The sequence below is a fragment of the Dreissena polymorpha genome, chromosome 1, assembly GCF_020536995.1.
Source record: "Dreissena polymorpha isolate Duluth1 chromosome 1, UMN_Dpol_1.0, whole genome shotgun sequence".
Classification (NCBI taxonomy): Eukaryota; Metazoa; Mollusca; class Bivalvia; order Myida; family Dreissenidae; genus Dreissena; species Dreissena polymorpha.
In genome coordinates this window covers 43,733,796-43,805,884 of record NC_068355.1, presented here as the reverse complement: position 1 = coordinate 43,805,884, position 72,089 = coordinate 43,733,796, and the positions used below count along the sequence as shown (strand labels likewise).

General features: G+C 36.5%; 5 protein-coding genes across 6 annotated transcripts in view; 1 reads left to right on the top strand and 4 right to left on the bottom strand.

Annotated features, from left to right (window-relative positions):
* LOC127878597 (uncharacterized) overlaps positions 1 to 14,825 on the top strand; it is a 28,928-nt gene extending 14,103 nt beyond the window's left edge. For both annotated transcript variants that reach the window (XM_052425124.1, XM_052425133.1), the window contains exons 2-3: positions 12,369 to 12,558; positions 13,166 to 14,825. In XM_052425124.1, coding sequence (XP_052281084.1) covers positions 12,369 to 12,558; positions 13,166 to 13,769 — 794 coding nt within the window. In that variant the 3' untranslated portion in view covers positions 13,770 to 14,825. The remainder of the gene's footprint in view (positions 1 to 12,368; positions 12,559 to 13,165) is intronic.
* Positions 14,826 to 19,781: 4,956 nt separating this feature from the next.
* LOC127878587 (uncharacterized) lies at positions 19,782 to 30,855 on the bottom strand. Its single transcript, XM_052425116.1, has 3 exons — positions 30,128 to 30,855; positions 29,922 to 29,991; positions 19,782 to 22,725 (listed from the first exon to the last, which is right to left on the bottom strand). The coding sequence occupies exons 1-3, from the start codon at positions 30,388 to 30,390 to the stop codon at positions 21,052 to 21,054; spliced, it is 2,007 nt and encodes a 668-aa protein (XP_052281076.1). The 5' UTR covers positions 30,391 to 30,855; the 3' UTR covers positions 19,782 to 21,051.
* Positions 30,856 to 36,311: 5,456 nt separating this feature from the next.
* On the bottom strand, positions 36,312 to 40,510 carry LOC127878577 (uncharacterized). The gene is given in 3 exon segments (XM_052425107.1): positions 36,312 to 39,356; positions 39,882 to 40,256; positions 40,259 to 40,510. Coding segments are annotated over 3 exon segments (840 nt in total). The 5' UTR covers positions 40,311 to 40,510; the 3' UTR covers positions 36,312 to 38,943.
* A 3,628-nt stretch (positions 40,511 to 44,138) lies between these two features.
* Positions 44,139 to 63,419, bottom strand: LOC127878558 (uncharacterized). Its single transcript, XM_052425091.1, has 8 exons — positions 62,612 to 63,419; positions 52,117 to 52,236; positions 51,123 to 51,280; positions 50,383 to 50,529; positions 49,442 to 50,134; positions 47,107 to 48,573; positions 45,645 to 45,930; positions 44,139 to 45,317 (listed from the first exon to the last, which is right to left on the bottom strand). Exons 1-8 carry the CDS (start codon positions 62,880 to 62,882, stop codon positions 44,437 to 44,439), a joined length of 4,023 nt encoding a protein of 1,340 aa, XP_052281051.1. The 5' UTR covers positions 62,883 to 63,419; the 3' UTR covers positions 44,139 to 44,436.
* On the bottom strand, positions 55,037 to 56,864 carry LOC127878567 (uncharacterized). Its single transcript, XM_052425099.1, has 2 exons — positions 56,172 to 56,864; positions 55,037 to 55,915 (listed from the first exon to the last, which is right to left on the bottom strand). The coding sequence occupies exons 1-2, from the start codon at positions 56,599 to 56,601 to the stop codon at positions 55,509 to 55,511; spliced, it is 837 nt and encodes a 278-aa protein (XP_052281059.1). The 5' UTR covers positions 56,602 to 56,864; the 3' UTR covers positions 55,037 to 55,508.
* Positions 63,420 to 72,089: the final 8,670 nt, after the last annotated feature.

Here is a 72,089-nt window from a genome sequence, read left to right as displayed (position 1 = left end):
TTCAGTTATACTTTCTTTACGATCATGAACATGCTTTAAAGCCACAGCATATTGATCTGGGGTGGTAGTCCAGAAGCATCTGAAGTTAAATTTTATGTTTATCCTTAAATTGGTTCTTTTTCAAGTAAGTGTTTCATTTCATACTGCAATAGTTAGGCATCGAAAATTACATCAAAATACCATAATAATGTCAATGTTATTTGATGAATACCAAAAAAAACATGCATGTCTTTATTTAGTTTAGAAATATTAAACATTGTAATTTTAAACTGAAGTGAAAATATTTAAGAAATGAGTTAAGATGTTTCTGGAATACGACCCCAGTTGTTCAATGGAATTTTGTCCACAAACATATGAGTTAGCACGCGCAATACAATTAGAAAAATATATAAAGTTTTTTTACATATCCGCCGAACACTTCTTCCAGGCGCATTTACAATGTAGCCTGTTAAATTCTTCTTTTTTAATGTTTTATGAAAAAAGCGGTCTATGTCGTAAAGTATGAAGGTTATACAAAAATTAATTGAGTCAGCAACGACAGGACGCGGGAACATGGACTCCGCGGGCACTTTTTTTTTTACATTTTACGAACATCTTATCAATAGGTTGTTGCATAATAAAGTTACTTTATTTGTATAATTTAGCACTGTGGTATGTGACATAAAAAAATATCAGTTCAGAAAGTTAATTCTCACATAGTTACTGATTTGCATACGTTTTTAATGTCGATTAAACAATTGTTCATGGTATGAACATACACAACTGTGATTGAAGTATAGCAGTATACGATGTTCGTTGTTCAATTTGTAATATTAGCATGTTACAGCACTGTGGGGGAAAATTCAACGTACTTTTATAAATAATCATTGCAGTAGGGACGAAACACCAGCCCCAACGGCGGCAACAGTTTTTGGCGCGGAATATTTAACCAAAACAAATCGTCCAAAACACATTATTAGCAAAATATTATTTTAGTGTATTTCAGTACCTTTAATCCAGTTCGATTGAATCTCAAACATTTTTCTTCCCACTTTAATGCAGATAAATTTCTGTATAAAATAGTAAGTGTATTTTTCACGACACCAATTGCTCAATCAAACGAACAATTTAGAAAAAATAATATTCTGCAGAAAAAAGGGCCAGTTATTAATTGTATACGTTCTTCAAGTGCCAGTCAAAATCGAACCGTAGAAGATTTTAGGTTAATCATACGCCGTTTTCTATCTATCTAAATCCTCATATGTAAACGCGCCTTACATATTTACCTAACGACCCCTCGCAGCGTGTAATTTTAAAATAATATAGGTATTTATTAAGTATCAATATAATCACTACGCCGCTCGAACACTCAGGGGGCTTTCGATGGTACAAGTAAATAGTGGTTAATGCCTTTATCTCGGGCTGCTATCTCTCATCTGCGAACTGTAATCACATTCTCTCGTAAGCGTAACTGTCACTAACAATAGATCATCTTCCAGCCTTTACCAGTCTGTCACTATGGAATAGGTTCGTCAGAATAGCAGTTGCTATATCGAATTTGTATTTATACACACCAATATAAACATTTAACATACGAAGGTACCGCATTTTGGTTAGTATGGGACAACTTGCATTTATTGTCTATTGTATATATTGAATAAACCATATTTATAAAATTGTTGGACACATTAATGACTTAGAAATTTATTTATGAATGTATAATAAGATCCCCTAGCCATTTCAAGCATTGGTACTTAAATAAAGTTGCGAGCCACGCTACTGAATAGTTTATATATTAACGCATTTTTTTAAAACTCTGTCTTGAAAAGCAATACATAGGTTATCATGAGTTAGGGGTGAGAATTTTGGCAAAATGATTTGAGTCTTGTTCTGATAAAACTGGGCTTAATGCATGTGCGTAAAGTGTCGTCCCATATTAGCCTGTGCAGTCCGCACAGGCTAATCAGGGACGACAATTTCCACCTTAACTTGATTTTCGGTAAGGAGGGACTTCCTTGAAACTAAAAATACCATAAAAGCGGAAAGTGTCGTCCCTGATTAGCCTGTGCGGACTGCACAGGCTAATCTGGGACGACACTTTACGCACATGCAATAAGTCCAGTTTTCTCAGAACGCGGCTCATTTAATCATAGTTCATCTCTGCATGAGCTTTTCATGCACGCATCTATGTGCAGATTGAACCATTCAAGTATGACAAAGCTTTTCAGACATTTAGGCCCACTTCCTGTTCGATTCAGACACGTGTATAAAAGTCAGAACAAATTTAAACGAAAGATGTGCTCTAAACATGTGCATGTAAGAAAACAAGAAAACCACTATGAGAACATAACGTTTATAGAATTTTTTTTAAACAAAAGATGTACTCTAAACATGAGCATGTAAGAAACAACAAAACAACTATGAGAACATTGGGAACATCATGAACATAAAAGGCTGAGAAATAATGGACAATGTAGACTTCACTTTGATATGTTCAAACTGTTTTGAAAACTTATGCAAAGACAGTTTGCCTAACAAGAGAGGAGTTGTTTTTAGAAACAACTGCTTAAGATCTTGAGAGTATACGACCTACACGCACGAAACACGAATCTTGTTTATTCCAAAACTCATTCGATTAAGATTTATGTAAAGAGAAATTCTTTGAGAAACATAATAACCAGTTTGTAAATAAACTTTTTATGTATGAATACTGTTTTAAGGGATTTGTACGCGGGGTGACAATGTTACTTATGTAATGCTGCGTTCACACAAAACATCTCGTGTTCTATCGCGTAAGCTGGCTACCAGATACCTGCAGTATCGATGGATGGTGATTTCTGTAATACAAAGTCACTCGCTGGTTTCCTATAGTTGTTACTGTTTCAAATGACACCGTATAGTCTAAGTGTATTTTCAGCCATTGGGTGATTTAACTTATGATAGACTATAAGTGGTAACCTTAGAGGTGTTATTGTGAATATATCGGTGCAGAAAAGTTTTCGGTGCTGTTGTGAGATAATATCGACTTCACATTAATTTATATTATTCACATACGGGTTTGGAAATGGCGATAAAATGCACGATAATGTAGTTATTTAATGATTTGTTATTCATACTTCGTGGTAAGATCATAATAATATGCGAACCGACTTGCAAAACGCACGGAAGTGTTCTTCAAACTTCGTGGTAAGACATTGATGCGAACCACGGAGCTTATATTGTCATCTAGAGTCCGTGTGCGAACTGATGGGAAACACCGTACTTCCAATTGCATATACCGTATTAAATAAAGAAATTAAAGAACAATAGCGGACACAGCATTATATGTTACTTAAAGTGATACCTTCGTGTAATGTATCTGAGCTGGGTGGGTGGGTATAAAGAGGTCGCTCTTGTGTTACAAGTGTTGTTCGTAAAGGAGAAATTCAGTAACAAGATATGGCCTGATGTAGACTAAAACAGTGAAACTGACTCGACACTCACCTTACTAAACCGGCGGTAAAATAAGATACTCTCTGGCATATATAATACTGATCGCTGGTCATATTTATTAACATGTGCGAATAGTGGTCTGCATTCGATGCTTATGTTGGAGACTTCGTAGACAAGAAATTTGATAATGACAGGTACGATATATTATATTGCTTCAAGTGTGTGATATAATTATAATAATTATATAAAAATAATTTATTTTCTAGAATTAGCAACGAAGAATTCGATGGAAAGTTCGACACGTGATTTACAGAACTATAATGTTCTTTGTATTCAACTGTCTTGTTGTTCTTGTTTTATTCGAATTATAGTTTAAACATGCACTAGTAAACCATACATTCTTTATTAAGTCCATAAAGAAACCAAACAGTAAAGAGAAAAAAATAAAATGATAAATACATAATTTTACTAATTACACAATACATTTCTGTATCTTATAATTTATACACATTTACCTAAGACGTCATGATATCAAACAAGTAACATTGTAGCATAAATTAAAAAAAAAATATATATATTTTTATATATATACATGTCGAGTATTTAGACCAGTGTGAATATGATTAAGACTTGTTCAGTTTTCAAAACTATTCTATGTAACCAGAGTCAAGATCGGACAGATGTCCAATATGTTTAATTGAAAGTGATCAAGTTTTACAAATAACGGATATCGTATACCTTGTAGCTAACACCACCGTTATTTGATGCTTGTAGAGGATGTATTTTGGATTGAATTACGAACTCATATGTGCGAGTTATTTCTGGTGATGTTTTAAAACTTTTTCCAAATATATATTTTATACGACTGTAACGATCAACATCATCATTATCATCATAATAATCATCATCATCATCATCATCATCATCAGCAGCAGCAGCAACAGCATCATCATCATCATCATCATCATCATCATCATCATCATCATCATCATCATAATCATCATCATCATCATCATCATCATCATCATTATCATCATCTTCATAATCATCATTGTCGTTGTCGTCGTCGTTGTCGTCATCGTCGTCATCATCATTCCTCTTCTTCATCATCGTCGTCTTCGTTATCTATGTGTTCATCGGCATGATCATCAGGGACAGCAGCAACATTCGCAGTATCAATGGTCGATAAATCATGAACATAATCAATTAGTGACTTACTTAGTGTTTTTTTTTTCTGAAGCTATGTCTTTTTAAATTCAAATAGTTACATTTACCCTTAAATTCCTTTATTCGCTTACAAGCGTAGATTTTCGATTTAGTTCTCCAAGGATCCAAGTTATAAGCGATACTAACGTAGTTTCTGATGCTCATATATTGCCATGGTAACGAAAATTATCGCGTTACGTTAAAGTTGTAACAGCAGCAGCAGTCGATGAACTTGATTTCAGACATATTGATCTGTAGTATTTACTGGAGGCATATGTCACCAAGAACAATTGTAAGTGGATGGATAGACTTCGCAATACTCGGGAAATCATTAAGAAGTGTTGAAGGCGTTCGAGTGTTCAGATGTAACAGGTGTGTCAGCGATGAGTTAACCGTTAAACTAAAAATAAAATTAACACTACGTATGCGCAAGAAATAGTATAAGTAAGTAAGTAAGTAAATATTTTATTAAAGTGACATGTGCAAACATATATAGAAATAACAACAGACAATTACAAAAAGGCATGCACCCGGCCCAAACGGGCCTATGAGTCACATAATACATGATAAAACATTAAGCATGAAAACAGTAAGCGAATCAATGGTCAGTAACATAGTCAGTATATCAAGAATTATCGATATGGTCATATCACAAATTCAGACGTCAATCAAAATATATATTTATTCATTCTAATTAGGCAAAATATATGTGCTTAATATTTCATGTAGCGCCAATAATAGCGGCATGTAAGTTCTGACTTCAATGAAGTTACATTTGTACCTAATTTGATTTTAATCAATTTTAATTGATTAAAACTCATCCTTCAAAGTGTATGTAGTGATCAAAATATTCATTCTTGTACGAAAATTCAAACTACAAGGATGAAACATGAAAACAATCTAATATTTATTGTAATATTTAAATAAAAGTGCATTCTTAATCGAGCCGAATGATCAAGATTTACACTCAAAGAAAATAAACAATATCAAGGGTTTTAGGTATGCGACTGATGAATTCAGAACATAAAACAGTAACAAAACGCCACATGTATACTATACTAATGTGTTATACATATACTTAACATGAATGAAGTGTAACAGAAACATGCATGTAACGTTCAACGTATCGTATCAATGATTTAATTAAAATGGTATGGCATCGACATTGATTATGATATGATTTTAGAAAAAACAGTCATCATTCACAACAAAAATGGCTTATATTAATGGATAAACATTATAATTGCTTCATATATGGAATAAATTGCTCCTACGTTTCAAATATGAGGCTACTAAATACTTTGCTAATCTTCTGGGGTGATATTTTACAAGGTTAACAAATTTATCACAGTCTCTCATGTTCATAAATTCATCACTTGTGAGAATTTCACTAAGATAACATAGTCTTTTATCCTGGTATAAGGGACACTTCAATACAAAGTGCATTTCATCTTCAACTTAAGCAGTGTTACATAGTTTACAGAGTCTCTGTTCTGGCGCCTCACCAACATACCGCCCGGTTTCTATGCGGAGTGGCAGAATACCACATCTGAGCTGTGCGAGAATAGACCGCTCATTTCGCTTTAAATTAAGATTAAGATACGATTCCTTTTCAAAGTCAGTCTTAAATTGGATGTACGTTCGTAATTTGGAAACTTGAGTTACTTGTAAGCGCCAATCAGTTTTATGAAGTTCAGTGATGGATTGTTTGGCTTCTTCTAGATTTATTGGTTGGCGGCTAGTGAACTGATCATTTAATCCAATTTTTGTCATAATATCTTTAACTTCACTACACCAGTTATTTTGACAACGGATGTAGTCCATATTGAATACTTGTTTGGTGATTCTATTGTCATCGAGTAGCACGAGTCTATTCCACATTCTTAACATGTTTAACCATCTTCTATAGTTGGTCGGGATCCAGCCAATATCACCGGTAATTGCGAGTATGGGCGCAAATCTGTGTACGCCCAGATAGTATCTGATCGCACGATGCTGTACGTTGTCCATTGCTTGGTATTTCCTATAACCCCAAACGCCCGAACAGTAATCCATAATTGGCACAACGCAGGATTCAAACAGTTTTTGGAATGTATTTAACCCGAATTCTTTAAGGTCTCGTAGTTTTACTAATATCTTGCCAAGGGCTTTTCCGGCGCTTTTTCCTAGAATTTCCGCATTTATTGAAAAGTCACCTCTGCAATGGAATGTCACGCCTAGATATTTGTAGCTATCCACCAGTTGTAGAATGTTTTCACCTATTTTAAATGAAACGTCGGTACATGCTGCACGGCCTCTGCGGAAGTGAATGCATTTCGATTTTTCTGTATTTATGAGCACGCGCCAACGTCTACACCAGTCACGTAACGTGTCTAGGATGCGTTGTAGGTCATCTTCTGTCTTTGCTATACAAACAATATCATCGGCATATAATAATAATGACACCTTTTTCCCGTCTAGTTCAAGGCCAATGTCAAGGTCATTCACCTCTTTAATGAGGTCATTAGCGAATATTGAAAACAGCGTCGGCGACGCCGTATCACCCTGCTTCACTCCGGTCTGGCACGTGAACCAGTCCGTTAACTTGTTATTGACGCGGACACTAGCCGTCGAATGTTGGTAAATGTTTTTAATTGACGTATATATTTTGCCATCAATGCCGTTAAGTAGCAGTTTGTAAAGAAGCATGTCAATGTCGATGAAGTCGAAGCATTTACGCAAGTCAATGAAAACCGTAAATACCGTCGTATTATTACGTATGATGCCGTTAAGTGAAAAAAAGTATATGTTTTAATATAATTTACCCCTCCCCCAATGTAACTTTGTTCTTGCAATACATTGAAGTACATATTTCATCGATCTGCTTCGTCGAGATATGAATTTTTGTACATCTTGTGGTATTATATAACAGATACGTGAGTTAACATTTAAATGAGTCGCGTTCTGAGAAAACTGGGCCTAATGCGTGTGCGTAAAGTGTCGTCCCAGATTAGCCTGTGCAGTTCGCACAGGCTAATCAGGGACGACACTTTCAGCCTTAAATGGATTTTCGTGTAGAAGAGACTTCCTTTAAACGAAAAATACCATAAACGCGGAAAGTGTCGTCCCTGATTAGCTTGTGCGGATTGCACAGGCTAATTTGGGACGACACTTTACGCACAAGTATAAAGCCCAGTTTTCTCAGAACAAGGCTCAAATGATGGAGAAAACGTTTGATGACCACGTATTGTGGAATGTTGCGTGCAAGAGACGACACATAAAAAAATATGAATCTGCATTAACCCATTTATGCCTAGTGGACTCTCTCATCCTTCTAAATTGGATCATTTTATTTCCAAAATTAGGGATGTCTAGCATATTTATTTCTATATTTACAATATTTGTTAAAGAAATTTTTTAAGCAAACATTGCAGACCTAGATATGACGCCGCATCATGCGGCGTCTCATCTGGGTCTACGCTGTTTGCCAAGGCATTTTTTCTTGACGCAAGGCTTAAATGGGTTAATAAAGTTATACATTTAATATTGAAATATTCCCAGATGCATTTTGATTTATAAGAAGAATTTATTTATTATAAAATATATATTTATGCTTTAAATTTTGAGTTAAAGTGGGTTCCGAGAGTTTAAGATAATGTGTCAATCTCCAACGAAAAAAGTCCGCATACATTCTAGCCTTACCCAGCTGTGTTGAGGGTACATATATCCAAGAACCAAGTTTTTGTGCATAAATATATTGCCGAATATCTTAAAATGGCGACGATACTTTTTTTATTCACAGCACATGAACATATATCAACAAAATTATGTATAATTTTAGTTATCATTAAAGACATGCATATTATTTTTTCTGTTGTTGGATATCTGTTATTTAATTGCTTAAATAATTTCTTTTCCTTCTGTTTAGTCCGACGTGAATAAAAAGTCAAGTGAATTAAAAATCTGATAAAAAAAAATACGAAGACAGCTTTCAATTTGTCATTTTCACCATTCTTGCCCTGGGAGAGCTGTTGCATATTCATGTATGTTCCTTACGAAGTTTGAATCAGAGCCCAGGGGGCATGGAAACGTGTAACTTTACGCATGAGGCGTATTATACCATTATTTATAATAATTTACATGACTTATGTTTGTTGAGTAGCCCCTAACAATGTCAATGACAGTTCTACATTATTTGCTTAAATGATTTACTGGTATTAAGGCAATGTTTACAAGTAAAGGAACATTAAATACAGCCAATCAATTAAATTAGTGTTGTTTGCGCTTGGGGCTACGGATACAAATCATTGCCTGAGCGCAATGGTTAACTTAAGTCTTTTTATCTGATTACAAAGAAGAAATACACTATTGATTTCTCTCATTTTGAAAGAAACACTAAGCATTTTTAGTTCTTCGTTATTAATAAAAAGAAATATAAATACTTAATAAAAAATTAATACAACTTAATATAGTACTCTGAGATCTATGCGTGTTAAGCACGTTATAATAGAACGCAAGCTAGTTCGCACCGTCTTGTAATAACAAAATATTTCACTAGTGATTAAAACTTTTGAGAAATTAACTCGTTATTTAATTTTTATACACAGCTAGTCTTGTAAATAAATATTATTTTATAGCTGTAATTGTGCGAGTAGAGATAACCGCCTTTGATGTGATAGATGTTGTCCTCTGTGAGAAAACACACTTGTTTCGAAGAACAAACTCGAAAGGTGTTGAGAGGGTATTTATTTGATGGCGCTAATTACTGCATAATCTACAAAAAGATATATATGGGTATTTCACACGTTTATATTAATGATAGTCTTTAATGACCGTTTTCAAATTTCTGATCACATGTAAAGTGAATTTTCTAGCGAGAACGTGCAAGTGGATTAATATAATACGGATTAACAATGAATTCAACACGTTAGTGCTTCACGTTAAAGGGGCTAGTCAAATGTCTTAAATTGATTAAGTTTAGCGATTGTAGAAAACGTACATTTTATGAATAAGTCTAATCAGGAGAATTTCCTTTAAGTTGTCAGCCGCATTAAGCCAACAGTTCGGCCACTGTCATTGTCCGACTGCTATACGCAGGTTTTACTGTATAGAGATGCCTTATAATGATCTGCCGCGAATTAACACTTTGATATAATGTTTGAAACACTTTAAATATACAGATACAAACAGTTATCATAAGATTAAAATCTGCACTTTTTCTTCGTGTTAATAACATAATTATATTCGTAAAGTTACCAATTGAACAGAACAAAAGTACTTTTTTAAATTTATATACAGCCAATACAATTATAATATAACTCGATTCCGAATAGGCCGTTTATATTTCATAACTATTTTTGCAAGCACGCGACTATTAAGATTACTTATGTCATAACATTTTTATGAACACGTTAAGCGTTTTAAAGCTGTCATGTAAATTCAACTAAAAGGCGCCCAAGTGTTTGTATAATTCGTAGATGACTCTTTATTTCAGCTATTGTCCATTTAATTGCAGTGTCATATACTTTGATGTTCCGTTGGCATATTAAAAGCAAATATTATTGAAAACTAGGACATGTTGTCTTTCAGTATACAGTCAATAAATCACGTCGTAGGTTCGTCTTCAGAACAACATTGTCAACATGTAAATAAACCATCGCACGTTAGAGCTCATTCGTTCGTTCTCTATGTTCGACGTGTTTTACCACCATGCAATGCGATACGGATTTTGAGATAATAAAGAAATGATTTTCGATAAATAATCTTTAATTTCACTTTTCTGCGATGTATTTAAGGAAATAAATATATAAATAAAAACATTAACGTTGCCGATTGATCAATTTCAAGACATTGACAGCTTGAAGTCAGTCTAAACTAATCATGATCTGTTTAGGAATATTACCGCGTTACGTTGTTCACGTGATAAAAGTTGACCTCGGGCTTGTACGGTGACGCTAAGAAATAAATGACCTGTCAGCATTTACGTCTTGGTCATTATTTTCACGTAACGTAACTGTAGCAATACGGCAAAAACCGTCAAAACATGCCTGCATTGACCCCGAAGACATGTGGCATATATTTATGAAGGAATTATTATTTTAATTACCGCATTAATTGATTTATGCTGACCATTGTTTCGATGATAATTACCTGCACACGAGTATTATCAGAACAGTTGTGTTGGTGCGTGGGATGCAGGGACTTGTGATTTAAGAGTTTAGTCTTGCATTTAAGTGGTGAATATTTCCATTTGAAACGGATGTAAAATGAAAGTTTTACGTGAGTTATTGTTTGCATGTCGTTTTACGTAATATTTCTTATGATTTTTATGCCCTGGATCGAATGATTGGGGGTATATTGTTTTGGGCCAGTCTGTCTGTCCGTCATTGTATGTGTGTGTCTGTAACAAAACTTTAATCCATACTTTTGCAATATTGAAGATAGCAACTTGATATTTGGCATGCATGTGTATCATATGGAGCTGCACATTTTGAGTGGTGAAAAGTCAAGGTCAACGTCATCCTTTTAGGTTTAAGGTCAAATATATGGCTTCAAAGCGTCGCAGTACGGGGCATTGTGTTTCACAAACACGTACAGCTCTTGTTTTCTAGACAATTTGTTCTGATATCTCAATTGTATAATTATTTCAATTTTTCAAAATTTTGTAAATCATACATGTTGTTAAGAACTGCTGATACATAAAGTAGACTGTTTATGACATTGATTTCAAAAAATCATTTTACTACATAATCCGTCATTATCTTTCGGTTTAAAACAAGGCGTTTACATAGTTTTAACATATAAATCAGAAACAAAATTGGCGGAATCCAGTTATCCTATGTGAATTTCGTAATTAGATAAAATCGCCAATATAAGAACGATATAAAGTACAATGCCGTAACATACAATCCCGAGCAATAATGTGGTTTGGAAATCATTGTGTAATCAATGTGTAGTTCATTAACCGTAGAATATAACGTATCATCTCGAAGTGAAAAAGATAGAGGCCATTAATTAAGCATTTATCATAAATGAGACCGCGGGACCACATAATAATATAGGGGACTCACAACGGGATATTCAGTCTCGCGTAGGCTGTAGTAACCCATGAACATCACTAAATGGTCACTCGCAATTTTAATGCACTTAAGTACACATAAAACTTGCTAAGAGTGATTGACTTTGAACAATTTACCTGGTTCAACATTTGTGGGGTTGTTGATGACTTTGGGGATTTGTGAGCTCATTAAATGTGCAGCTTAAAGATCATAAGGTATATGATCTATATGTGTATGAATAAGAAATGTAGCTTAGATTGTCAATTGGGCATGATGATCTTATATCTATGACTGCAAATACTTTAAACGAGAAGGTTGAGACCGGATTTGTCAAACTGTGTGCCTTATTAAACTTTATTCCTGCAGATGGTTAAAATGAAGACCGGAAGTTTAGACTTCTCATGTTCCTTAATATTATGGATTAGTTTCTGCTAATTGAATGTTTGTTCATTTTGCGGGACATTATTTATAGTATTTAGTATGAACTTTAATATTTGTAAGATAATGATATTCGTTTTTGTTCCTTCTATAGAAAGAGAAGTGATAAAACACAATCATAGAAGTGATAAAACACGATCATGTCGAGATCCAAAGTTCGTCATTCAGTTTCCTCTGAAATTGATCAAATTCCAAAAGCTTCATTCCCCTGTTGTGATATTTTCCATCAAATAACACAAACACAACACACACGTATGAACTTCTTTAATCTTTTAGTGAAGCCAGATGAGCTTGGCGCACACAACACGACGGATGTGACGTCGATAAAGGAGGAGCCCGTAGAGGTGCTGACCATTATCGTCTGGTCGCTAGGTGGCGTCCTGCTCCTCGTGTTACTCACCCTACTCGTGCGCATCGTTCTCGCCCGAAACAAGCGCGAGCTGGACGTCTGCGACTATGACCAGTTGTACGTAGCGTTGTAGAACTTTTTTTCAAAATACGAGGGCATCATTTTGATCAAATTTGTGAAAGTTTTATCCACACACAACCATAGGAAGCGGTATCATAAATCGATTTCCGCCCTCGGACCCTACACCCTCGCCACCCATACCCATCACCCCGGGTCGCTTGCATGATCGGAAAACATATATTCCTTAAACCCTTTTTAATCAGTTTAAGTGTATCATTATCAATATACAACATCGAAACAAAAATACGATGTGATTGAATTCTTACAGAACAGATCACAGTTCCAACCAATTCCAGTATGTGTAAACGTTTGAATAAAAAAGATTCATGTATACTGAAAATGCCGATAACTGCATAGTTTATGCATTGTTTTGCATATGACAGACAGACAGACATTTCATTCAAGACTTGTACAAAGTACATCGTCTAAACACATGCATTTACAAATAATATGTCAACATGCTAAGACATTCTCATTTCTGCATTTCCGAGTATGAATGATAATTGTTACACGTTCTTTTTAAAAACAACAAAAAGCATCAAAGCTTCAATTAATACATTTTGTGTAAGAAACGGATCTCGTTTATACGAATTTTCTTTTCCAGTGGTAACGCTGTACTGAACACTGGGCGAAGAAGGGGAAGGCACACTCTGAGGATCTTTCTGGACCAGCCGGGTTCTCGTCCCATCGACCTAGGCTCCCCATCTCGTGACACTGGGATTCTGGTTCCTACGTCACATCCGGCGTCCACGGGAACTACACAGGAAAACCTATATAGCGACCCTCCGCCTTACGAAAGAACGCTTCAACCACAAAACACTACATCTACTCCAACGTTACGCGCACAACAACTCAGTAATCCGCATAATAATAATAACGTACCTAGCGAGTTGCGGTCTAGTGTGAGGACACTTGACTATATGCCGGACTGTTATATTTCCCCGGAGTTACCGACTAATTGTGAGATAATCACGCGACAGCTCAGGGTAGGAGAATACGTAAACAGTTTACCAGTTCCGGTACCCGTTCAACAGACTGCTCAATTGTTGCGCGATTACGTCACAGGATCACGCGCATCTATTAACGGTTACGTCATTAGTCCGCCGTCATATCGTGACGTAGTGAACTCCGGTAGCAGAATTCCGGCCGTTATAATTGACACGCCGAGAACTCGACCGGATCCTAGAAGATTGCTTTTCTCGTTGTGATGTTTGATTACGGGTATTTCATTTAAAAACAAAATATGTTGCCAAAAACCATGTTATAATTTGCTAATAAATGATAGTCGCATATTGTTTGAAATAATACAACCTTATTCATTATAATAAAATTTAATGGTGCTATAATCATTATAAGGTAGTGCTCATATCGCTAGTCTGATTATTAAAACTGTTCATATTTCATTATGACCAAACATGTCTGTATATATGTATTTAGTCATTTTTCTTTTGTTGATTGTTTCACCGTTTGCTAGGGGAAACAACTAATCCATTTTGAGACTATACTTTTTTTGAGTTAAGTTTCTTGTATTTTTGTTTGACAAACATATTTTAGCTGACATGGGCACAACTTGCTTATGATAAGCCTTTGTGATCATCTTTTGCACGTCGTTCGTGAACATTTACTTCATGCACAGTTGAGAAGCCACAGTATTTCTCCGATCTTCGTGAAATTTTGTCAGAATGACATCCCGCACAAAGTCTGTTTGCCGTGGAGTTAAAACAAGGTCACTAGGAAAAAAGCTTTCTATCACAATATTAACCATTTATGTGTTTCCCATTAATCACTTAATTTGCTCAGCTAAGCTGCTAACTTGCTAAGGTGTGGGTTTTCCTTTAATGGCGACTGTAAAATGTGTAAACACTTCAGTCAAATGCTCAAAACAAATGTTAAAAACATTGGATTTGAAGATATCTCGTCCAAGTTATACTTTTTTCTCGGGCAGTTGAAAGGGCATTTTAGGCTACTTTAAAATCACGTGCAGACGCTATGCATATTTTTCCTGAATCACCACGAAACTTGCTCAGAACATTTGTTATAATTATATCTCTTATGAGTTGTAAAATGGTTACGTAAACACAACAAGCTGCTCATAAAAGTTCCTTCTGGTATCAGATGAGCAGCATTGTGCCATGGGCTTTATGCCCTATTAAGATAAATGTACTATGTATATAGTTGATATGTTTTATCTGTACTTTGTCATATTATATGTATGCTATATCATATTGATATGTTAGATACGTGCAATAAATTATCAAAATAGAGATATATTATTTATTTTGCAAATCTTACGCATTATCGTTAGCGCTTTTAAATTTGGAATCCGAATTCACATTAAGATATATTTGACAATCGCATTTTGGCAGTTATTCATAAAATTACGAATTGTTAATACCGTAGATTTATTTATTTTCGTTATCATGTTTAATATAATACTTCGGACTTGAACATTCGTTGGACATTTGATTTCGAGGTTGACAAAACCCGCGAAAATCCACGAAAATGTTGGGGATGAAAAATTAAGCTTCAAAGGGTGCTAACTTAATTGTTTGGGTCATCGAAACAAACTTAAAGAACAATTATACATTACAACAAGTAGTTGTTCGATATTTTAGATAAAGACAATTTAAAAGGTACAGTATGCTGATTTTCAAAGTCTTATTTAAACATTCATTATAACCTACTAAATATCACAGTTCTCTATCACGGGAACAATTTTGGAGCTATACAGAGAAGTACGGAACAATTACAACGTACTAACAATACATGTAGATTTTGACATGTGTACTTTTGGAAAAATAATTACACGGTGTAGTCAGGGTTGGCATAAAACCCGGGTTTTATAGTATTGACCGACCTGGGCGGGTGATACTGGGAAAACCCGGGTCTTACTGGGCAATAGTGGGCAATACTGGGTAATAGGTAAAGATATTGCAATATTGTATCACTTATACGATAATAATGAGTTTGTACATATTAAAAGAACATATCTATTAACAATTTTTAACTATTAGTTACATTGTCAACTTCTAATTCATGTGAAAACATGTTCATAATTCCTTCTCATTTTCATGAAAATGGAAATTCTTTTTCTTTGTCTGTTTGGATGGGCATTACTTGGGTATCGAAGATATTACACAATTATACAACAGCACAACTTGCATAATGATAATAATGATTTAGTACATAACAGAAAATAACTATTAATTTTAGCAATTCTATTCTATTATTTACACTGTTATCTTCTACTTCATGTGGATGCATATTAATAATTACTTTTTTTCTGCAAAAAAAGTGCAATTCATTTTGTGTTTGTTTTGGATGGTTTGGATGGGCTTTACGGGGTAATAAAGATATTACACAATTATATAACTTATATAATTATTAGTCTCTATAAAAACATATCCATTAATTATAAATAATTAGAACCTATTTGTTACATTTTAACCAACTACATCATGTGGAAAGTTTGGAATCCTAATAATACTTTCTTGTTTTTACATAAATGAAATTCAATTTAATGGTCTTTATGGACAATACTGGGTATAACTTGGTATCTGTGTTTTATCTGATTAACATTTTATTAACTCACTTACATTATTTTTCTAAAAATATGATATGAAATGTAACAGAATGGTATTTATGAAGGAAACGGAAAATGGGAAGAGACATGAGGGATTATACATGTAATATATCTTTTTGTTATCATTCAAATAATTTAGTTGATCTCATGTTGCATTAAGACTCATGCCCCAATATAGCGTTTAAAATTATTGACACAGTTTTGTGTCATCATTTATGACACTCACACAGTTTGTACAACTAACAATAACACTGGGCCACTTAGATAAACATTGGACCTATTTGGGCCACATAAGGGCCCGATTAGGGCCAGACAAAGGCCCTCTAACTGTTTATTAGGGGCCATAAAAGATACACAGACTAGTGCCAATTAGGGCCCTCCCATTAAACGACTGGTGAAATGTGACTGCATGTGTACAAATGATAATGTAACTGATGCAAATAAAAAGTTTTATGATGAACACAGACCAAATATATGAGTCATTGTAAGAAAGATGCCAGAGTCTGTTTAAGGTATGTCTATAAATAATACATATTAATTTATTATATTCATTGATTATTTATGTTTTGTGTTAATAATATGAAGAGACTATATTTATTTTCATATTGTTAGGTTAAAATCATGATAAAAGTCCATTTATCAATTTCAGATTGCTTTATGTTATTTATATCATGTTTTTTTCTAAGAAACTGTGACTAGATATTGTAATTAATAAAACAACAGTTACTTTGAAGTCTGCATTAAAATTTTATATATCATACAGTGAAAATATGTTACTTCTATTTCAATATTATTGCCAACAATTCTACAGCATTTGCTAACTCTTTTTTCTTTACAATAGAGGCTAGCAGAGAAGTAAGGATGATAAAAAACAATTACAACTGCATGTTTAATGAAGAAAAATGGTATTGCCCACTTTCAGAGTATTGCCTGGGGCGGGAAAAACCGGGTTTTCCCAGCGGGTTTTCCCGGGGGCGGGTTTTTCGTGCCAACCCTGGGTGTAGTTTCTTCGACCATACAATAACCAGGAACACTTGTGTTTAATAAACCTTTTTTTTGAGGACAATACCAACTTTTTTTGAGTTTTTACTGCTTTTGACACTTGTTAGGTGCGAGCAATGGTGCGCATAAACATGAACAGGCATGAGTGCAAGTAAGTGAAAACTCACAGCGGATCCGAGACTAGACAAAAATAGGAGTCTTGCTATTGGAAAACCGGTCGTAATGCTATCGTTCTAGATTAGCTAGTGCAGTCCGGTCGTAATGCTTTCGTTCTAGATTAGCTAGTGCAGTCCGGTCATAATGCTATCGTTCTATATTAGCTAGTGCAGTCAGGTCGTAATGCTATCGTTATAGATTAGCTAGTGCAGTCCGGTCGTAATGCTATCGTTCTAGATTAGCTAGTGCAGTCCGGTCATAATGCTAATGTTCTAGATTAGCTAGTGCAGTTCGCCCAGGCTAAGCAGGGACGATACTTTCCGCTTGGACTCAATTTTTCTTGAGAAGAGACAACTTTAAACGAAAAATTCCATAAAAGCGGTAAGTTTCGTCCCTGATTAGCGTGTGCATTTGAGTTTGAAGAAACTTTCACATGATTTAAAAGCCATTTACCGAATTCGTTGGACAATATTTTCAGCTTTGGTAAGCTTCCACAATTAAGAATCGAGGAAACATGGTCAGCAAACAGATTCAACATGATCAGAACAGGTACCAGGGCGCAGAATAAACGGGGTTTCCCGGGTTTTACACACGGGCTGGACAGAATGTAAACACACCGACCGTTAATAACTATATTTTTGCAAATATCTCAAGTTTTTGAAATACATTTGCAAAAATCTTAAGTGCATAAAGGACACTTTGTCTTGCAGTTTGTGCCGATATTTTAAGGTTTAAAAATAAATCCTTTAAATCGTTGACCAAATTTCACGTTGCGTGAGGCATAACCGTGTACAATGAATGCAGTAGATACAGAATTTTTGAACAAGAACAGGCTTATTAAATAAAGTAATTCCGATGTATTTCATTTGCCATAAGCAGCATAAATATATGTCTTTTATGCACTAGTTGAAATTCTTGAGAACAATAATTAAAAAGATATTTGAAATAAAACACCACTTACCGTCGTGTACACATCAATTAAAGTTAAAAGGGGGAACCCCACATAGTCACGTGATCCTGCACCCTGGGAACACTCAATGATTTCGTAACAGTAAATAACGAGTTCATCGCCATAAACGCTTTTGCTGATAAAGTACTTATGGATTGTATAAAGTCGCCGCTTCTTGATATAATTGTTCCTAAATAATTAAATTAGTTTACGATTGTAATTGGATTATTGTTATACACCCAACTACTGTATATCAATTTTTAACTTGCCCTAACTTTTTTCGGCATAGCTGTTTAAAGCCTCTATAACGCACAAAATCAACGAAAATTTCGTAAAGTATGTCGTAAAATAAAGTTAAAACCTAAACAATCAGTGTTCCTTATAGCAATAGCCTCAATTTCGACGCTAGATGTGCGATGATTACATAGATTTTTGACGATACACAATGCTCGTTTTTATTTATTTGTGACACAATTCCATTTTAATTTCCCGCTAATATATAAATTCAAACGACACACGAACACTAAAATGGTACCATGCAAAACAATAATAAAAACAAGCATTTTGTATCTACAAACATCTATTTTACCAGACCACATCTGGCGTTGAAATTTCGACAATTGCCATAAGGGACACTAATTTTTAATTGTTTAACTTTATTTTACGAAATATTGTACTAAATTTTCGTTGATTTTGAGTACTAATGGGTCTTTAACCGAGCGTAAAGGTTTCACCTTAAATGACCTTTACATTACGCTTGCAGACCTGAATGAATACACTCCATTTATTCCATTGGCTGATTTGAGCATAAACCACCGGAACATTAGCAACATTACCGCGTCTTTGTAGAAAAGAATGTAACACTGAACAGTGTAGGAAAATGCGAAATACTCTCTGCATGATCATTTCGACCCAGTTACAATTACGCATTACCGGTAAAGTCCATCCCCAAGACTTTCAGAATCAGTGCTGGGTCAGTAAATCGTAAGGGGAAGACGGAATGTACTATTAATAAACGCATTAAGTTGATAACACAGTATCACTTTCACGATATCATATAACACGAATTTTTAAGCAAAGAAATGAATGAAAACCTATCGATAAATGCCAATCGTCTTGAGACAAAATTACCGAAATAGTAGAGTATCCATGATGATGATAGACGGGAAATCGTTTAATTTTCTAGCCACACATGTGTGACGTACTCGGTCAGTCAGTCTGAAAATCTTTCCTGCAAGCCAGAATAGGCTACCAACATTTGCCAGCTTTCTATAAATAACACAGTGTGATCTCAATTTTCTATCGGAAAGTATCGTGGTTTGGTGTTCCCGTTACAAGACCAATCCGTTTTTTAAAGACCCGCGTCATCATACTATTCATATGTTTAACCCCCAATTTAATTTGATAATACAAAGATCGACAAACGGACCGCACTTGGCCACCAATACCAGACCGAAAGGGCTTAAACCGGAGATGCATAAGATCCGTTTAGTCATATGCCTTTACATCATCGAAAAAACAACAACAGCAAAATATTCTACGTTTATTTTTTATATAACTTTCAGTCAATGATTGAAGGACAAATAATACGTCGACTGTACTATCAAATGTCACCAAAGACAAAATCTATACTAAGGAAACAAAACAACTTTTTTTTATAGACATATACATTTGGACTACTACCGGTAGTATTTTTTCACGGGAACTTTCAACATATTACACGTTAACACACATGTAAATACTATGAATGCCAACAAAGCATCAAACAGAGACGTTCTTTTCGTACTTAATATGCTATTGTTATGATAATATATGCGAGCTATGTAAAAAGTTAAACAGCGGAAAATGCACTATATTCATATACATACAAGAGAAGAAACGTACATAGCTCCACCGGTATTGTAAGGAGGCTTTAACAGAGCCCAGTTACTATACCAGAAGCACATTTCTATACCAGAGTCATGTGCATATACAAGAGCCATATGACAAACCATAGTCGCACGACTATACCATAGTCACATGACAATCCATAGTTGCACGACTCTGCCATAGTCACATGACAATCCATAGTTGCACGACTCTGCCAGAGTCACATGACAATCCATAGTTGCACGACTCTGCCATAGTCACATGACAATCCATAGTTGCACGACTCTGCCATAGTCACATGACAATCCATAGTTGCACGTCTCTGCCATAGTCACATGACAATCCTTATTTGCACGACTCTGCCAGAGTCACATGACAATCCATAGTTGCACGACTCTGCCATAGTCACATGACAATCTATAGTTGCACGACTCTGCCAGAGTCACATGGCTTTACAAGAGTCACATGAGTATCCATTTTCACACATCTATACCTCAGTAACATAACTATCGACATTCACACGAATATACCAGTTTAACAAACATATGCTATTATTCAAAGTGGTACTGATACAACGAGATAACATGGTCCCTGCCACGCCCAAATTAAGCGTGGCGTAAAAATAGCATACAATTAAACTGGCTTTTTCATGGACAAACCTTTGGCACTTATATTTACCAAGCATAAGATAATTTATCTTCCTTTAAAGCCACGCCACGCGCAACAGTTTGCGAATCCTTGAACTCGCTTGTTACATAAAGAGGTAGAAACAATAATGATACACGTCAATGTCAATTTACACAGGTCAATAAATACACGTGTAATTTTTATATGAGCCACTCCCATTCGCAAAATAATCGACATACCCTCATGGTCGTCAGGGGAAGACTTTTCCCTATTAAAATTGCGCGGCAAGTCTTTGTTCATTGTGTCAATCTTTGCTTTCGAATTCACAATTCACATACCTGGGCTTGATGTCGTAATTTAGATACCCAGATGTCAGACCGAATCCACAAGGGGGCGGAGATGCCATTGGAAAATCATGAACTTTACTCATATCATCGAAAGGTAATGATGCCCCGCGTTGTCTAGCACATGTTGCCAAATCCTGTTCTTCGGGCATGTTCGTAACAAGGTCATTGGACATTCTAAGGTAATCCAGTTTCTTGGCATTTTCACGCTCCAGTTTTTCTTTGCTTCCATCCATATGCACGTATTCGTCGTCTACCTCGTTATTTCCCATTCTCACATACATATCATCTTGTGTGGCGTTTTGCGACATCGAATCCGGAGTAAGGTAAGCGTCATCATCGTCTTCTGCAGGTAGCTGCCCTTTTCCGGTCATCTTCAAATAATCACCATCTATCCTTAGCTTTTCATTTCTCGCTAAAGTCTTTGATTTTCCATGTTTGTGCAAGAGTTTTTTAGTTTTCGGGTTTGTTTCTTTTCCACGGGTCTCAAACTTTTGGATCAAAGTTTCAAAAGAATCTGGAATTTCATAATTTTCATCTGAAAGTTTGTTACTTTGCATAGCGCCATCTGGATTCTCATAATCACCCGAGTTTCGCTCGTTTCCTCTTGTTTGGGATTCAGATACACGCTCTTTTGTTTTTGGCAAATTGAATATTTTTGTATTATCAGATGCAAGGGTGTTTGGTACTTTATGTCCAGACGCAAAAGGCTCGTTCACGTACATCGATTTCAAAGGCTTTTCAAATTTGTCATGATTTTTGAGATTGGAATATGTATGTTCTGTGTGAGGTCTGTCGTTTATTAAATCTTTTGGGGTCATTGGATTTCTGAAGTTAGGTATTAGAAATGAGGAATCGTTTGATTTAGGTTTTGCGCCTTGATATGATGTCGAATGGTGTTGTTCGCAGTTTGACCTCGCACTCTGACCAGGTTTACGCATTGATGAAGATTTCTTAACTGAAGATCGATTTTGGTGAACAGTTTTGGAAGCGCTTTCGGTATCGTCTATGCTTACACGCGATATTGTCTGTGTGTCTTTGCAACCAGCCAGTTTTGTGACACTTTTTGATAAAGGCAGATTAACCTTTAAATTTTCACAGTTTACGTAGTCTTTATCATTAAGGTTTTCAAAGTCATGATCTTGTGTGTTTTGGTGCACTGCTGAAAAACTTTTGCTGGACTTCAGATTAGTCGGTTTCGGTGGAAGTTTCAACTTATCAAGGTCGTTTTCAGTATTAAAACTCGTGCTGCTTAAATTTTTCTTAGATCTGCGAGAGTGCACATTTGCAGAGGGAACTGGTAAAGGCTGCTTAACGTTTTCATCTTTTTTACCGATCATAAATGATGACACACCTTCTTGCACTTTATCCCCAAGCGCATGCGCTGCGCTATAACCAGGACCAGAATCATTTGCATATGTATTTTGTTCTTCAAGGACTATTTCAAGTGTGGATCTTTCTTGTTTTTCTGATTTCTTTAGAATAGATGCGGGCGGGACAACCACGTTACTTGTTTGGTTGCTAGGAGAGCGCTCAGTGTCTGGTTGTCTTGACGATAAACTTGGAGGAAGCTGGAATGGCAAAATGGTGTCGTCATCCGAACTAGCGTCCGGTCCATACAAAGAGTTGTGTACCTGCAAAATAAACCTTATCTACTTGAACATTTTACAATATTATATCATAAGCATCATAAGCTGAGTAAATGGTTTCAAGTTGACTGCAACATTAAACCGTTTCTACAGATTTCACACACTAGAACTTGTGTTTAAATAGTAGGATTGAAGTCTAAGAATAGTACGTTTGTAAGGATTTACAAAAACACCACTCACACCTCATAAGCCATGTACCTTGGGTAAGCATAATAAGCATTACATATTCATTCAATTACATTTGTTCATTTGTTCTTAACGCATGAGACGTAACGTTAGGCGTTAATACATGTAATCTAAATTGCAATGTATACACCACAGCGATGTGCCAATTACAGAAAACAAAAGTTAAACAATCAAGACTTGAAGTTCTATAAGCAGTAACTATTGCTATACTTATCAGGCTCTTACATTAACCAATATTATTTTCCGGGATAGACAATGTTCAAGGTCGCAAGAGATGAAAAACAACAACACGAGCCAAACCCATTCATAACCAGGCGCCGGAAGACAAGTTGTGTAGTCTTGGTAGTAAGTGTCGACATTATGATCAATTTATATCTTCAAATCGAAGATATTTTGTTACATAAAGTGTTTTAACTTAGCTAAAAAAACTTAAAAAATAATGCTTATAAAACGAATATTATACATAAAGAAGGGAAATAGCACTCCAGACAAAGATTGTTTCTCGAGATAGCATACCGTGCTAACACACATAAAACATATGATTATATTTTAGATTCATATCAGGTTCCAGGGTGGGTACCATAGCAAGGATCAATACTTTTGCTAATACACGTTCGCTGCGTCTATGTGCATTAGTTCGTGATGGCTGTAGTTGTCACTATTCACCTTCGTCAATACATGTCCATATTTTTATTGATGGTCTACTCGACGTGTTACTATAGCTGTTATTTAAATTGTTCATTTTATTTATGTATTATGTATATTGCATAAATAGAATCCGTGCAAAGAAGACTCATGATAGAGTACTTTGCGACGTTATTACAATATATGTGCATAGAACCACTGGTTTGCAATGATTTATACATGTACATGTATTACAATTATAACCGATTGGAATGAATTTAGGCAATAATTAAGTATGCGTTTGCATGTAGGCAGGTGCGCTTTGTGTTCTTCACAGCTTGATCTTAGTTATATGAGTTCGTTAAATATCTTCTTTTAAATTCACCTGCGTTTAACGAACATTTTGAACACTTACATATCGTGTCAGGCAGTTAACAATAGGGCATTTAACTTCATTGTGAAAGACTTATGTTGACGCATTCTTCAGCATTTTGGAAAGCGTTTTGATAACTACTAAACTTAACGCGTCACAATTAAACCAAGCATTACGAACACGTAACATGGTTTTATTCTACATGGCCATTTAAATTCCATAAACATTCATTGGTATTTAAGAGCGACCGTGGGATGGTGTAAATTTAGATTAAATAAATCTTTCCCCGAATTCCGGCGTAATGTCGCGACTTTAAAACCCGCAAACGCGAACAGAAAAAACCCAAAAGATCTACTGGCAAGAACGGGAAAAAGGGCGATAATGTCACATTTATGACCCTTTGTCGCTTTTTGGTCGCTTTTTGGTCGTTCTGGTGGGTATGTTTGTCATTCTGGGGGTGTTTTGTTAACTTTCACAATCGACAACACTAGAGAACGACACATGAAAATTGAAATTCGTCAAATTTGTGAAATACGACGTCAAACAATCAACTCGTGCGACAATTCCCACCAAGAAATCACAGTCGTGTAATATTTCGTACATTATATTAAAGGGCATCGTTTACAAATTTTATTTTTTTATAAATATTATTCGAAGAATGTACTCGCATAACTGTAAAATTTGGAATATTTTCAAGCGATTATTATACCCATGAAAAAAGGTAAAAATAAAAGAATATGTCTTCCATGAGGCTCGCATCCCAGACCGTTCGAGGCTAAAGCTAATGCTCTGCCACTTCACCGCGCTTTTGAAATTGTGAGATAGTTTATAAAACGCGAATACAAGATAGCGAATTTAGCGTTGAAAAGCGTAACACTCGTTTTATTTATTTTTCCGATGCCGTGTGAGAATTATCCATAAACAAAACAATATTTTACATATTTTTCACAGTGAAGAGGTTCTTTTGCGTTTTTAAATACATTTGTAAATATATATATGTAATATTGATATATTTATATGTTTATATAAAAAATTTCTTTAATCTTATACAATTTGTTCAATATTGTCATTTTGCAAAGCTCTGAACACGTTCCGTTAATATGTGACCCAAATAGTTTGATACATTAATATCATATTTTAAATTCATATTTTGTGATTCCCTTTAATCGGACTTATACTTGTCAACCTGACCATAGAAGCTTATTTATTTACATTTTCAAACAAAGAGAACACATCACATATTTCCCTTTCGTAGTAGATGAAGGGCAATATATATTTACTAATAATAGTATAAAGTGCACTATCGAGAGAAAAAAATGAACAAAACTATGGCTAAACTTCAAGGTCGAACATAATGGTACGTAGATATGATATGATATAAGTGTTCGGTTATAAGTTCTTGGATATAATATTTATTAGAAAATCACTATGAATAACATTTGTAATGCATCTATTTACAACGGTTGGTATTTATCAAGTATCGGGGCTTTTTTCAACGAACTAATGTGTATGTTCGGTTCATGGGTAGCCATTGTTTAGCTAAAGAAGCATTCTTTTGTTTAAAATATTATTTAATTATTCGGGTATACGAAGACGCTATGTACATTAGGTCCGTGTAAAGAAACAAAAACAACGCAGTTTTAAATGTTTTTTTTTTTGCGCCACGAAAATACCGACTCGGGACCGCTATTCTCAGGTAAAATATGGCATTTGGAGTAACATTAAGTGATCGTTGACCGTTGTAGGTTGGTGACCATCATTCTCATGTATAATATGGAAGGATTTTCGTCGGGCGGGGATGGGGGTGAGGGGGTGGGGAGGTGGTGGTGACATACTGACCGTTGTCGACAGGTGACTGTTGTTCTCAGGTGACCGTTAAATCAGATTGGACTGTATTAGCAAATAATTCAATATATGAGCCTCGCTCTGGGAAAATTGGCTAATGCGCAAAGTGTAGTCACAGATTAGCCAGTGTAGTCCGCACAGGCTAATCAGGGAAGACACTTTTCGATTGAAATATATCGAATATCCAGTGAAGGCGAACCTTTTTGACCAGATAAGCAGACTGCACAGGCTAATCTAGGACGACACTTTACTCTCATGCATTAAGCACAGTTTTTGCAGAGCGCGACTCATATAATTATATTATTACAGCTTTCCTGCATTTAACTGTCAAGGAATGTTTATTTAAAAAATTATACATGTGGTAATATCTTTACAAAAAAGAACTTCATCAAATCAATTAAAAAATATTTGACCAATTCGAAGAGTCAAACGATAGAAACTTATTTTATGTGGCCTGACAATGAATATTACCAAAGTATCTGTTCGTAAGTGTTCATAAGTAAACGAAGTCATAAACATCCTAGTACTTTGTTGTTAGTACGTTGAATGACTTAGGTCACGATATTTCGCTTTTCAGTATTAGTTTGCACTACAGACACTTGATTTTTAGCAAATGATATTACTGATTTCAATTGTATCGAGAAATGTCTACGCCTAGCTGTACTCACTATATTATGACTACTGGTACATCTCTTTTCTATAAGCATTACATAAGTAATTGCTTTATTGGTTATATTTACCACTACAAATAACTTTTAAGTAATGTTGGGTTGGGGCTTTTTTGTTGTTGTTAAGATCTTGACTTCGTATTATGATTTAGTTCAAAAATACAATCTGACACTTAATTTGTCATAATAGTACATAAGTTTATCCCAATACTGATTATAATACACACGACTTTCATATAAAATTAATTTAGGGTTAATTTCTGGTAAGAACAATCGTTTTTTAAAGGAAACGCCCACTTTTTTCCACGTGTCTTTCGACTATATGCAGAATTTGATTCTATCGAACATATCCTTATTAATGTACTTTATTAAAGAACATATTTCAAACTAGCTACCTAGTTGCAACTTCTTGCAAATTTGTTTACATGGTTTAGTGAATGACTCAAATGTTTGGTGTGTAAAAACAGTTCGAGACATTTTAAGGCGGTGTATTACAAGGTGATCGTTGTGCAATGATTCTATGGAAATGACATCATTACATTTTAGTATTCATTTATGTGTCTTAACTAAATATACAGTTATACATGTACATGTATTATTTTTGCGTTTGAGTATTGGTTGATTTCACAACGCAATTCATGATGCATCACTTGATACAAAATATCCCATTTTGATCGATTGGAAACAATTATTTTACACAATTTAAAAATGTATGCAATATGTTCAAACTAACAAAACAATACACATAAAAAAATGACAAAAGTATCAGTCGGTATAGGGATAATCAACCTCTGAAATAAGAAAGTAATATTTACCGGTAATCGTTTATAACGGCACGCTTTTGGTAAATAATATGCAAATATACGTATAACACTAACATAGCGTTAATAATTCGCCCCTGAGATGTGAAGTGGTAGCGAATAAGATTTTGATCTCAAAGATCCGAGGTTCATAATCCGTGTTCGGCAGTTGTTATTATTCATCTTTTTTTCGCATGTATAAATTATTAATGAATATTCAAAATGTTATATACATGTAAGTAAATTAATTTTATGGCATTTTCAAAAGTATGAACATCTGTGGAAACAGTTCCTTAAATAAAAAGATATTGCTAAACTTATATATTTATGATTCTTGTATGTACATGATGATGTATAAAAGCAATTCATGAATCACATGTTTGGTACATTGAAACCTGACCACTAATGGCATGGCGGTATATGTGTCATTGAAACCTGACCACTAATGGCATGGCGGTATATGTGTCATTGAAACCTGACCACTAATGGCATGGCGGTATATGTGTCATTGAAACCTGACCACTAATGGCATGGCGGTATATGTGTCATTGAAACCTGACCACTAATGGCATGGCGGTATATGTGTCATTGAAACCTGACCACTAATGGCATGGCGGTATATGTGTCATTGAAACCTGACCACTAATGGCATGGCGGTATATGTGTCATTCGTAATTACTAATCGTAGCACTTGTATTTTACCAGCGTACCAGTACCAGCGAGTACTACAATATACCAGCGTACCAGTACCAGCGAGTACTACAATATACCAGCGTACCAGTACCAGCGAGTACTACAATATCCAAAGTATAAATGAGCATAACGGAAGTCAACATTTCCTGATTAAATTAAGCCGTTTTATTGCATTACATATCTTTATCAAACATGAGTAATTAAAGTGGTAAATCATTGATGACAGAGCTGCATTTTGCAAAACGCAAACGCGATTTCCCAATAGTAAAATGATGCATGTTTATTGTAGCATTAAATTAAGGACCTTTTTACAACTAGCTGTATTGTCAAGTTTTGAGTGTTTCGCATACGGATACAAAATAAATTAGTATTAAATGTTTGTATCTGATTTTCTGTTGAATACGACGCAACTATATATTGTAAAAATAATCGCTGCGACTTGCAAATTCGCATTTTGTTAACATTTGTATTTTCATTATATGAAAAAACTACGTTTCTGATGTAAATAAATGTATATGCTTAACATACCATTTTCTAATTAAAAAAGGATACATTATAAACAGTTTTTATGAAATAATTCGAAAGGTTAATTTTATCTGCGAAGAAAAGCGTTATTTATCGGACTGCTGGATCTCCAAAATATAAGCTAAAAAAGATAACACAAATAAAAATAATTGCAAGGTTTCTTTAAAAACGTTAAGGTCTATTTGTAATTCACTTGATTGAGAGGAGAGGAGAAAGAATAGGAGGGATCAGCATAAAATTTATATGCTCATGTGAATAGCAGACACGCATAAAAAGTCAGCTTTAATAAGGAACATTTCAATATTATTTTTCATACGAAACATTATTATATGGCTATCAACATGACTACCGGTAACATTTCATATCGCACAGCAATAAGAGGATGATCTTACTATTTAGGGTGCTGAATGGTTGTATTAAATTTAAGGGAGTATATGAATGCACGGTAAATCAATCTAGGTACATAATGCAAATGTTCATATGACCAGGACGTTAACATATCGAGGGCTGTAGTAGTATTAGTATTGGTAGTAGTAGTAGAAGTAGTAGAAGTAGTAGTAGTAGTAGTAGTAGTAGTAGTAGTAGTAGTAGTAGTAGTAGTAGTAGTAGTAGTAGTAGTAGTAGTAGTAGTAGAAGTAGTAGTAGTAGTAGTAGAAGTAGTGGTAGTAGTGGTAGTGGTAGTGGTAGTGGTAGTGGTAGTAGTAGTAGTAGTAGTAGTAGTAGTAGTAGTAGTAGTAGTAGTAGTAGTAGTAGTAGTAGTAGTAGTAGTAGTGGTAGTGGTAGTGGTAGTGGTAGTAGTAGTAGTAGTAGTAGTAGTAGTAGTAGTAGTAGTAGTAGTAGTAGTAGTAGTAGTAGTAGTAGTAGTAGTAGTAGTAGTAGTAGTAGTAGTAGTAGTAGTAGTAGTAGTAGTAGTAGTAGTAGTAGTAGTAGTAGTAGTAGTAGTAGAAGTAGTAGAAGTAGTAGTAGTAGTAGCAGTAGTAGTAGTAGTAGTAGTAGTAGTAGTAGTAGTAGTAGTAGTAGTAGTAGTAGTAGTAGTAGTAGTAGTAGTAGTAGTAGTAGTAGTAGTAGAAGTAGTAGAAGTAGTAGTAGTAGTAGCAGTAGTAGTAGTAGTAGTAGTAGTAGTAGTAGTAGTAGTAGTAGTAGTAGTAGTAGTAGTAGTAGTAGTAGTAGTAGTAGTAGTTTTAATCGTAGCAGTTTTAGTAGAAGCAGAAGTTGTTGTTGTTGCAGTATTATTATTAGTAGTTGTTGTTGTAGAAGTATCAGTAGGCATAGTAATAGAAGTGATAGTAGTTGTTGTTGTAGAAGTAGCAGTAGGCATAGTAATAGTAGTGATAGTAGTTGTTGTTGTAGAAGTAGCAGTAGGCATAGTAATAGTAGTGATAGTAGTTGTTGTTGTTGAAGTAGCAGTAGGCATAGTAATAGTAGTGATAGTAGTTGTTGTTATAGTAATAGTAGTAATAGTAGTACCCCGTTTAGCCTGCTGTCGTCTGAAGGAAGCAAAGCTACCCGTTGACTGCTTTTCGAATTCATAATGGCTCTGAAAAACATAAGATGGAAATCATAAAAGGAATACATGTACCCGTGTTTTGATGATAAAGCAAGTAATTTAACATGCCACCAATCTTGAAAGTAAACACTCACTTATAAAATTCAAATGTAAATGATAAACGTACACGTTTCGCCGGCGACGTCGCTGCGATATGACGACGAACGCAATCATGACGACGATGAGTAATAGAACCACGAAACCGGCGACACCCGCAAGCACATAGTACATATAATTGTCTTGTTTAGGTTCCTGCGTTGACGTCATAACTGAATTCATTGACGTTGTTGTAGATTCTTCGAGAGCTGATGTTTCGGCGACGCTTGTAAAATTATTCGTAGAAACATGAGGTGCGTCGGTAATATTATGCTGCGAGGTCGTTATAGCCATGGTGAATGTTGTTCTTCCACTGTCTTATTGCGATTTAGCCATCTCTAGTAGTTATTATTCAACCCGTCAGTAAGAATTGCACTTAGCGTTTGTTACAATCGAGTATACATTTGTCACATATGTTTAGATATTATAAAAAGTATTGAGCCTTGATGTGTATCCATGTTAAGAGGAATTCCGACATGCATGTGATTAGCACGAACGAATAAGTTCCACTTCCTTAAATACGATTCAGTTTTTTTTGTTGGACTAAAACTATCGATGATTATCTGCACAAAGTCATCAATTAACACGATATAAAAAGTTGATAAATAAACATGCATATCACAAAAACACACACCATTTAAGTATAAAATCCAAGTTATATTCTCTAATTGCACATATTCTTGGTTTTATATTTGCCACAATGCATGTAACTAGGCTCGTGTAACTATAAGCTGCACGAACAGCCTTGTCATAGTCTAAGTCTCGTTTCCGTTTCAACTTACTCCATCACTTGGTGGTATCCTGCCTCCCTTCTTACAGCGTTTGTATATGTAACGTTACAACAACGATACGAACTATAACAAAAACAATGCCTTAACGGAAGTTAACAACGCTCAACGCTCTCGGTTTTTGTTCCATCTGATCTTGCCTTTTTGACCACAGATACCGAAGCAGAGACACACGTTTGAATGCAAGAGCAAAGAAAATTAATCACACATATCAACTACCTTAAAATTTAGTTAATTAATTCTGAAATGTCCCTGCAATGAACACGAGGCCATTTTAGCATGATAATCATGATTGTTATTGTATCAAACGATTCATTCTTAAACTTGATTTGGTATAACACAACTTAAGGAAAGGTAAGGTAGTGATGTTGTCGCTCAAGTCTCACCCAATGAGGTGTTAAAGAACACCAGTATAAATGATAATAAATACGGTTGTGTACAGTTTCCATGTATTAGATTTAGACAATAACACACGGCAGAACTGGGCTGGCAGTCTACAATCGGCCCGCTGCCGACATAACGGCTCGAGGGCCATTATACGGCTAGGGCCGTGTGTAAACATTAATATCATACTATTATGTTCACTTTAAGGCTTTGACCATGTGTTATCGTTTATATTACATACCATACTAGTTTGTTCCTTCACTACAATTTAAGCTAGGCTCCCTGGATTTTAGGGACAACAATTCGGAATTGAAGGGTTTTTATTTTAAAGTTAAATATTTTTAAGCATTGAACGAATCAAAAACGTATTTCGGATTGTGTGTTTGTCATGCATAATTGCATAATTGATGGGAATAAAATTATTGTTAAAGGGGCCTTTTCACAGATATATTGATAAATGAAACATTGGACCTAAAAATCTCCAGTACAAAAACAAGAATACAATTTAAAAAAGGAAAAAGTATCCCGAAACTGGGCTCGAACCACTGACCCCTTGAGTCCTGGAGTAAAAAGTCTGTCGCTTAGACCTCTCGACCATCCGTGCTCATGTTATGTGCGGATGTATTTTTCAGTTATATAAGCAATCCTCATAGTTTCCCATAATATAACGACAGCAACAGAACTTTCCAAATTATTCAATCGTTTTACGTTGCAACGCTTTATAATTTTCAGGTTTTCAAATCGTCAAAAGATGCATATAATAGATATTTTAGAGCATGGTGAATGTAAAGTTACTATTTCCTCACAAATATCATAACTAAAATGAAAATTTGCGAATCTGATGCAACTTTTTTTAATTTTGTCAATTTACCAAAACGTGAAAAGGTCCCTTCAAGCATTCGATACAATCGTTTAAAGTGTGATTTACAATAAATATAGGTAAACGGATGGAATAACAGAAAACGGAATAGCACATCGTTGATATTTTATTATAATGAGCATCGGATTAAAGTTGTCATAGAGATGCGTCTTTTACTATACATTTTGCTGTTTGATGAATCCTGTTAAAGCTCAAATAGAGGCATCAATCTAATGTACAGAAGAGCTTCTGAACTTTCAGTTTCAATCGATATTTGTACTATCCAATGGCGTGCTAAATTTCATTATATAAACTTATTATGTTCGATTCTTTCGTTGAGTTGTGACTCAGACTAAATGTGGACGCCATTTTATTCATTTGAAGCCGCGTGATCCGATTCTTTTCAGATATGATAAATCGGCCCGGCTCATACTTCAGTCACAAATAGAGACCGATCACCTTCCGATCAGCGGGCGACGTATTTTTCGCGCTTGCGAAACGACTAATATCCCATTGAACGCATTCCTAAAATCATTGGTAGAAGTCCAGTCCTCTGCCTGCTCGATGAAGAGCCATGTTATTCCAGGAATCTGTTCATCGAGGTTGTAAGCGTCGAGATCGCGATTCATATTGATAAAGGACGAATGTTGACCGATGAAAATCACTCTAAGACTATCATCCTTGGTGCGATCCCTTTTGGCCGTGAAACTGGTGAGGTCTATTTAATCATTTAGCCGCAATATAAAGTTTGAAAATAAAATGTTCATTGTCTGTTTTAAATATTATTTTCAATAAACATTGTACTGTTTTTTCTGAAAACAACGGTACTTTTATTATCGTTACAATGCGTTTAGATTTGTATTGAACTATTAGAACATTTATGTTGAGTTTACACAACCGAAACTGAGTTTTACATACACAATGGATGGTGCTAACGGAATATCATCCAATCGACAATAATAAGAGAACCCAACCCACCGTCAGTTTTATATAGGCGTCCACGCACATGCCTTTTGCATTTCCAAGCTCCAGCATCCTCTTTTCTCCGCGACGTACGAAATCGGTATCATCGTTAACTACCGCGAGGTAAGTGACGTTAATATCTTTCATCGCATATAATAACAGAACGGTTAATGTTAACAACAATAGTTCACATTGATCCTAGATACAAAGGTTAAGATCGCCTAAGGCGCCAGTGCAAAAGTTAAACATCGTCTACATGGTAATGCCAATTGTATTCAACCAATACTTCCCATAATTTGGCGTACACGTGTGCAACATTATCAACCACGTTATTAATTCTGTTAGTGTAAGCTAACATGTCATTTGGAAAAAAAGTATCTAACTAATCATGGTTAGGTTAAACATTTTTCCGACACGTCCTTTCTACGTCGTGTAATATGTCAATTAACATTATTAAAGGCGTAATTTAACACGTTTAACCTAATCTAACACATCATTTTAAAGTTTAAACAGAATCTCACAATTCTTTTCAAATGTTATCTATCCCCTTACAAGTAATTACACAGTTCACACGGCATTACAAACGCTATATAGCATTAAAATTGACATGTCCGGCTTATATGTATTAACTGGTCCTCGGACAGTATGGTCCGGAAGAAGTTCCGGTATCGTGTCAAGTTTGCACGGGTGGCGGTGGGGCTTAGCACCGGAATGAGGAACCCGGAATGAGGGACACGTCTAGTGTTAATAATCGAAAGCTACCAAACTAAGTATATCAAAATAACGAACAACACGGTATCATCACATAGGATACCTAATACTTCGACATATAATGTTAATGATGTATATATTTTTTATTAACAGCGATAATAATACAGTATTAAGTATATGTACCCTTAACTTTCTTGCACTGCACACGTTACATACATATCTGACAATTTACCTACATGTATCTGTACAGGTAGTTGTTCCAAGTAAGGGGCCGTCGAAAATATCGAGGGCACGTGACATGGACTTAATATTTAGCCCGCAGTCGTCATGGGCATCAAAGCCTTAAAAATAAAATAAATCGGACTGTCAGCGAGCGAAAATACTGAATGATTTTCCAAGTCCGAAGGAGGTTTCATCCAGGACCAATAACTATTGACAGTGCTTAATGTTAAGATAAAATTCCAGACTGGATCGTAAATATTGGCCAATTAAAAGGTGCGTTTAACAGGTTACTCAACAATCTCCATGCAGAGTTGTCATCCTTGCTCTCACATGTAATGTAACCGTCGTGCAAGAGTTTGGTAACTCAAATCATTCGAAAAATACGGAATACCGTTAGGGCTATCGTGGCTACTCATTAAAATCCAGAGGGCGAGAATGCGAGAACGCGACAGTACGATGGCGACTATGCGACAATACGATGGCGACAGTGCGATAGTGCGCCATCGTATCATCGCATTGTCGCCATCGTATTATCGCATTTTCGCCATCGTATTGTCGCACCGTCGTCATCGTATTGTCGCAGTGTCGCCATCGTACTATCGCGTTCTCGCATTCTCGCATTTTTGCCATCGTACTATCGCACTGTCGCCATCGTATTGTCGCACTGTCGTCATCGTATTGTCGCACTGTCGTCATCATATTATCGCACTATCGAATTGTCGCATTGTCGCCATCGTACTATCGTATAGTCGAACTGTCGTCATCGCACTGTCGCATTGTCGTCATCGGCCTATCGCGTTCTCGCCATCGTACTATCACATTGTCGCCATCGTGTTGTCGCACTGTCGTCATCGTATTATCGCATTGTCGCCATCGTACAATCGCGTTCTCACATTGTCGCCGTCTGGATTTTAATGAGTAAACACGATGGCATTAACAGTATTCTGTAGAAACACGACATTGACTGAGTGGTTTATTGGAGTTACACACAAGAAAGATAACTACTTTTTTCAAAATCTTCGCAGCGGTGACCTCCTCTGTCGGTAAACACTTACCACTGACATCAAAAGTAAATGGAACACTGCAATTTGCAATATTACTGGGTTCCCATATTTTTATTAAACAATTCATATATATTGATCATTTCAAATATAAAGCGCATGCTTGGATTAAGGCTACGCTATGAAACGCTCTGTAACTCAATTGTACCAGTGACGTAACTGGATCGTAGACTGTCACGAGTCATCCCGATTCAATAAATGTGATAAATCGTAGCGAATCGTGGGCTTATTTCCGTAGTGGAATAGGGCTATAAGTCAATGTTAAACTGTTGACCATTGGGCGAGGCCACTGTTGACGCAAGGGGAATACATTGAACAAAGTTGGTAGAAGACCTCACACTGATGCAGCATGAACTATATAAAAGCAATGTGCTTTGCAGTTTCAGAAATACTTTTTAAAGGTTTTTCTATGGATTGGCGATACTCCAACCCTTAAGCGAATTTAAATTCACGTCTAAGGAGAACTCTAGATGACAAAATACGAAATATTTGGTGTTTTTTTAATGTACAGTAAAACCTAATTAAGCGGTCACCTGAATATAGCGGCCATGCTTTCTCTAACCTCTGACATCACAGCTTATATTGTGCGTCTATTTTGCGGCTAACGAATCTGCAGAAACTGATGTTGATTTAAGAAATGCGTCCCACTGTGAGAAAGCAATTAATAGGGTGTTGAGAAGATAAGTTTTACTCGGGGTAAATCTTCCAAATAAATTATATGAGTTGTAAATAATAATCGCCTTTTTGATGACCGCTAATAAGTACTTTACAACGTTGAGGTAGAAATTACATTAAAAAGTATGCATTTGAAAAATAACATAGAATTTTGAGATTAAGAATGATTGACATGGTTTGAGTTTGACCACTTCCTTTGACTGTCTGCTTGACACAGGTTGGCCTGTATTCCAAATAAAAGTCTCGGTAAATATGGTGAAATAAAAGATTTGAATTCTGTTGATCTGGTGAGTATTTTGGGTTAAGCATGACGCCGTTAAGCCAGTGCGTGGATTCTCATTACGTTATCATGGAGCGGGTCACCGAGTGTTCCCATGTAAGGTTGTGCGTCGCCATACCGCTTCCATTAATGAGTACATCCTGATTGTGTAACTGGCCTGGGCTTTCGGCGATCACAATTCATGTGGTAAGCTTTATTAAAAGCACTTTGTTTCACTTTATAGTTAATTAAATCCTAATTAAAAACAACAACAACAACAACAACAACATAACACATTTTGATACAAGTTTGTGCTTGATCGTCCAATCAAATTATACCGTTTATTTATGATCACAAACATTGTCTACATCAAAATGAGATTTAGTCATATGGGTGGAAAATTTAAAGTTACTAACAGCAACCATGCAACACCCAAATGTGTATGCGGAATAAGAGAAAAAAGTAAATTATATTTAACCAAAAAAAACACACACACCATATTTAAACTTGTTTGAAGATTACACAAGATAACTATTGATGCAAAGCATCAAAGGGCGTCGGGAATTACAGTGTAAAAGGCACTCAATGAAGTTACATGGAACGATTTTTTTCTACTGTAAATATTAATATATTGGTCGATTATTTTAAACAAAATAGAAAAAGATGCTGGTATAACCATTATCTATGATTTTGTGTTATAGACCACAAATAACCATTATATATGATGTGTTTTAACCCCCAAATAACCATTATCTATGATTTTGTGTTGTAACCCCCAAATATTTCATAGTTCATTTTATTTACATTGGTTTCCTTTTTTTACTGGCATCCGTGTGCAGTTTTCATTAATGGAACAGAACTGGTTTAAAAAAATCTGCTTCATCTTGTAAGCGTAATTTCATATTTTTTCTCAACTTCAAGGGGAGATGATTCTGAACTTATTCTTACGTTGCTCATTTACGATAGGGGTTGAGTACTCATTGATTTGAAAACACTGTAAAAGTTTTAATGTGTTTATGACCCCCTACCCTCTCATATATATATTTCATGGGCATAATAAAAACAAACAAGAGCACCGCCTTGCGGGTGCAGACCGCTCTTCTATTTTTCTTTTTAAAGGTGAAGGAACCTATCTCAATACTTCAATAAAAAAGATGGAGGGGTGGGGTGGAGAGGGGTGTATAGTGTGGGGGTGTGGTCATTCATTACATTATCTTCCAAACATAAGAAATACAAATGCAAAAAAAAAGTATTATTTTTTTTTTTTGGGGGGGGGGGGGGTCGGGGAGGATATAGTGTGAGGGTGTGGTCATTTATATGATGATCTTTCAAAAACAAAAATAAAAATGAAAAATGGATTCTGGGGGGGGGCATGGGGGATGATTTGGGTGGAGTCTATTGTAGTATGTCAGGTAAGAGTTGTTTTGTCAAAGTATCAATCAAATCTGATCATAAATAATGAAGTCATGGCAATTTTAGCAAAATTTAATTATTTGACCTTGAGAGTCATTCAAAGGTCAAGGTAAAATTCAACTTGCCAGGTACAGTACCCTCATGATAGTATAAAAGTATTTGAAGTTTGAAAGCAATAGCCTTGATACTTTAGAAGTAAAATGTAAACACAAAATGTAACCATATATTCAAAGTTACTAAGTAAAAAAAGGGCCATAATTCCGTCAAAATGACAACCAGAGTTATGCAGCTTGTCCTGTACGTCCCCTTATGATAGTTTGCGAGTGTTCCAAGTCTGAAAGCAATAGCTATGATACTTTAGGAGTAAAGTGGACCAAAACACAAAACTTAACGAAAATTTCAATTTTCTAAGTATAAAGGGGGCATAATTCTGTCAAAATGCCAGTCAGAGTTACATAACTTTGCCTGCTCAGTCCCCTTATGATAGTAAGTAAGTGTATTAAGTTTGAATGCAATAGCTTTGATACTATATGAGAAAAGTGGACCTAAACACAAAACTTAAACGGACGCCGACGCTGACGCAGACGCCGACGCCAAGGTGATGACAATAGCTCATAATATTTTTTTTTCAAAAAATAAATGAGCTAAAAATGGTTACAATAAAACAGCATATTTATTTAAACTAAAATGTCTACATCAAAACAAAAAGATAACATAGAACACAAATAAAATAATTTGATTCTACTGGGGCTCGAACCTTGGGCCTCTCACATGTGAAGCGAGCGTGTAACCACTACATTACGGAACCGCTTGAAAAATCACCTTCTAACTAAGATATTAATAAGTGACTGTAGTGTAACGGTTATCAATAAAGCAATAAACCATGTAATCGCTGTCGTCTTGTAAAATTGAAGAAAATACGCGTTAACCAAAACTCGAACAGCAAAAGTCTGCGCTATTGTTACAAAAAACACAAAATAACTATATTTTGATTATGTTTTGTTTTTATACAAAACCAGAAAGTCTCACCGGTTCGCGTATTTGCCCAGTCCCTGTGATCTTTTATTATTGCCCAGTCCCTGTGATCAGTTATTAATTAAAAGAATTAGCTTTGCATTATTGGCAATAAATGTTGTAGTAAATGCAATAGGCACAAATGCAGTACTTATTTACACTAATTTACTCAAACAATCACCACTATGCAAGATATTCTGACAACAAAAATATATACATTGATCCGTAAAATAACTTCTCCTCCCATAAGCGAAAAAAAAAGTATTACATACGAGTCGCCGCACTTCAGTGCGACGCCAATAAAGAAGGGTGAATGTCAATACGAGTTTGTTGATATGAGAAAGTTTTGGTAAGAGATGTTTCTGCTAATGACAAAATGGTTTTACCTTATGAATCTCATACGGTGTGACAATCAAAACATTCAATTTTGATACCGGGAGCAATTTTTTTTCATATAGTTCACACTTATATGTAGCTATCGTTGACCAACAGAAGAATTTACTGTGTTGGAAAGATGTAATGTTCATTCAACAATGAAGAAATAACGAACTCTGAATACAAGAGCTGCCCGGGTCTATACCCTGCGGCCGCGCTGCACATTAGAATAGGCAGAAAATGTTCCAGTGACGGATCATTATGGGCCTTATTTATTTCCGTTTCTTCCATCTCGCAGGCGAGGAACTTCGCCTTGCGCTCAACGCGGGAGTATTTCTCGCTGAAGAGGGCGTCGTGAAGCCACTTCTGGTAGTTTATAGCCCACTGTGGGATAGGATCATCCAGGTTACCTCCCTCATGGGTTGCAAATCCGCTGCCGACGATAAGGACTCCCTTTGAGGCCAACTCCCCTAGTGCCTCCCCGATAGCGAGGTGGTCCGCGACGTTCATATTGCTCAACAGCGATAATTGTGTAACTGAAATTACATATCCTGTTGTAGAAACCATGCGCTCGTTGAACCCAGAAATAAAACATTTTACATGTTTGCCACGCCGACTGTGTGTTTTATATTTAATGCGATACAGGATGGGTGTAAAACAGTTAAACGTACTCCGAAAAACAAAACAAAAACATGACCATTGTAGCACTTTTATTTGAGTCGCGTTCTGAGAAAACTGGGCATAGTGCATGTGCGTTAAGTGTCGCCCCAGATAAGCCTGTGCAGTCGGCACAGGCTAATCAGGGACGACACTTTGCTTTTATGGTATTTTTCGTTTAAATGAAGCCTCTTCTTAGCAAAAACCATATTAAGGCGGAAAGTGTCGTCCCTGATTAGCCTGTGCGGACTGCACAGGCTAATCTGGGACGACACTTTACGCACATGCATTACGCCCTGTTTTCTCAGAACACGACTAATTTATATACCAGTAAATTATACTTTGAAATACATTTTACAAACGAAATCGCAAGGATACAGCTTATGAAAACACTATCACGGTACCTGGTATGTCGGCCTCAGGGAACGCCAATTTCAGCGGCACGAACACCCCGTGATCCAAGCCTCGTGAAGTCTCTTCTGCGCACCGAATTCCTCGGGCCTCAAGCACCGACTTCACTTCAGCTGCAACTCCCGGCGCCCCTTTTACTGGCCACTGTAGCTTATACGTCTCCGGTGGAAATCCCCCATAGTCATAATACAGTGAATGGTTGACAGCGACGTTTACCGTCGCTACCTTTTCTTCCCAGTGTGCACTAAGCACTAAAATAGCTTCAGGCTTCTCAATGTGAGCGTTCGTCACCAGATTTCTCAAAAAAGTTGCTGCTTTCGAATTTTTATCCAGTTGTTTAAAACGGTCGGTCGTCTTATAATCCACAAAAAAGAAGGTCCTGCCCCGTGGGACAAAAACACGACGGGCTGATTCTTCTGCATGACTTTAAGTTTTTTCTTTAAAATTTGACATAAAGAAACCGTTTTCCCCCAAACGTTTCCTTTAATCAATTCGAAACACACAGACAAAACAATTTATACCATAGAAAACATAATGGTTGCGTAAACACTTGTGTCCAAAAAGCCCATATGTGGCATCACGTGTTAACGTTAAACTACTACATGTATTACCACAAGCTACGTCTATTACGGAATACTGTTAGTGCCATCGTGGTTATATATTAAAGGGCGACAATGCATTTGTGAGATAGTACGATGGCGACAATGCGATAGTACGATAGCGACAATGCGATAGTACGATGGCGACAATGCGACAACGCGATAGCACGATGGCGACAATGCGATAGTCATATCGTACTGTCGCCATCGTATCATCGCATTGACACCATCGTACTATTGCATTGTCGTCATCGTACTATCGCGTTACTGTCGTCATCGTATTATCGCATTGTTGCCATCGTACTATCACACTGTCGTTATCGTATTGTCGCACTGTCGCCATCGTATAATCGCACTATCGCATTGTCGCATTGTTGCCAGCGTACTATCGCACTGTCGCCATCGTATTGTCGCACTGTCGTCATCGTATTATCGCACTATCGCATTGTCGCACTGTCGCCATCGTATTATCGCATTGTCGCCATCGTACTATCGCATTGTCGCCATCGTACTATCGCATTGTCGCCATCGTACTATTGCGTTGTCGCCCTCTGGATTTTATGTGTAACAACGATGGTTATAACGGTATTCCGTAGTCTATTGTGGTTGTGATTGTAAGTTCTATTTTATCTTCTACATAAGAGCTCCGCCAAATCTAGGTTAGAGTACCAATCGTGATACATCGACTATTTCCGGAATCCTCAAATAAATCGTCTGCTTATCCGCATTGGTTGGAGTATGTGAAGCAGAGACTGAGGCAGCTATTTATAAATTACTTGGGTCTCGAAAATCGACTGAACTATGCATGATCTTGAATTGACGGTTGAATGGCCAAATTTAAGGTAAATGAGAGATTGATGGTTAAATAAGTGATTTTTTTTAATAATGTACAGATGGGAGGGTTGAAATAATAATTTAAACACATATTACCACGACAAAAACATAACTGCAGTTTTAGATGAATGAACGAATAAGTGATTGAATGGAAGGACTGGTGAATGAATGAATGAATGAAATGGATAGATGGATGGAAAGCCGGACGGACGGATGGATGGATTCGGAAGGGTGGGTGGATTGATGGATGGGTGACGAGAGAGAGGAAAGAAGGGAGGGAGGAACGGCCGGACAGATGAACGAACGAACGAATACATGTCTTTTAAAGTTACTAGCGTTTGCCTTAACGAGCCGTGACGTGCGGAACGCTATCTAGTAGAACGCACATTGCACGAGGATTACTTGAAAGGATGCACATAAGTAATAGTTAACCCATTTATGCCTAGCGTCTAGAAAAAACGCCTTGGCAAACAGCGTGGACCCAGATGAGACGCCGCATGATGCGGCGTCTCATCAGGGTCTGCGCTGTTTGCTTAAAGGAATTTCTGTAAGAAATATTCTAAATATAGAAATAAATATACTAGACATCCCTAATTTTGGAAATAAATTGATCCAATTCAAAAGGATGGGGGAGTCCACTAGGCTTAAATGGGTTAAACTCGACGGAAAATACACGTGTCTCATTTGAACATGTGACAAAAGTCAAATACATGGTTAAAAGTACACACTTGAGATATGATGATGCCCTTTGTACATACAATTCAGTGTGGCGTGTTGTTGAAATAAAATGACTCCTGCATTAATTAGATGAGACATAATTTATTTTAGTTTAATTGATACACTTCATTATTTACCTACTATTTTTTCAGTGTAAAATATTTATATAACATTAAAACTGTTTTAAATAATTAAACCATACTAGTAGTTGCTTTAACGCACACATGACAATTAATGATGTGCGTTAGATGAGATTAAAATTAGTTATTAAATACAATTTTACCAAGGGAGAAAATCGCAACAAAAAAGTGAGCGAATACGGCGGAAATTCTTTGAATTTATTTAATAACGCGGAATGAATATTTTCACAATATCCGTCATGTTTGCGAACTTAATGCAATCGCGTAAGGTTTCTTGCGGTTACAGAGACAAGCTGAACATTTGTAAGAATCCGCAAGCTGATGATGGGTAAAAGCAGTATATTTAGATACACAATGGAACATTTTTAATGAATCCACTTAAGACGTTTCGTAAAGAACCTCAATTAAATTAAGAAGGAAACGTTCATCTTGTCGGTGTGACATGAACAACACTTGTAAATAATGAGTACGACATGTCGCATTTATTTTTCTTTATTTAACTTGTTCATGAGTATAGCAGCTCGGAAACGACATAAACTCTCGTGGCCCACTTATGCGGTTAAGATTGAATAAATTAAAGTTAAACAATTATGTCACACAATAACAACGAACAACAACAATACCGTATACATTAGCGAACCATATGGTTTTGTTGATTGAAAACCGGAATTTATTCAAGTACGTATTTTTTAACACCTCTAATTCTTCCATTTTCTCATGTTTGTTTGTAAATCAGTACGTACTTCGTTTTATTTTACGAAAATTTTTTCCAATTGACATTGTTGAAAACTCAATTAATGTGCAAACGAATTTGCATAAATTAAAAAGTAATACTGGCATTTAAGACATTCTGAACTAATCAACTGTTGGCTGAAATCAGTTGGGTACATCCACGAGTATCCCCGGATCTGCTGAACAGTGATGCCAAGATGGAAACTATCAAAACAAATAAAAATCGTTATTTACTTTCATAGATTCTTTTTACATCCATTCAAAATCCCCATTTACCCAATCAGCTTATGCGCTATTTTTTACCAGCCAATAAGAATGCATGCCATTCAAACGCCACAACTCGTTGTACTCATCGCGATTGGCTCTACGGCTAGAAATTCTTGTGAGCAGAGAAATGTGGACAATTTGTTATTGAAGTCGGCGGCCCAGCAGTCTAGCAGCCTCGAACAAAGCGTAAATAAATATAACAACCCACTTTGTCTTTATATTTAGAACATTATATATTTATTTTAACAAATAAACTTGAAGACAAAAACAAAACAATGTATAAAACGCAGTTAGCATAACTTAAAAGGATTTTTTGAATGTACAGTTGTAACCAGCATGTAATAATTCAATATATTTAATATGCACCATTAAGATTATATAAAATATTTTGCACATAATTCTGCATTTTCAAACTGATAGCAAATGAGTCGGTCTCTCAAAAAGGCGGGCGTAGTCTCTCAAAAAGGCGGGCTTCATATGCGTGAATTATTATCGTTACAGATCAGCCAGTGTTATCAGGGACGACACTTTCAACCAAGACTGGATTTTTGTTAAGAATATATTTCCTTCGAGGGAAAAATTATATAAAAGCGTGTAAAATGTGCTGTCTCGGATTAGCCTGTGCGGACTGCACAGTCTATTCTGAGAGGATACTTCAAGAAAGTATGAGTCGCGTTCTGAGAAAACTGGGCATAATGCATGTGCGTAAAGTGTCGTCCCAGATTAGCTTGTGCAGTTCGCACAGGCTTATCTGGGACGACACTTTCCGCTGTTATGACATTTTTGTTTAAATGAAGTCGCTTAGCAAAAATTCAATTTAGGCGGAAAGTGTCGTCCCAGATAAGCCTGTTTGGGATGACAATTTACGCACAAGCATTATGTCCAGTTTTCCCACAGCGGTATTCAAATCATTGAAGCCTTTGATGAGTCTTATTATGCACTCAATACACTTACACAAGTATAATCGAGATACTTTTATAACAGATTCCTTACATAGGTAATCTACGGTTTGCTCAGTTTATTCAGTCAATTTATCTCAACGCTTTTTGAAACGTCGGCAATTACATAACAAGTTAGGAACGGGTATTTCATACACGAACCTTGCCACATACGCACACATGTATTTATAATATAACGGTTATGACATATGGCAATTCTAGAATTCTACATAAAGAAATGAAGAGGAGATGGTAGTTTACATTGTATCATGTAACTGGTGTATTAATGGAATGAAATTGTGCTAGATTTAGCACTATTTGTTAAACACGTGATATTTTTTCCATTGACCCGCCACTGTCTTGAGACGGGTAACCATTTAAATCAAGTACGTACGCGTCACGAAAAACCTGATTGGTTCCCGTACCGTATGCGGAGTCTTTCAAACTTACTGGGTAGTTGGTTCCCGAGTCTTTATATGGCGACTCAGAATTGTGTGTGTATTTATTGTATGGAGGTGGACTTCTGTATTTTACTTGACCTAACGTAGGCGACACAGTAAAATGTCTGGTCGCGTTAATTCTTTCGTTAGAAGTGGTGTCATTTGTCTGAGAAGAGTAATCATTGTCAGCGCTTTCGGCGCCCAGATCAGGCTTGCGAACCGGCGAAAGCTTCGGCTGATCGCTCTCACGCGGAGGAAGTTCTGGTCGGCATGGAGGCACCGCCAGCTGCGTTCGCGGCTGCTTCTTGAACTGCGCATCCACCGGCTTCTTGAAGCTGCTGTTTGCCTTTAAACGGCCATAGTGAGATGACGGCGGTTTGTATTCCGAGGATTGCGCCATCTCGATAGAGCTGTTCCGCTCAGAGGAGGTGTGTGTGTGGTGAGAGCTGTTGCTTTTCGAATTTCCCGACAATGCCGACGTATCAACATCGTCGCTACCCCGAGCGTGAATGTACATATCGCTGCCGACGAAGCCATTGTTAACCACACCGCCGTTTGCTACAGTAGCTCTGCTGCTGGCTGCCAGCGCCGTGTTTGCTTTGTTGAACTCGTACAGCGTACCTCCGCTCGCGTTGGCGGTGTTATGGAAATCCACGCCCTTGTAGTTAATGATGGTGTGTCCGGCGGAAATTGCGGATCCCGTCTGACGCGAATATCCCGTGCGGATCTCGTACTTCATCTCCGTCGCCTGGTGGTGAAGGTCTGTGGATAAAAAACATTCGACGTCAGCAGGATAATTGTATTTGGCAATTGTACAATCCCCAAAATATACCTAAAACATAACAAACACAATTCTGAAAATATTCTTCATTTTGTTCCGCATGAGTTAGAAGAAGTAGCGTACACAACCTGTTAAAGCAGGTACGTCGAGTTATTTCCTTATGTTTCTATTGCTCTTTGTATTATAGAATTTCATTGTTCAATTGCTTGTTAAGACTGATCATACGTACTTAAACCACTATGTTAACTAGCTGGAAGAAACACTGGTGGGTATTGAAAGAACACCAAAGAAACATTCTCAAAACTTACCCGTTAATTTCTTCCGGAAAAAGCATATGGCGCACACACACAAAAGTATGACCAGGACGATGATAAATGCCAGAATACCGATAATTGTATACTGGGCAACACCGAAGGCGTCCGCAGAAAAATCTCCAGCGCTCTTTGTCATGACAGCCATCGTAGTGTTCGCTATGTTTTCGTCTACGTTACAGTGGTTGCACAGAGAACCCGTGCACGCGCCGTCCATGGACTTGCCGTAAAACTTGAGAAGGTCCTTACGTAGATTCAAGATTCCGTCGTTAAAGGTGCCTACCTGGAATTTTATGCACAAACAATGTTCAAATTATTTTATCGATACCATATTCTATATTTTAACCGACGTTTTAATTAACTTTATGCATTAAAAGCTATTACGCAGACTAATGACTGCATGGATGCATTCAGAGAGATTTCTTTATCTAGAAAACAACAACAACAACAACAACAGTATAAATCCATGAAAATGGTACTTTTTCTCATTTGTCACGATTTGGAAAATTATTCTGATCCACAGACCATACGTAAAAACAGAGATGTGTTTTTCAACATGCATCCATCGACTTGCAGCAAAGTCGTCCCCATGACCTTGACCTTTGAACATTTGATGCGAAAATAATTAGGGTGATCTATATTCAAAACTAACCAGTATACGTCTTTGTTAAATACTATGGAATCTCTTGATTATATTGTGAACATGCAGCTGTGTATGTTAAAAGCACATACGACCTGCATCTTCGATCTGTTGACCTTAAAATCACAGGCAGAGTCTTTTTTCTTACGAATTGTGAAATTTCGTGATACAAGCCCCTGTTACATTGACCCACGACCTGATATCATCAAACTTAATTGGCGCATATTTTAACCCAAATTACCACTTTACTAATTTGCATGGCCATCAGTAAAATCTTTCATAAGATATTGTGCGGAAAGAAATTTCCTTATAAAAGCCCCTGTGACATTTGGTTTGTGGACTTTACAATAAATAGGCGTCCTTCTTTCATCGTAAGTAACCAGCATACCTATTTAGGTGATCGTAGGTCAATGCTTTCTCTCCATATCATTCTGATACACATTTATTGGTTGTTCAGATCTCTTTGACTTTTGACCTAATGACCTAAAAACTAAAATGCATGTTTTTTTCCTTTACCTCATTATCGATAAGCCTCTTCGTTTCCTTACAGGTACTCATATACCAATGTGCATGGTAATAGGTCAAAGCGTTATCTTAATGTCACGCAGAAACACATATATAACGGACTGACCTACCGAACTACCGACCGACATGTGCAAAGAACATGCATCCACCTATTTATGGGGTAGGGGGGGGGGGGGTAATAATAGGAAAAGGTACTGTATAATACAACCTTTGGTTAATAAAGATCTATCGACCATGACAAAAATATCTAGATTTGAAGACAACAATGAAAAATTACGCGTGAAACGGTTTTACCTGTGCATAAAAGAGCTTTCCGTCGGTCCCTATCTGCACATTATTGATGAGGAAGCCGATGTTCCCGTTTCCGTCATCCCGGAACACCCTGGTAGCCATCCCATTCCGGAGCAACTTCACGTTTCTGAGAATACTCAAATAAATGTCCGCGTGTTTCTCACCACGATAGGCATCACATGGAAAAGTCTCATCGAACTTGCAGAATTTTTCTTTGGCAGCTTTTAGACCCTCAAATAACGCCTGAATTACGTAAATAGTATGCAAAACGCGCTGGTCACCCATAAATTCCTGCAAAGCAGGCTGTGAAAAACGCTGATCCACTTTGCACTCATGTAAATATCGATTCGTTATACTGAAAGGTAGATCACATTTAAACAGGTCTTCCCAGTACTCGGTAAACCATGGATTTCTTGTAAAAGAGATATTCTGAGGGTTTGCTCTTGTCAAATAGTCCCGAAAACTAAGGGTATCTATACTTGCATTGTCATTCTTCATTGTAATACTCCCTAACGTTTTGTTTCCGGTATCTGACAATAAATGTTGCCTGTCTCCCCAATCTTCGCTTCCCAGGAAAATGTATGGGGTATTGTCGTTTATAATTCGCAAAAACTGTTTCATTCTCATTTCAGTACCGAAGTAAACTGTGATATCGGTTTTATGGTTAAGTATTCTTGTGGACACCTCTTTGAGGTCGATATCATTTGCATCAACATCTGTTATACCTTCTGGCTCATTAGCGATGCACAGCCCATTATTCTTAGCCTCATTCATAAAAGCATCTCTTCCTTTACTCCCGTAGTTATTTTTGACATACATAAGGCTAATGTACTTCCAGTCGTTCTTTTTTACAATATGCGCCATCGCCTTTGCTTGTTCGCCATCACTCGGGATAGTCCGTAAAAAGTACGGAAAATTAGCTCGGTCGTCCAAATCCTTCGATGAGGCTGAGGCGGATATAACAGGAACATAAAATTCGGCCATTAAATCGGCAATCGCCTTTGTTACCGTGCTGCTAACAATTGTTACCACGGCAACGATTTTATTGCGAAGGTCAATTGGCTTCCCTGTGACTGGGTGCTTCAGACGCGTCTCTCCGGACATGATTTTTGTCAAAAGAAGCTGCATTCGCGCATAACTATAGCAATCATCCAGCATGATAGCTCCAACTCTGAAATTTTTCCTACCATCGTTGACAGTAGTGTTCCTCACCGCTTCGACCGTGTGAAGGAAGGCCTCAACTAAAACCACGTCCATCTGCTGCGTTCGAAACTGGCCGCACCCGAAGGGTAAGTCCTTATCCGTCTCGTGGATTGAAATGATCCCCAGTATGTAGGTGTCGCCCTCTATGAAGGCGAAGGGTATATCCGGCAGGCTGACGCAGGCCGGGCAGGATTCGCCGCACCTCGAGTAAGGCAAGACCACGCCAACTCTTGTCAGGTTGAAACCATCGATTGTGATTTTACCGATCTGACAAAATAAAATATCCAAAGATATTTAAAAACAAATCGCGTTGACGACCAGAAGGTTAAATAATCAATCAGTCTCATTTATCTATACATAATTACGATACTGAAAATTGCAAAGGTCTTTTTGGTGAATCTGATTCTAAGGAATTATTTATTAAAATGGTTTAATTTTGATTTAAATTCTCCTTTTTATATTCAAAACGGCATAACCATCGGAAACCAAGTTAATTCGATTGTCTTATCTAAAAATGACATCTACGTGGGGCTTTAATTTTTTTAACTGCATGAGAACAGACACCCGCTTTTTACATTTAAATTCTAAGTGTAATCGTGACCTTTGAGCTAAGGAGTTGGATATTACATGCAGACCGCCATCTCAAGATTGCCAATTGTTGAAAACTGAAACGCCATGTTGAATTACTAATATATAATTCGGACAAGTAGTTTTATGCCCAACTATTCCTTTTGGCCTAAAAGAGTGACATTGACCTTTAAACTAGGGAGAAGGGTCTTACACGCCATATCCACCGAGTTGACATTTGGTACGTTATTTAAGAATTGTTTTAGCAATCTTGAAGTTGCAGGCCGGTCAAGCTGCATAATGTAGAACGTTCACATAATAAATCTTAGTGTGAAATTTACCTTTGAGCAAGGGACGTGACACGCTGTCGATTCAAAGAGAACAAGTGTGGTATGTATATATTTTTTAATTTGCCTGTTGAATCATTAAGCAACATCTGGAAAAACTCAAACGATCTAACGCAGTTAAACTAGCCCGCCTGCACGCACGTACATAACCTCAACAATTGTGAAAGCTTTATCTATCTTTCAGTAAGAGTGCATTATAATAAGCTCAATTTACTGCTTACCACGTCTTGTTTGCCTGACACAGTCACTGATACGTCATAGAGTGGAACATGCGAACTCGATAACACATTTCCGTCTGCTGTGAAATTCACCACTCTGTTTTTGTCCGTAAATTCTTTGATATCCAACGCGCCCTGTGTGATAGTTTTCATGTCAATATATCGCATCGGATAATTAAGGATCTCTCCCTTAAAATTGAACTCCTCGCGAATACGACTACAGTTTATAAACGGGGCTTTGGCGGTGCACTTCTCCTTTAACTGCCTTTGGAACGTAAATAGCAGCACAAATACCGCGTCAACGGTGGGGCCAAAGTCGGCGTCTACAGCAGTAAGATTGCTTCCTCCAGCACAACTGGCCAAAAGTCTCTCTATTGGATCATCTGATTTGTTATTAACTCGGTTCCATTTCATCTTAACATACTCAAAAGCCTCGGAAATATTTTCCCGCGCATGCGACATCACTAACGTTCCATTATACGCATTCTTAAAATCATTGGTAGAAGTCCAGTCTTCTGCCTGCTCGATGAAGAGCCATGTTATTCCAGGAATCGTTTCACCGAGGTTGTAAGTGTCGAGGTCGCGTTTCATATTGATGAAGGACGACTGTTGACCGATGAAAATCACTCTAAGGCTATCATCCTTGGTGCGATCCCTTTGGGCCGTCAAATTGGTGAGGTCTACTTTAACATTTGGCTGCAATGTAAAGTTTGAAAATAAAGTATAAATTATATGCTGTGATTTCTTTTGGAATGTTCAATAAACATTATAATATTTTTCTGACAACTACTGTAATTTTATTAAATCACTGTGTATTTTAGATTTTTAAATGAACTATACGAACATAGCTGTAGAGTTGGTTCAACCGCAGCGGAGTCTTAAAATGCACGCTAGATGGCAAACGGAATTTTAACCAAATGACGATTATTAGCAACCCGACCCACCGTGAGTTTTAAATCGCTATCAACGCACACGCCTTTTGCATGTCCAAGTTCCCGAATCATCTGAACCCCATATCGTCCGAAATCGGTGTCCTCGTAAATCACTGCGACGTAAGTGACGTTAATATCTTTCAGCGCGTTCACCAGTGCCTATAATAACATTACGTTTCACATAAAGACCAAGTTCATTCCGCTCCTATAAAGAAAGGTTAAGATCGTCTCACACTATAGTGCAATATTTAAAAATCTCATACAATGTATTACCAATAGTTTAATATTAAACAAGCCTTCAAACAATTAATCGTACACATGTTGAACATCTACCACGTCATTATTTTTTTTGTATAACTTAACAACTCATTTCAAAACTTAAACATCATTATTACGTCATGTTTTAGATTAAACATTATCCAACAGGTCCTTTCTAAGGTTTTCACGCCATGCAAAACGTCATTAATGGTTAAACATTATCAAGCCCGTCCTTAAAACGGTTTTACATCATCTAAAACGTCATCAAACTGCATTTAGCGCGCAATTTCAAATCTTAACCAAATCTAAAACAGATTTTAAAGTTTTAAGTTTTAACACAATCCAACAATACTTTTAAATGTTATCCAGGAGTAATAACACCTTAAATGTAATAACACTAGTTCATCATCAACTATCACGCTGTGTTTAAAATGCACTCATTTTAACCATGCATTAGCAACGATATGACATAAAAATGGACATTTCCGGCTCACCTGTAATAGATGGTCGTCGGACGGGATGGTCCGGAAGAAGTTCCAGTATCGTTTCAAGTTAGTACGGGTGGCGATGGGACTAAGAACCGGAATGTGGGAGCCGTCTAGTGCGTACAGCAGGGCTTCAGTGGGGCTACTTCCAGATGCGCTGATCAGACCTAAAACACGCGAGAGTTCAAATGATTTAATCAAGACTGAACCGATGACTCTTAACTACGCATTATGAATTCAGAAACAACAGCAGGGTGCAGAATCTCGTGACTTTCTTGGGCTCCACTTTTTAACTTTATTGGATTTTAACGACAGTTAGTGGTGCTTTATTTCAAATAACTTAGTAGAACAAGTTATCTTAAGAATGTTAACTAGTGCATAAAAGAAAACAAAATAATGCTGCTTATGGCAATGCGAAATACATCAGAAATACTTCATTTAATAAGCATGTGTTCTTGTAAAAAAAAAATCCATTTTACTGCATTCATTGAACACGGTTGTTTCACGCAACGTGAAATTTTGTCACTGATTTCAGACGTATTCAAGGATTTATTCTTATACCTTAAGATATCGGCACAAACTGCAAGAGAAACTGTCTTTTATACACTATAGATTTTTTGCAAATGTATTTCAAAAACTTGAGATATTTATAAAAAATAAAGTTCGTATCGGTGTGATTACATTCTGTCCAGCCCGTGTGTAAACCGCTAAAAACCCCGTTGATTCTGCACTTTGAATATTATAACTTTCAGACAGCAGTTGTTTTTACTAAAAAATAATGATGATCGTCTGTGTTATACTCAAACAAGAGTGTTTACAATCGAAAGCCACACAAATGAATATATCGTTTGCTTAACGCAATAACGAACATAACGCCATCTTCACATAAGAGCACCCCGAATCTCAAAATACTATATGTAGGGTATTTATTTATTAATCAACGCGATGATAACTATCCAATGTTTAGTGTAAGGACCCTTTTCGCAATGCCCACGTGACATACCTATCTGACACTTGTCATTCGCCTTACAGGAAGTGGTTCCAAGAACGGGTCCGTCGAGTACATCGAGAGCACGTGACATGGACTTCCGGTTTAGCCCGCAGTCGTCATGGACATCAAAGCCTTGAAATAACAAAATAAAATCTCCGACTATCTGCCAGTGAAAATATTAAAGAATATTTCAAGTCTGGAGTAGGTCTTGAGTAGTGTCTTGAACATTAAGAAATGAAAGAGTGTTTTAAACGTGGTTACTTAAAGTGGCCTTTTCACAGATTTTGGCATATTTTGAAGTTTGTCATTAAATTCTTTATATTGATAAATGTAAACATTGGATACATATAATGGCTATATTGGACTATGGTAAATGTTCAGTAATACTGTTTCCTCACAAATATCATAACTAAAACGAAAATTTGCAAATCTGAAACAACTTTTTTCAATTTTGTCAATTTACCAAACCGTGAAAAGATCCCTTTAAGTAACGCTCAAGGTAGATAACTACTGCCTTTTTCAATCTCATCGCAGCGGTTACCTCCTATATCGGTTTAAGCTAACCACCGTCAACACATGATTACACAACAATGTGCAATGTTCAATATGTTTTGGATTCTTACGTATTGTTTACAGGAAATTTAGAGAAGAAAATAACTAAATACAAAGTAAAACACCAATATTGAACATACATGTTTAATAGAACACTTTAAAATCGTCATCACATGGTTTGACAGCGGCTGCGCTCCGAATCATTCAATTTTTGTGTATAAATCATGTTTATGATGCGTTTCAAACAATGGTGCTATTATTTTGGTTTGAAAGACGATTTTAAATAACTTACTCGTTTATTTACTGATACAGATTTCTGAATTTCTCAGTTCAATGCAAACTATATATCGGGTTACCTATCATAGAATAACAAAGAACGCGTATGTTAAGTCATTGAATTTAATGAAGGCTTACTACAAAGATAGTACCATGTTTGCACTTGCAATTGCGTTTTAAATCGGAAGCAACTGAGTACATATCTAGCTGCGCAGCCTTACAACGGATGAATGGGCATTGGTGGTACAATTGTTACCGTTACGATAATATTGTTATTTCGTTAAAGTATGCCTTTAAAAGGTCTTTACATAGCCTTTTCTTGACCCTTGTTTTACTTCAGTTTGAAGTAAGGAGTGTCAACATTGTTTTACTTATTAAAAATGCATTACATATTCGAAAGAAAAATCGTTTATTCTAAACATCAAAATGTAAAACACTACGACAAAGGCAAATAAAGCTTTATAAAAAAAGCTACGAATCGATTTTTTTCATGGTTTTACCGTCCTTTCATTATAAAACATGTACATCCTGGTGCTGATTCGTTTAATCCCAGAGGCATGATTAGAACAAACTTAGTGGAGCACCACTGTCTGGTGTTACAAACTACCGTATATCTCAAATCTCTGATCTTGTTGCAGAGATGAACACATTTATTTTGTAATATATTGATATTTTATATGTGAAAATTGGAGCGGGTCAGTGTTTAAACCATGGACATGATTCGAATAAAAAGTGAAGAGGACCGCTAGATGATGCATCAATTCCAAATATAAAAACCGTGGGTTTTGCGTTTCACACAATACGATTTAGAAAAGTATTCCCAATATGATTATATATTTAAAGCTGGCGACGCAGGAGGCAAGACCAGCTTTAACCACATGGACATAATTTGAACAAACTTCATATATGGTCCTTGAATTATACTACATGCAAAATATAAATTCAATGGTCTTTGCAGTGTCAGACATAAATATTTGTTTAAATCTTTTACCGCTTTAAGTCAATGTTAAACTTGCGACCCCGGGGCAGGGTCAATTTTGACCACAAGAGCATAATTTAAACAAACTTTTAAGAGAACCTCTACTGATGATGCTACATACCAAGTATGATTATATTATCTACCTAAGATGAATGCATTTAACTTGCATATTCAGACAATGAGTTTTTAAAAGGTATTCCCATATGAGCCGCGTTCTGAGAAAACTTGGCATAATGCATGTGCGTAAAGTGTCGTCCCAGATTAGCCTGTGCAGTCCGCACAGGCTAATCAGGGACGACACTTTCCGCCTTAACTTGATTTTTCGGTAAGGAAGGACTTCTTTGAAACTAAAAATACCATAACAGCGGAAAGTGTCGTCCCTGATTAGCCTGTGCGGACTACACAGGCTAATCTGGTGCGACACTTTACGCACATGCATTATGCCCAGTTTTCTTAGAACGCGACTCATAGGTTTTAGTACAACTGTGACATATGGGGCGGGCTGGTGTTGACGCCAAGAGGTGGAGAACCATAATACGACTCCTCATACAAAATAGTAAACATCCGGACCTTGCGGTTTTATAGACTTGGTAAGATCCCAGTTTTATTCCAATGATTTAATAAATCAACGGACACACTAATGGACGCACTGACAATCGCATGCACGGACGCACATCCGCGTTTCTGAAACCTCTTCACAATGAATGAGTGCGACTTGCCACGCATGTGATGAGCCGCGGAAGTAAGCGATCTATTACCATGTGAACTTTGTTAATGTGGGAGACTTGTTCTTTGAGAGCCAAACTGTTGACGTTTCGTTTCTCTGGTATGTAATCAAGGATAAGCTTGCAAACATGAAGCCGATGCTTGAATTCTATGACGTAACCAGGAGGCAGGGCACCGGGTAATCACACGCGACAGAGATTGTGCGTTACCATACCGCGTCCAATCGTGAATACCCCCTGATCGGATAGCTTCCCTTGGCACGCGGTGTCACCATGAAGGCGGTCAGTCTTACTCAAAACACTTTATTATACAATAAAACTAAACCTATCAAGACGTAATATCACATTTATACGGTAAACATATGGATAATAACTAATGAAACAGAAAACAAACAAATGGTTGTGTACGTTAAGCATTTATGGTCCCAGTTTGTGCTGGATGGTTCAATGAAATTAGACATTTAGGAACGATCTAAGACGATGTCAAAGTCAAAATGAGATTCGGTGATAGGCGTGAAAAATTAATGGCCACAAGAAACAACCATGTCATTTGCATACTGATGCAATTTGCGGAATAAGAGACAATTGTAAATTATATTTTTCCAATCATAACATATTAAAACGTTTTTGAAAAAAATAATAAGGAAAGGCAAAGGTCAAAACGAGATTGTTTATATGAGAAGTTATGGATATCAATTAGGGTTTGGGTAAGCGGCGTTTGTGTTATTGACAAAATGGTACCACTTGTTAATCTAATTCAGACCGACAGAAAAAAACATTCAATGCTGATACGGGTTACAAACAAAACTGAATATAGTCTAATACAATATTATTCACACTAATATGTTAATATCGTTTACAATCATAAGAATTTACTGAATTGGAAAGATGTAATGTTCATTCAACAATGACGACATAACGAACTCTGAATACAAGAGACGCCCGGGCCTATACCCTGCGGCCGCACTGCACATAAGAATAGGCAGAAAATGTTCGAGCGACGGATGGGCCTTATTTACTTCCGTTTCTTCCATCTCGCAGGCGAGGAACTTCGCCTTTCGTTCAACGCCCGAGTATCTCTCGCTGAAGAGGGCGTCGTGAAGCCATTTCCGAAAGTTTAAAACCCACTGGGGGGTAGGGGCATCTAGGTTACCTCCCTTGTGGGTAGCGAATCCGCTGCCGACGATAAGGACTCCCTTTGAGGCCAACTCTCCTAGCGCCTCTCCGATAGCGAGGTGGTCCGCGACGCTCATATTGCTCAACAGCGACAACTGTGTAACTGAAATTACATGTCCTGTTTTAGAAAGCACCCACTCGATAAACCCAGAAATAAAACAAGTTCACAGGTTTGCCATTCTGACGATGTGCGCTATGTTAAATGCGATTCAATATGTTGGTGCATCCGTTCGCATCGATGATGATCATATGAAAATGCACTCCGAAAAACAAAACAAAAACCTTTCCACAGTAGCGCTTTTTCTTATGTAAGTTACAAATCTACATAAACGATAAGTTGTAGAAAGAAAATCACATACCTGGTATGTCAGCTTCAGGGAACACTAGTTTCAGCGGCACGAACACCCCGTGATCCAAGCCTCGTGAAGTCTCTTCTGCGCACCGAATTCCTCGGGCCTCGAGCATCGACTTCACTTCAGCTGCCACTCCCGGCGCCCCTTTTACTGGCCACTGTAACTTATACGTCTCCGGTGGAAATCCCCCATAGTCATAATACAGAGAGTGGTTGACGGCGACGTTTACAGTCGCTACCTTTTCTTCCCAGTGTGCGCTTATCACTAAAATAGCTTCCGGTTTCGCGATGTGAGCATTCCTTAAAAGGTTTCTCAGAAAACTTGCTGCTTCCGAATTTTTATCCAGTTGTTTAAGGCTGCTGTACCGCTCATCGTCCAAATAAAACGAAGGTCCTGCCCCGTGGGACAAAAACACGACAGGCTGATTCTTGTTCATAACTTTATTGATAGTTTTTCTTGACAAGTTGACATAAAGAAACCGGTTGCCCAAACAGCTCCTTTGATTACGACGAAACACTAAGAGTGAAAAATTAATACCTTAGAAAACAAAATAATTTAGCATACACTAGCTGTTGCACATCCATATGTTACATCACATGATAACGTTAAGCTGTTATTTACCACTGCTACATCGATTGTTTTTGTTATGATTTTATGTTCTAAATAGTGACTTCGCCGAATCTAGGTTGGAATACCAATCGTGATTCTTCGGCTATCTCCGGAATCATCCAACAAATCGTCTGCTGATCCAAAGTGAAGCAGAGAATGCGACAGCTATTTATATCAATACCTCGGTTTCGATAATTAGATGAACACGTGGTATCCGATATTCTGTTGAAGGTATTGAATTGAAAGGCCAAATAACAGATGAATGTGACAGGGATGTATATAAATATATGCGAACGTTTAAAATAATTTTACGAACAGAAGGGAGGGCTGTAAATACATAAATAAATAAATAAATAACTTGCATACAGATTACCGAGACAAAAACATAAATGCAAATTTAAATGAATTAATAAAGTAATTAATAAAATAAAGGATGCATGAATGAATGAATGGATGGATTGATGAATGAATACATGAATGGGATGCATGTATATATGTATGTATTGAAGGATGGATGAACGGAGGTAGAGAGAGATGAGCGATCGAACGAACGAATGTATTGTGAAGTTTATGGCGTTTGCCTAAGCCACGCACCATTACGTTCAGACCGCTATAAAGGATTTCACATAAGTTACTGCAGAATTGACATTGAAATATGATAACTTGAACGGATTCATGTATGTGATAGCAAACCCGTCAAATATTGACATAAAATACATGACCTTCATTTGAACATGTGCCAAAGGTGAAATAAATTATTAATAAAACATACTTGAGAAATTATGATGTCCTTTGTACATACCGTTAAGTGTGACTTGTTGAAATAAAATAACTCCTGCATTTATGGACCGATACACGAATAACTTTAGTTAAATTGATATACGTCATTCTTTACCAATTATACTTTCGATGTAAAAATATTCATCTTACATGAAAACTGTTTAAAATAATAAAACCCTACTTACAGTTGCTTTAGCTTGAAAATTGTGAGATACTAGTAGTAACGATACAATTATAATATTGATGTGCGTTCGATGTGATCGGAATAACATATGGAATCCTATGAAGATAGTTGATAGCTGTAAAAAGTCAGCGAATACGGCGGGAATACTTTGAAGTTATTTTATAACGAGGAATGAGTATTTTAACCGCCATGTTTATGAACTTGATCCAAGCGCGTTAGGTTTCTTGCGGTTTCATAAACAAGCTAAACATTTGTCAGAACTCGCATGTAGATGATGAGTAAAAACAAGTATATTTAGGTACACAAGAAAACTTTTCAAATGAATCCGCTCATGACGTGACGTAAAAAACAACACTTGAATTATGAAACAAACGTTCAGTCTGTCTAACATGAAAATTACTCGTAAAATATAAGTACGCCATGGGTTTTATGTCGCTTTTTTGGGCCTAAAGTAGGATTGTTAGTGAGTGTGGCAGCTCGGGAACGACTATTACTCACATAGCCAGCTTGTACTGTGTTACAAAATTCAATGTATTAAAGTTTAAAAACATCTCACAAAAAACAACGAATAACATCATAGACATTAGCGAACCTTATGGTTTTGCTTGTTGAAAACTGGGATTTAATCCAGTTCGTAATTTTTAAACGCAATTTCTACTTATATCTAGACAAATTTATTTCGACACCATCACGTACTTCGTTTTATTTAAAGAAAACATTTTCAAACGAACATTATTGAAAACTCAATTGATTAGATGAAAACGTCAACTCAAACTAGCAACTGACTACAATCTGTGTTTCAGCTGTATTCTTTAAATTATTTAAATGAAGCTTCAGCATAACAATAGGGTGAAGCGTTTTTAACAACATTTTTTTTAAGTTCAGCAAATGAAATCTTAAATGTTCACATACCTCATAAATACCAAAACATCAAACAGTGAATTGAAGCAAATCGCAGATCAGATAATATCTGCGTACGAAGTTTATACTCAGAGACTCATTTGGGGTATAGGGTAGACACATACATACTCGCCATGAGACATTATCAAAATGTGAATGTCTTTATTGGTTTCGTCAATGGGCCGTTTATAAATATATCTATTTCATAAATATAAAACACCGACAATTTTCCTTTCAGGTGAAATACCGTAATGGTTATGTTGAAAAGGCGGGATAGGTAGATAAATTAAATTAAATTCGAAACTTAAATAACATAACTAGTGTATGATAATGCATTCATGGCTGTTAACTGTTGTAGAGACATACACGCATTTTGCAAAACCGCTCCACTCTGTTTAAACCTGTATATATTTATGCGAGACAGTGTGTATCACTCATTTTAGAATGTAAGGGATACTATAACTACAGTCAATTATCAGTGGGCTTTTGCATTATACAACACGTTGGCAATATGTTCAAATTGCGGTATTTATACTATGGCGAAACCATCAATAGATGCATTCTTTCTGTTCGTGACAGCATTGAGCAGTGCGTTTGCAGACAGACGCTAAAATGCTAATAAGTAAACAGATACCTCATTTATACATGATGTGACGATAAAGTATTTTGGGCAGACGTTTGGGAAAACTAAATACTTTTTGAGGGAGGGTATTGGGTCGAAATTCGTCTCCAGTTTCGACAAAACTAAAAAACCACAACAAACAATGATTATACTTTAAAAATGAACTTTTCCCATAAAATACGATCTTCAAAAATACCTTAATTTTCAAAAGTATTAATTATGGTGTATTCATTTACAAGCGAATTTCTTGACAAAGTCGGACAACACAACTATAGAAAAGACCAAGTGTCAGAAAAGACAAAGTCCGAAGAGATTACCCGGGAGGGCATACGCCCGGCTAAAATATCGGGGTGTTTGGGTGGACAATATGCATTGGCAAGGGTCTGTCAGGCGCCCGATGAAAATGGGATGTCTTTAACCACTTGGCAGAGTGTTAGATGCGGTACCGATTACTTAAAAGTGTCATTATAAACGTAAAATAGTCGACTTGTTTGTGATTTTGCAGATGGGATATCAATAACTACTCACTGTTGCTGATGTGATAGCGACATCATGTCAGGGTGTTAACTATGTGAAATCTATATGTATTTGGTAGTATATCAGATGTTATATTGATAATTAGTTGGTGGTATTGCTGGGTTTCGATAACTAGCAGGTGGTGTTGCAGTTTTGATATTGACAACTAGTTGATGATTGTGTAGAGTTGGTATCGACAAATAGTTGATGGTATTGCGGATTTGATATTGATAAAAAACTGATAGTATTGATGATTTGATATCGATTACTAGATCATGATACTGACGATGATATTGATAATGATAACTAGTTGATGGCATTGCAAATGAAGTGCCGATAAATAGTTTGTGGTATTACATATTTGATATCGATAATTAGTTAAAGGTATTGCAAATGTCGTTATCTCTAACTAGCGATTGATGACTAGTGGCCCGGCAGCGCCCTCACACTACTTCGGGGGAAGAGGTCCGCAGCCCTAAGGAGGGGGAATTTTCGTAGCGTTTCCCTTTTTGAGGGATTTTTTTTACTTACTCTCTCGTTATTACATGTGTACATGTTTTCACTATATTCATTGCATTTTTCATAATTAAGTATGTTTGAAAAGATTAAATTGAAATAGAATTGAGATATAATAATCATGAGAAACATCTTTCTATTTATTTTTTTTTGGGGGGGGGGAATTTTTTCCCACAAAAGGGGAAAAAAGTATACTTTTCAGGTGGGAGACTGCCGCCAAAAATTCGGCGGCAGATTTGATAAATTGAGGGCCTGGTGGGTAATGTTGTATATGTGATATCGATAACTATTTGGTGATATTACAGTTGCAGATGTGGTATCGATAATTACTGCGTGGTATTGCAGATGTGATATTGATTTCAAGTTGGTAGTATTGCAGGTGTATTATCGATAAGTAGTACATAGTATTTCGTATGTGATTTCGATAACTGGTCGGTTACATTGCAAATGTTATATCGATAACTAGTTGATTGCATTGCAGATGGGATAGCGATAACAAGTTGCCTGTGTTGCATATTTGGTATCGATAACTATTTGGTGTTATTGCATATGTGATATCGATAACTAGTTGGTAATAGTTTAGTTGCGGTATCGATAACTAGTTGGTGGTATTGAAGATGTGATATTTATTACAAGTTGGTAGTATTGCGATGTGATATAGATAACAGTTAACTCGTAGCAGCGATGTGTCCCCTTCTTTATAAAGTACCGGAAAACGGCATTTTCCCAATAGGGAAACACACACACATTTCTTATTGCTGTCAAATAATTCTCAATTGAAGGTTTTATAAATAAAATGCAATATTTAGCTAGTTTCCCTATGCAGCTCTATGGCCTGAACCGAAGTAAATATAATATTGACAACTTGAAAAGACTTAGTTATCAGTTTTTAAGTATTTGGGAGCAAAAAATAAAATACATCAATTTCCCAATGTGAATACTCCACGACACGATTTTTTCCAATGTCAGGGCTTTTCGCGCAAATTTTTCCCGGTACTTTTACCACTTTGGCATAAGAAAATCGCTGCGTCGGCAGTATTAAAGAGGTGATATCGATAACTAGTAGCTAGTATATTCTATAATATATGTTATATCGATAACAAGTTTTTGGTCTTGAAGATGTGATATTGATAGCTAGTTGGTAGCATTGCAAATGCAAAAAACATATCGATACATAGTTGATAGTATGACAGATGTGATATCGAAAACTAGCTGGTAGTATTTCATATGTGGTATCGATAACTAGTTAGTAGTATTGAAGATTTGATATCGATAACTAGTTGTTAGTATTTCCGATGTGATATAGATAACTTGCTGGTGGTATTGCAGATACTAGTTGGTAGTATTGCAGATGTGTTAATGATAACTAGTTGGTTGAATTGCAGATGTGGTATCGATAATATGATAATAGTTATGCAGATCAAATATCGATAAATAGTTGGAAGTATTGATGGTGTTCCCGACCTTGTCCTTGAAATTGCAGATTAGTTAACTATTTTGTGTTATTGCAAATGTGATCCTCGATTACTAAATGTGCATGATATATAACTAATTTGTGGAATGTTTTATCGAAATTCAGTCGGTGGCATTGCAGACGTGATATTGCTAAAGAGTGAGGTTAAATTGCAGAAATATGTCATTATTTACTAGTTGGTGGTATTGAAGATGCAATTTTGATAAATGGTTGTTGGCATTACAAATGTTATATCGATAACTAGTTGGTGACAATACAAATTGCATATCGATAACAAGTTGGTGAAATTACAAATTGCATATCGATAACTAGTTAGAAGTATACCACATGTTATACCAATAAGTAGTTGGTGACATTATATCGATACTTAGTTAGTAAAATTGCAGATATAATATTGTTTACTTGTTGTTGACTTTAATGCAATGAAAAGAACACTTTGCGTTGTCAGGCTTAATACACAGTGGGTATTACGTTTACTCCAGTCAGAAAGCGTGACAACTGCAGATGTAGCACCCAAACATTCCACACAATACTAATTAACATCTTATGAACATTAATACATATTTTGAATGGGCATGGAACTTGAATGGGCGAAGGTTAAAACATATCAGCCTATGTTTACATAAATCGCTGTTGTTTGATGACATTAAGCAATTTAAAGTAATACATATGTTGATTCTCGTTCCGCATATATGATGATCATTAAAAAGAATACCTGAAGTGAAGCTAATGTCAACGAAGTATTGAACACGTGCAAAACGTGTGTATCAACGTAATTCGTTATCTATGACAGACAAATTACACTATAACTAAAACTATACAGCAGTATAATCAAGGCACCATACCTATTTTTACGTTTCCTGTAAAGTTGGCATCATTCATTTTATCGACCAGCCACTGCATAACGACCAGTTTCTGCCAAGCTGATTGGTCTATACCTTTGCCACATTTGTCGCCGTCGGCGTGACGCAATGACGTCACGACCGTAAATTTCACGTCGGCGTCTGGATTGACAGTAAACGAAATATCCGATGGACAAGTATCTCCTTGGCATTGTAGTATATTTACGATAAACAAACAACACACACAAATAACATATCCACATGTGTTGATCATTTTATGATTACTCTGGATGAAAAACACAAATTATTCATATTTTGAATGCCGAAATTTAAATCACACTGGAAATTAGTTCAACATGTTTGATTTTCAATAACTCCGAGACAGCTTTGAATGTGAAAAGTCATTCACTGTAAGATTGTTGAGATTTAATACTTTAAACATGTTCACTTCTACTTTACACCACTATAATTACTACGTTTAACTGAAAACTCCTTTCAATAAACGCTATTGAAATTAACTATCAACTCCATTAACCATCTAGCCCAGTTCGTTACACATTTAACAAGTGAAAAAGAAAATTCTGACATCCAAACTTAGTGGATATCCAGCCGAAAACACATCATCTATAGATAGTCTATTTTACATATTATACACCTTTACACACACGTTTCCCACTTGTTTATCATACCTCTTTGTGAGAAAGTAGGATTGACTTTATTTAGGTTTAAATATGAAACTAGCGAATTGTCACAGGTATTTGCACACCGAAAAGTCTTAAACCTATATGGTACGATTTTATCAGTTTCTTAATACTTTAAACACTATCTACATGTCTTTACAGTGTATCCTAATTATTGTTTTGTTTACATACAAAGACGTCGATAATGTGATGAATATCTTAATGACGATGTTTATCTACGGCGTTTTTCTATTTGCAATTGTAGATTGTTCAGCGTTAAATTGTGACGGACTGTTGACACCCCCTACGTTGATTATCGGTCCACTGACCATAGGAATGTGCATCGTGCTTGTTGTCGTCTTTGTCCACCGCTGCGTGCAATGATAAACCCAATGCATCGCTACACTAGGACACTCCATACCGTAATTACCGATAGGTGTTTAGAAATACATTAACAATTTCCTCATTAACGTTCGCACACCAGTCTACATTGTCTTGATGGCAAAAGGGAATGTTTAAACACATTACCATTATCGCCGATAGGTTTTTTGCGATAGATGTAACTTTATTCTTAATTACGTTCGTACATCGGTCGACAGCGTCTGTAAGGATAATTGGCAATAATTATAAATGAAGATATTTCTTCTGAGGATAGCAAGGATAAAAATAATTAATGCTGGCACATCGTGAAATGCATGTTGATTCTGCAGAGCATTAAAATTAATTCGCGTGCAAAATTATGTCTGCGGCTGCATTATTTATTACTTGAATGCTCTGGGGCTTTCATTTACAGTTGCATACTTTAACCTAGCTCTTGGAAAACGGGCTCAATCCATGTGCGTTAACTGTTGTCCCAGATTAGCCTCTGAAGTCACAGGCTAATCTGGGACGACACTTTTAGTCTAGACTAGATTTTCGTTTAGAAGAGATTTCTTTTAAATGAAAAAAAACTCCATAAAAGCGGAAAGTGTCGTCCCTGCTTAGCCTGTGCGGGCTTCACACGATAATCTGGGACGACATGTGCGTACATGCGATAAGCCCGGTGTTCCCAGGTTGCGGCTCATATACCATGTCAATGGTGCGGCTGATCAGGGACGACATGTGCGTACATGCGATAAGCCCGGTGTTCCCATGTTGCGGCTTATATACAATGTCAATGGTGCGGCTGATCAATCAAGGGCTCGGGTGTAACTCTGTCAATGGTGCGGCTGATCAATCAAGGGCTCTGGTGTAACTCTGTCAATGGTGCGGCTGATCAATCAAGGGCTCGGGTGTAACTCTGTCAATGGTGCGGCTGATCAATCAAGGGCTCGGGTGTAACTCTGTCAATGGTGCGGCTGATCAATCAAGGGCTCGGGTGTAACTCTGTCAATGGTGCGGCTGATCAATCAAGGGCTCGGGTGTAACTCTGTCAATGGTGCGGCTGATCAATCAAGGGCTCGGGTGTAACTCTGTCAATGGTGCGGCTGATCAATCAAGGGCTCGGGTGTAACTCTGTCAATGGTGCGGTTGATCAATCAAGGGCTCGGGTGAAACTCTGTCAATGGTGCGGGCTGATCAATCAAGGGCTCGGGTGTAACTCTGTCAATGGTGCGGCTGATCAATCAAGGGCTCGGGTGTAACTCTGTCAATGGTGCGGCTGATCAATCAATGGCTCGGATGTAACTCTGTCAATGGTGCGGCTGATCAATCAAGGGCTCGGGTGCAACTCTGTCAATGGTGCGGCTGATCAATCAAGGGCTCGGATGTAACTCTGTCAATGGTGCGGCTGATCAATCAAGGGCTCGGGTGTAACTCTGTCAATGGTGCGGCTGATCAATCAAGGGCTCGGGTGTAACTCTGTCAATGGTGCGGCTGATCAATCAAGGGCTCGGATGTAACTCTGTCAATGGTGCGGCTGATCAATCAAGGGCTCGGGTGTAACTCTGTCAATGGTGCGGCTGATCAATCAAGGGCTCGGGAGCAACTCTGTCAATGGTGCGGCTGATCAATCAAGGGCTCGGGTGTAACTCTGTCAATGGTGCGGCTGATCAATCAAGGGCTCGGGTGTAACTCTTTTCTTTTTCTTCATCATATACATCATTTCTTGAATTATGTTAATTTCATTCATGATTTATGCATATCTTACAAGTGTAATCGAAGTTTTCAGAAGTAACAAAATAACTAATTCCCATTTATCTTCTGTCTCAGTTGTGCAAGCGTTATAAAGGTAATATTTAAAAAAAAATAAAACTCCGCACGAGCTGTTACACAAAATAATATACAAACATCGAATATTATATAAAGAAACTACTTTTACCTTATTAACAAAAAACATGTGCACTTTGAATTGCGACGTTCGCAACAACTATATTATTGAAAAGTCTCACTTTCAATAGAAAATTAATTTAGGACGAATTGCGGACCTCCAAAACAATTTTTTATACAAAATCCATATATTCCCTATATCTAGGATTTAAACGAAATATAGTTGAGACCAAAATTAAGCTATCTTAACTATCTTATAATATAGAAACATGTCAAATTATAAACAACTATTAAGTTCACACTATTCAAAGACATAACCATAAATTATTAGAAGAGTCGCACATTTATAGTTTGTACTAGATGACTGAAATTAAATAATCCTACATCAAACTTAACAATGCCCGCCTCGAATGTAAAAGATTGGTAATTGGAACATCTCATTGCACGCTTAGAAATCTATTTGCTACCCTTCGGTAGGTAACTCATTGATATATATATATATATATATATATAGATATATAATATATATATATATATATATATATATATATATATATATATATATATATATATATATATATATATATATATATATATATATATATATATATCTATATATATATATATATATATATTATATATATATATATATATATATATATATATATATATATATATATATATATATATATATAGAGAGAGAGAGAGAGAGAGAGAGAGAGAGAGAGAGAGTTTTATATATATAGAGAGAGTTTTATATATATATACAAAACTATCAGTCAGGCAGTAACCTGTCATTCTCTATATATCATTGATATATAAATGTGGAAATTGTGAAAATCCATTTAAAACTGAACACATATTCACGATTTATCCATTCAAAGAATTGTATATTTATAAATATAAATATAAATTCACGTTGACATCGATTGGGTGGTTTATATGTCCCACAATTGTGTCAAGTATAAAATTAGGTGATGAAAATTCTCTGAACATCCCGCATTAAAACTCCTGGTCTTTCAACTCTTGTCCACTATTGAGCCACTTTGTCACTGTTATCACTTTTAAAGGTACAGTAATTTAACCCTTCCGGCGTATATTTACACAATCACGTCGAAATCGACCAATTTATCTCCCAAATATTGACAGAGTTATTAAAACATGTTTATAATGAAAAAATCTGGTTTCGGTCAAAATTTTAAATCGCCTTCTTCACTTTCAAAAGCTAGTCTACTGTTAAATGCAAACCTTACACGCGAACGATCCTTTTAGGTTTTGAATTCAAAGGATTGTTTGATCAGCTGCAGATCTTATAATAGCTGCCAACGTCGCCAATATTTCCAAAATTACAAATTATGCAATAAAACTCTTTTTGTCACACTATATAATACTTGTATTATTTTGTTCAATTTTTGTTATCATAATCAATTGCACTTCCATATAGTCAGTCCACGTGTACATACATGTTAAATAATTACAATGATTTCTCCATCGGATGAGCGCATATAAAAAATCTAACAGTGCGCTCTCCCGTCCGTTAGTTTGTCTGCTAAATCATTCAGAATAGGTTGTAGTTATATGTGTAAAGTAAAATTTATAAAATTATTCCCGATGCCTTTGCTTGACTCTTAAAGGGACCTTTTCACGTTTGAGTAAAATTGACAAAATTAAAAAAAAGTTTCAGATTCGCAAATTGTAGTTATGATATTTGCGAGGGAACAGTAATACTAAACATTTACCTTGCTCTCAAATATCCATTATATGCATCTTTTGACGATTTAAAAAACTTAACAATTATAAAGCGTTGCAACGCCAAACGATTGAATAATTTGGAGAGCTCTGCTGTTGTCGGTACATTTTGTGACACTACGAGAATTGGTTATACAGAGTTTAAAAGACAGACATCTTAGTAGGAGCACGGATGGCCAAGTGGTATAAGCGATAAACTTTTACTTCAGGGGTCAGTGGTTCGAGTACATGAAGCTCGTCAAAAATCTCAGCTGCTGTTGATGAGGTTGGGGTAACCCTCATAACCTGACAGTCTTTTTTGTGGTCACAATTTGCGATGTTAATCGCCAACACTAGAGACGTGGACGCCGCCATGTTGATAAAGCTTAAACGAATGGATCTGTCGTTATCTGATACAATGTCCTATAGGTAAAACACGTACCGTACCGTACCGGTAAAAAAAATCGCCATCGGATTTTTTTTCGCGGACCAAAGCAAAAACCCGTTAGGGTCGAGGGCCAAAAATAGGGTCGGTCGGTTCCCTGAAGCAAGATTATTTTTTTTGACTAAGTCTTACCATTTTTGGCCCACTCGACGTCGATGACTGTAGGACTTATAGATTTACTGCAGACTTTTTCATCCTTCTCACGCTTTTCACACCTTCTCTGAATTCTGAATTTCTCATTAACAATCTGCGCACCCTACAGTATAGACATAAGCTAGATCATACTATTTATTTAGTAACTTGTTTAATATCGAAATTAAACACTATGAACACACTTGTGACTTAGGTATTATTATTCAACGGCAGTTTAATTAGTTTATTTATTTTAAGTTGAATTACAAGTACTAGTCATGGATACACTTATACTTCTGATAAAAATCGACTGAGGCATCTGCGTCCTATGATACTGGTTAATTGAAACGTAGTATAATCCAACGCATTTAGGCAGCTAGGAAAAAAACGCCTAATCAACAACCAGAACAGATTCCATGGTTGACAGTTTGCTATGACCCCAAAAAAATGTTCAAAGAAAGCTATGATTCAGTCAAACGGGTATCAAAGCTCTGTATAAAATAATGTTTATTATCCAATGATTCTTCAAATTGGTTGTTGAGATATGACTTATCTTGCACACAAAAAGGTAAGACGTATCTTGCACATAAACACCTTTTACCAAGATTTTGCAGGACCCACAAATGTCAGAATTTAGCTATGTTTGGATTTAATTGCTTGCACGCAAAAGCTTAGCACGTTTGACACCTGTCGAAACATGAAATGTTGTCATTCGGGGTTATTCTAATGGATGGTTTGGTAATTTGAAAACGCATGTTATTTTGATGTTTTATATGGTATAAATTTACAATGAGAATACAATGTGACAGCAAAACTAATACTCTGGAAATCAAATGCCTGATTTTATTTAAACTGAAGTACTACATGTACATATTCGAAAATAGCCGAAAATCGTCGTTTCACAATTAATTTAAGACGGACATTGTGTACACGGCATTTACGCCATAATATATATATGCTGCAACAAAGTAAAAACGGGGGAATAAGCACTCATTTTGAAGGTCGAACCCACTTCTGTCAGAGCCGGAGCAGGAAGAACTCTATTAATTGAGCTAATTGAGCAGATCGTAATTCATTACGCAAAATACAGCCTAGTCTTCTTCTGTAACACAATATCTAAAGGTCGCTTACACCTTTCCATTTTCAGAAAAATAAAAAAATATTTTAGTTGGAATTTTCCGAAAGCTTACAATCCCTCGAAGATTTGCATTCTCATGTAAAGAACAAAATAGTTGATAGAAGTATTTAATACATTTAACATGAAAAACGTTATTAGACGGTAAATTGATATTTCCGAGGTGATATTTAAATTTCATGTTTGCCGGAAGGGAAAATAGAATTACAATTCAGAAACCATTGAGAGATATAAGGATCAAACACTATATATTAGGACTGTTAGGAAGATTGCCCTTCGGGAAAATATTTTAGTTTTCTTTGGAGTTTAAAGTTTTTGGTTTTCGACTCGTCAGATCGAACAAATCGCAAGTGATGGTTCGACTTCGTTTTGGGCGACACTTACATCCAGGGAATCAACCCCATCGACGAGACCGACAAATACTTCCCATTCTCGTGCTATAAGTTTCGAACGAAGTTGGACGTGATTGTGGTAGAAGCGGTCCTGCACACGGCCAAACAGTGAGTTATGGATGATTTCAATAGTTACGCGTGAATACGGCGCTTACTGACACAAGACGATTCTGAAGCACCCAGTCAAGGCGGAGGAAATATATCTTTGCAATAAATTCGTTGCAGAAGCGAGACACATGGTAACTAAGGCGATTTAATAGCTAAGTTTAATAATCCTGTCATATCCGCCGCTGCATTGTCGCAAGACTTGTCCGACATGGAAAAGTTTACGTAATTTTTATGGGAAAGTCTCGAGTAATTGTGAACAAGCAATTGCAATAGACCATATTGTAAAGGAGACTAACGTGAGCCTTATGTATGTTAACAGTAAGTATCAGCGGCGAACAAAGAGAGATGCTTTTCGAAAAGAGGCTAAGAATGATGGGTCTTGTGTAGTTTAAAAAACTAAATGTATAACGGATATCGATGAAAATGATAGCGACCCATAGGATACAGTAATAATTTGTCTATTTTGTCCAAAACCATTACGAACACGAATGTATTCGTTAAAACAGTACAGAAATATTTATGCAAACGGTTGACAACTCATTCTATTTCAAACATTTTGGGGAAAGTGAATGCTTTCCCTTGGATGGGAGTGAATAAGTATTAGCACAACCAATGATGCTGTTTTGAAATTCGTACAGCCCTATCTTTGTTCGTATAGTTATTTCCACTTTCTAATTTTGTTTTTATATTAGCTTACTTTTTTTCTTATTTCCCAATATTGCTTGGACGTTGAATCGAGATTGTTAGAATATCAGGTCACACGTGTTTGTCGCCATGTGCTTGTGAGAACCGCTTAGGAATTAGGTATTTTGTCACACAAACATGTAGCCATTGGATTGTTCTTTCTTTAAGTTTGACTCGGGTTACAACCTAATTTTCATGCCCGGCCTATCTCTTTTTGCTGACCAGAGATATTTGTAACAACCATGGTATTATAAGCCCTCATGTCCCTTACATGAACACAAACGTGAGGTATTTGCTTGTGTTTACTGCACACTTTTTATGGATTGATTTTTGTATTTTCTTGGCTAATATGATTGGCTATGTAAAAATATTTGACGTACACAAATGGCAATTTGTTTGTTAAACCCTTACTGGACAATGAATATCAACGATTTTTAAATCACATGGGCCTCAACGAGACAGTGGTTTTCTGTCAATGTCAATCAGTATATATATAGAAAAAAACGGGTTATAATTTCCTAAGATAATGCATGCGCATACTTGAATTATATTGGTGCCCTGATGTGAACAATGCAGATAAAGGGGTCGGTTTTGCCTAATTACAAAGGCCTAAACATAACGAACAAAGCGCAAAAGCAATCTGCAAAAAGGTCAGCGGTAAAATCTGTCTGGATTCTCAATAATCGCATTTTGTGATTGACCTCGCCTGATTCGGACGAAATCTGTCGCCCGAATTTGATTTACGCCTATCCCCATGAACGTTGCACGTGTCGTTCGAAAAATCACTTGTTAGGCCGAAATCGATGTGAAGGTTTGATTAGATTATCTTGAAAAAAAAAACGGATATAAAAAGAAGATATATGATGATTTGGGTAGATTGTCGATTTGCATACACGAATGATCAGAAACAATATTACATTTCAACACGTTGCATTGTTTCTTATAACAATTGAAGTCACACTGCAATATTCTACGTACATTCAACATATATAAAGAAAATATATAAGATCACATAGAGTACAATATTTTGTACATTGGAAGAGCGCATTGTCTTGAAATTGCTTACACAACATACCATTTAGCTTCAGCGCCCATGTTAATATTCAACACATCTTGTTCGTAACTCATCCCAACAAATATGGCTGTACTATGGCCAGAAGATGGATTTATTGCCCGATTACTTTTGACATTCAGAGTCCAGTCGCCAGCCATTGAAGGCCTGTCTACTCAATAATTGTTTAAAAATACACACGGTGATTCCAATAAACGATTAAAATACACACGGTGATTCCAATAAACGATTAAAAATACACACGGTGATTCCAATAAACGATTAAAAATACACACGGTGATTCCAATAAACGATTGAAATACACACGGTGATTCCAATAACGATTCAAAATACACACGGTGATTCCACAAAACGATTAAAAGGGCTTCGCTATTCACGCTTCCGTCTAAGCGCATTACAATAAATAAAATAGTTTTGCTAAAACTGCGCTACGGCTAACGCTTAAATTATTCTCTTCAACAGATGAAGAAATTTGTTAAGCCAGTAAACGTATTGTTTATTTTGTTACCAAAAGCAGCTCTTAATTTTTGGCAATGCAGATTAGACTTATATGTATAACACTTCAACCACATATATAGCTGCTTTCTCTAGTAACACTACTACCATTTTTAGTACTTATTTACTACTGAAGTATATTTAAGTTGCTGATACGGACATATGTTATTTATATGAATTCAATTACATTGAAGTGACTATTGAAAACCAGGTGCATATTTGGCATGCATTACATAATGGTGTTATTCACAAAACACAACATTGTATGTGTCGATTTTAAAATAGTCATGCAGTACTATACAACATTTTTTACCCTCGTTGGTAAGACAGCAGTGACTGTTTTCTTAGAGGAAATATTACACT

Coding starts and splice junctions, on each gene's coding strand:
- LOC127878587 (XM_052425116.1), bottom strand. CDS start 30,390: ATGGCTATAACGACCTCGCAGCATAATATTACCGACGCACCTCATGTT. Junction 29,992..30,127: donor CGACGTCGCCGGCGAAACGT/GTACGTTTATCA, acceptor TATGTTTTTCAG/AGCCATTATGAATTCGAAAA. Junction 22,726..29,921: donor ACGACAGCAGGCTAAACGGG/GTACTACTATTA, acceptor TTTATTTTGCAG/GTACACAACTCTTTGTATGG.
- LOC127878567 (XM_052425099.1), bottom strand. CDS start 56,601: ATGAACAAGAATCAGCCTGTCGTGTTTTTGTCCCACGGGGCAGGACCT. Junction 55,916..56,171: donor CCCTGAAGCTGACATACCAG/GTATGTGATTTT, acceptor ATGTAATTTCAG/TTACACAGTTGTCGCTGTTG.
- LOC127878558 (XM_052425091.1), bottom strand. CDS start 62,882: ATGATCAACACATGTGGATATGTTATTTGTGTGTGTTGTTTGTTTATC. Junction 51,281..52,116: donor GAATGACAAGTGTCAGATAG/GTATGTCACGTG, acceptor CGCGTGTTTTAG/GTCTGATCAGCGCATCTGGA. Junction 45,318..45,644: donor TTTCCGGAAGAAATTAACGG/GTAAGTTTTGAG, acceptor TTTTATCCACAG/ACCTTCACCACCAGGCGACG.